The 70715-nt window shown below is 48.1% G+C and overlaps 2 protein-coding genes across 2 annotated transcripts; one reads left to right on the top strand and one right to left on the bottom strand.

The window, feature by feature from the left end:
- The first annotated feature begins 25525 nt into the window (after window positions 1-25525).
- Window positions 25526-56694, top strand: CCDC63 (coiled-coil domain containing 63). Its single transcript, XM_030292200.1, has 10 exons — window positions 25526-25584; window positions 28467-28656; window positions 34226-34345; window positions 38013-38194; window positions 38981-39162; window positions 41088-41308; window positions 47340-47414; window positions 50934-51126; window positions 53715-53918; window positions 56391-56694. The coding sequence occupies exons 1-10, from the start codon at window positions 25526-25528 to the stop codon at window positions 56477-56479; spliced, it is 1515 nt and encodes a 504-aa protein (XP_030148060.1). The 3' UTR covers window positions 56480-56694.
- A 604-nt stretch (window positions 56695-57298) lies between these two features.
- On the bottom strand, window positions 57299-65538 carry MYL2 (myosin light chain 2). The gene is made up of 7 exons (XM_030292250.1): window positions 65453-65538; window positions 64113-64202; window positions 61642-61717; window positions 60399-60503; window positions 59725-59803; window positions 59588-59636; window positions 57299-57493 (listed from the first exon to the last, which is right to left on the bottom strand). Exons 1-7 carry the CDS (start codon window positions 65453-65455, stop codon window positions 57395-57397), a joined length of 501 nt encoding a protein of 166 aa, XP_030148110.1. The 5' UTR covers window positions 65456-65538; the 3' UTR covers window positions 57299-57394.
- Between the last annotated feature and the right edge of the window lie 5177 nt (window positions 65539-70715).

Below are 70715 nucleotides of genomic sequence, written 5' to 3'. Positions count from 1 at the left end.
GCCCTTCGCAGGCATCAACTCATGATAATCTTATGAGGTTGGTATAATCACCTCCATCTTACAGATGAGGAAATTGAGGTGCAGAGAGCTCAAGCAACTTGCTTACATAGTTGGAGAGACAGTGAGACTCTGGGGCCCAGGCTGTAGCCACCATCCTTTCTCTGGGGCATGAAGACAAATTTGTAGTCTGAATGGGAATTCATGGAACAGGAGGGCAGGAGTGGGTCCGCTCACTCCTTATCTTGGGACCAGAAGCCTTAGGGGCACTTAGTTTGGCTGGGTGGCAGGACAATGCCCAGCATCACACGCTCCAATCCCTGCTCAACCGCTTCCAAGCCTTGTCACCTTGGCAGGTTGCCTAACCTCTCTGTGCCTTGACTTTCCCTTCTATAAAATGGGGATAACCACATCACCTATCTCATAGGATTATGGTAAAGATTAAATAAGTCAATGTCGTAAAAGCCCCCAGAACAGCATCTGGCGACTCCTGTGAGTTACATTATGTTTGCCGTCACCATCATCATCATTGTCACCATCTCATTGTCTATTGAAGACCCGTGGGTGTGTGGAGCTGAAAGAATTGAGCTCCTTTGGTGAATTGAGCTCACCCCCCACTGCCTGGGTCTGAACTGGTCTCTGGCAGGTCATTTTAGCTCTTTGTCCTCCTCTGCCAAATGGATGCCTTTCCCCCCAACTCTCTGGCCTTCAGACCCTCTCAGAAGGAGGATAACCCTGTCTGGCCTTGAGAATTCTGAGGCTTTATACTTCAGGATTGAAGTGAGAGCTCTTATGAGTCGCCATCACCTTCGGGAGGGCAGGCTGGATCCAGCTCACTGCCACAAGCTGTCCTAACGTCCCAACGTCTCATTCACTCCCACGCTCATTCAATGCCTTTATTGAGCACCTACTGTACGCCTGTCACTGTGAATGGTGCAGGGGCAGGACCACAGCAAGGAAAATAGGAGATGGAGATGTTCCCGCTTTTATGAAGCTAACACGCTAGAGGGGGTGACAGACAGCAAGAAAGTAAACAGCAAACAAATATGTAGTAGCAGAGAAAAACAGATAATGGCAATGAAAATAGAAACAAAAGCAAAGCAGCGAAAGGCAACAGAGATTGACTGAGAGGAGGTGGGAGGGGTGGTGTATGAGTATTTTAGACTCAAGGAGGTGCCTCTTCCCAGGATGCCCTGGGATATTCTGGGATACCTGGGATGCCCCAGTAAAGTTCCCCTGGCAATTTGTTGCTGACACTGCCTTCATTCCTGAGGGGTCTTCTGTCCGTGTCTCTCGCCTGCTCCAATCCATTCTCCATACTGTGGCCGACGTCTTTCCAAATTTGAGCATGTCACCCATGTGCTTCTCACCATGGCTAGGAGGCCTCAAGTCCCCACTGCAGCCCATCAGACCTGCCTAGTCTAGTCTTTTCTACCTCCAGCCTCAACTTTGGTCATGCCGCCTCCCACGGCAGGGCCCAGCCATTTAGGCTGCCTCACTCCTATCTGCCGGAATACCCTGCCTGCTGTTTGCATCAGGAAGACCCACTCCTCCATCTCAAATGTCTCTTCCTCCAGGAAGTCTTCCATAACTACATCAGACCCTCCAGTTATAAATTGCCACCACCTCCTGGGACTTTCCTACATAGAACTCACCACAGTTGGTTATTATACATCTGTATGCCATTTAATGAATGTCTGACTTCCCATCAGAATATAAACCCTCTGAAGGCAGGGAGCTGGTCCGTCTTGTTCACAGCTGTATCCCCAGCACCTAGAACAGTACCTAACATTTAGTAGTAGCCTTATAAATGTTTTTGAGTGAATGGCTGGAGCTACAAAGAAGAATTAAGGAACCATCAATCACCAGCAAAGAGATTCTTGTAAAATCTGATAAACATGATTATAAAGGTACAGTATGTCAGACACTGAGTAGAGATCCAGAAGAGGTAACAAGTAACACTGCGTGGCAGGGAAAAGCATTGGACATTTGATAGAAATTATGTGATTCATCCTGTTTCCCTTTTTGCCTTGGCTGCCTGGAGATGTCTGCCCATTCTTCTCGTGCCCGCTCATCTTTCCTGCATCTTTTTATTGGAAGTTCCCTCAGAGCCCTGATCAAAGATAGTAGGACCTCAACCAGACACGAAATGGAAACATTAATGAGGGCTTCTCTTGAGGGAAAATTGTACTCTCTACCACCTCCTCCAGAAACACTCGCACGAGTGCATAGAGATGTTCTCTGTGCTGGTAGCGTGGAGCCTGCTTGGGACTCTGTCTCTCCTTCTCTCTGCCCTTCACCCCTGTGTGCATTCTCTCTCTCTCTCTCTCTCTCTCTCTCTCTCTCTCTCAAAATAAATAAATAAACTTTAAAAATTCTTTAAAAAAGATGTTCAGTGCAGCATTGTGTATAAACAAGTGGAAACAATTGTCCATCAGTAGGACCTGGTTAATAAGGGTGTATCTGCCACCAAAGAGATTGAAGTAGATGTGTTCCTGTAGGTCTCAAATTTCAGTGTATAAAAGCAGGTACTTAGAAAATGCAGATTGCTTCTGCCCTCCCAGTTCTGATTCAGTGGAGCCTAGGAAGCTGCTTTTTATTTTATTATTTAAAAAATTTTTTTTAAGTTTATTTATTTTTGAGAGAGAGAGATAGAGAGAGTGAGCGGGGATGGGGCAGAGAGAGAGGGAGAGAGAATCCCAAGCAGGCTCCACACTGTCAGCCCAGAGCCCCATGCGGGGCTTGAACTCACAAACTGTGATATCATGACCTGAGCCAAAACCGAGAGTTGGACGCTTAACCAACTGAGCCATCTGGGCACCCCTATTTATTTTATTTTTGAGAGAGAGAGAGAGAGCACGAGTGGAGGAGAGGGACAGAGGAAGAGAGAGAATCTTAAGCAGGCTCCCCACCCAGCACAGAGCCCGACACAGGACTGGATCCCACGACTCTGGGATGACCAGAGCTGAAATCAAGAGTCGGACACTCAACCAACCGCACCACCCAGGTGCCCCAGAGCCTGCATTTTAAAAGAGCATTCTAGAGGATGTGACGTGGGGAGACAGCAGCCCAATCCTGAGCTACTGCTGGTATTGACATGGGAAGTGGCTCAAGACATACCATCAAGTGGAAAATCAAGTGTCAGTCTGTTTATATGTGTGTTCATGGCAAATTTTGATTGAGCCTTACCCAGACCAGCCCTTTGCGAGGCGTTCTATGCAATATCTCGCCTAGGAAGTAGGAGCTATTATTATCCCCATTTTACAGATGAGAATTGAGGCACAGAGCGGTGATGTCCCTAGCCCATGGTCCGTAGCTGGTTAGGGGCAAAACTGGGATTTGAACCCAGATGTATTTGATTCCAGATACATCTATCCATATTGCCTAGATATGTGTGAAACATATAAGCATATGTTTGACCCCACGTAGGGTTAAAAACGTATTCTTTAAGTGCTATTATCCCATTAAAACAAAAATCAGCGTATTTATTTTTTGAGTAGAAAATACACTCACATGATTCGGAAACAATAAAACTGTATGAAAAGGTGTTCTGGGAAGTTTCCCTCCATTCTCTGTCTCCCAGTTACCCACTCCCCATCCCAGGTAACCCTGTTGTGAACCTCCTCAATATCCTTAGGCAGATAAGGCAAATGTGAAAGCTAGGTAGTTTCCAGAGATCTGAAGAGAGCCAAGCTGAAATGCCAACAGATGTGACTTCCAGAACAATAAGAAGCAGAGGAGGTAGGAGGTGGAGCCTGGTTTCCGAGCCTGGCTGCCAGGGGTGCAAATTACTTCACCTCTCTGTGCCTTGCTTTCCTCATCTGTAAAGTGGGAGTAATAATGACTCTCAAGGAAGAGATTCTGTCAGCTACTGTTTATTAAGCCCTTGCAGTAAGCCCAGCACATAATGAATCTCACAGAAGCGTTTTCCCTCTGAATGTATCGAAACACGTGGGCACTTAAAGAAGTTTCTACTCTCAACTACCCATTCAGGATTCTTGGGTCTGGGTTCTGCCACCTGCATTTTTCACAAGTCCTAGAGCGTACTAAATTAAGAGAGCCCTCCAGGAGAGTTCTGGGTTGCTCCTGGGTCCTGTTGGATACGTGCTAGTTTGTTGGGATCTAAGACAATTGGCTCATTTTGAAATCAGAAAAGAATAGAAATTGTCCCCTCCAAGAAAAACTTGCCGTGCTCCCAAGAAGGGGTTTCCTACCCACATTCAGAGTCCAAGTGCTGAACTCCCTGTGAAAAGGCCCAGGAATCCAGTCCTGCCTCGGGTCTCCTCAGTTGGCTGTGCCCACTCACCCCCGCCCTTACTTACCACCTTCAGGCTCTTCCCAGTTTCACAGGAAGCCAAGTCCCGCCTCACCCAGGCTCCTGACAACAGGTTGGAGAAGTAATAAATTGTGCAAGTTAATTCAAGGGCCACCTTTGGCCTCTTTGGAGCACAAATTGTTCCTGAGGAGTTTGGCTTGCTTCCTGGAGACAAAAGGAGACACTAATTTACCTCTGACTGCTCTTTGGGCGTTAAAACAGGTCCCAGTGTTCTCTCGGGGCAAGTACCTGTCATTTACCTAATCAGCGAACCTGACCGAATCCGGGCACACCCCTCCCTGGCACAGAAAACACTGACTTCTTTTTCTTCCCTCTTATTTGCTACCAGGATGTTTTGCTCATTATCACAATCATTGCTAACATTTATTGCCAATTTACCAAGCTCTTTATACCCATTAATGTAATTTCTCCCAAGGACCTTCTAGGGCAGAACTGTCATTACCCCCATTTCACAGGAGAGCAAATTGAGGCCAGGAGAGCTGTGGCAAGCACTGCTATGTATCTCCCAATGCCCATTTCAAAGCAAAAGAAATCCAATTTTTAGCAGGGAACATGGCCACTTGGAATTTCCCAGCCTCCATTGTGGGTAGGTGGTGACATGTGACTCAATTATGGCTAACAGAAGGAAGGGTTCTGGAGAACCCTGAGCCAAGGTGGATATGCTCCCTTTGCTGGTGCTTCTTTGTCCCTTCTTCTACTTGCAGTCTGGAACACAAATGCCGCCCTCTTGGACCACGAGGTGGGACCCTGGACGGAAGTGTGTCTGGCTGGGAGGATCCTGTGTCCCTGATGCTGCTCGACACTCTAACCAAGCCTGGCCTGGACTTTTCCATCAGAGAGAAATAAGCTCCGTTCTTCTTTAACAGGTGCCACCTAGCGTGGGAAAATCGGAAGCCAAGGGGCCATCTCTACCCAGCCCATTTGAAAGGGAATCTGGGTGAGGATTTGGGGCCACAGGCAATGGCGGCTGAGGGAATCCACTCCTTTATTCCACAGAAGTTTATGAGAGCACACCACGGGCCAGCCCTGTGTTAAATGCTGGAGCCTTCCAGGTAAGGGGCTTGGGGGTTTGCCATGTGGGCCCCAGTCCTTCCCATTCCTATACGCTTGGCATTGCTGTCCCTCCGGTCAAGAAGCAGAGTCCATTCCTCCAGCCCTCCAGTCTGGACTTGGCCGTGTGGCTTGCTTTGGCCTGGTAGGCATTAGCAAACATGATGCAAGCAGCGGCTTGTGCACTGGGGATCCTTCGTTGCTGCTGGGAATCCTGCAATCACCGCTGTGCGAATGAGCCCGGCTGGGGCTGGCCTGCTGGGTGAGGAGGGGTGCGCGGTCATTGAGCCCGCTGCCGAACACGTGAGTGAGGATCTCCTAGATCTCCCAGTCCCATTTAAGCCACTCCAGGCCAGAGCTACCCAGAGTAGTGAGAAATAATAAATGTTTGTTGTTTTAAGCCACTAAGTTTTGGGGTGTTTTGTTATTCAGCAAAAGCCAGCTTGCTCGAGAGCTATCGGTGCGCACGCTCTGGCTACAAGCTACAATAGGATTCATCATTTCACAGATTGGAGGTGGGTTGGGCAGTGCTGATATAGCAGCTCAGTGATGCGAGAAAGGACCTCGATTTTCTCTATCTGACCCGTCACCTTCAGTGCGTTGCCTCATTTCCTAACCTTGTCCCCTCACGTTGTCAAGATAGCTGCCACGTACCCCAGACCTCATGTCCTTAGAAGACAGCATCCCAAACGTGAAGTTGTGACTCAGCGGGTAAGAGCCTTTTTTTTGGTGCAGCTCTTTATCAGGTATAAAAATATTTCCCCAAAGTTTCCACCTTCAGTTCCATTGGCTAAGACTGGGTCATGTGTCCGCACCTACACCAATCACGGGCAGAGAGAAATAGGATTGGCATGTTTGGCTTTGAGTAACCATGATTTGTCCCTTGAGGCTGGATATATTGCTGCTTAAACAAAATCAAGTTTCCTCTAGGAAGCAAGTTGGAGAGAGTGGCTGTTTTGGGGAACAGTTCCTGCCACACTGGGGACATGATACGAGCAAGGTTTCTGTGGCTGAAACGTGCAACGTGTATCCAAGAAAGTGGCAAGCAGACCAGTGTGGTCAGAGGGGAGGAGGCACCTGAGAAGTGGTCCCCAGAGTGACTGTCATGGGTGTTCCATGATGATTAAAACGGGGTTCTTTGGCCAGGTGGGTTCAAGAAAGGCTGAGTTGCACAACATTCCACAGTTTGTGTTCCTGTCACTGTTACAGGCCTTCTGGGAGCCTTGAAAAATGCTAATAGTTACCAGGAATTTCCAGGGACAGGAACGGAGGAGGCAGACTGTACGTCTTTCCCAAACTGGGTTGTCCACAGAAGGTTATTTTCCTCAGAGCATCTTCTGGCACTTTCGGTCAGGGAACTGGAAGCTTTGGGAACTGCTAAGAGACAGTGAGTACGGTGGTTCTCGACCAGGGTAATGGTGTCCCCATGGGACATTGGGCAATGTCTGGGGACATTCTGGATTGTCTTTACTGCAGGAGGAGTTGAGGTGGGGGAGGCCAGAGATGATGCTGAACATCCTACGATGCACAGCACAGACACCGCCAGCCCCCCCCCCGCCCCGCCCCGTCGACTTCCTCTGTCAAACAAAGAATTATCTGGTTCAAGATGTCAATAGTCCACACAAAATGTGTGAATGTTCACAGCAGCATTATTCATTATTCAAAAGGAGAAGCTCCCCAAATGTCCATCAACTGATGAATGGACAAACAAAACGTGGTCTATCTCAACAATGGAATGTGGTTCAGCCATTAAAAAGAATGAGGTATTGATCCATGCTACGAAATGAATGAACCTTGAAAACATTATGCTAAGTGAAAGAAGCCAGATACAAAAACCACATACTATATGATTCCATTGATGTGAAGGGTCCAGAATAGGCAAACTCACAGGGACAGAAAGTAGATAGTGGTTGCCAGCAGCTGAGGGAGGGGGGGATAGGAAGTGACCACTAAAGGGTGTGGGGTTTCTTTTTGGGTGATGAAAATGTTGTAAAATTGTGTTCAGAGTTATGCAACCCTGAATGTACTAAAAAGCATTGGATTGTAGGCTTAAATGGGTGAATTGTAAGATATGAGAATTATATATCAAAAGAGCTGTTTTTTTTTAAGTCAGTAGTGCCAAGATCGACAGACCCTAAAAATAGTAGGTAATTAGATTGACAGAAGAAAGTTGGGGATCAAATGAGGGGACCATGAAGGGCAGGTTCAGAAGTCTGAACTTTATTACCACCAGTGGGTGACAAGATTAGTGGACTCATCCCTGAATATAACCCATATGTCAAGACTCTTTGAGCACCTACTCTGTGCTGGGCATTTTCATGTACATCACCCCGTGCAAACCTCATGATGAATTTGTAGTTAGATCTACCTCCCGCTGTAGAGATGAGTAAGCTAGACTCAGAGAGGTTCGCTGACTTGACTGAGAGTGCACAGCTGGTAAATTGTAGAGCTGGGGTCTGAACGCATTTGGATTTGCCCTTGACCCCAAAGGCTGTGCGCTGACTTTCAGTGAGGGCTGTGACCCAGGGGGTGGCATGTGGGCCATCTGCTTTGCCTCTCTCCTGCTGCAGCCCTGGTTGGAGGCTGTGGTCTTGGGGGCATCCCAGGAGGCCCTCCCTGGAGTGCTGACGTTTCTCTCTTCTGGTCCCTCTGCCCAGGCTGCAGCTGGCATCTGGATGAGGGTTGGTTGCTTAGCAACGCAGTTGCGGATTTTGCCCTGAGCCAAGGGAGCCGTCTCCTCAGTCTGGGCTATGGGAACTTCAGGGAGAACAGCCCCAGGAGGGCCTGAGGGAGCTAGGACTGAGTGGGGAGGGCAAGGACAGCTATGTCCCTGGGAGGGCCTAGAGATGGGGACACTCCTTAAGGGAAGACCCAGCTTTAGGGGACGGTGAAAGAGAGCCAGGAGACTTGCGTCAATCATAACAACATTATTTTAACCACACCTACATTTCTTGAGCACTACCTGCGTGCAAGGCACTGTGGTAATTGCTTTACATTCCTCAGTCCTCCCCAAACACCATGGAATAGGTTACTGTTATTACGTCCTCTTTGCAAATGAGGATCTGGGCCCACAGGGGTTAACTGACTTGTCATGCAGCCAGAAAGTGGGGAAGCTGGGATCTGAACCCAGGCCCCTCTGACACCCGGCTCAGCCCCCAATACAGCCCTGGCTGGGAAGTTGGTGGAGGAAATCCACCGCGTGGCTCCCAAGGCCCTGTGTGGACTGCTCCGTGCTCCCTGTCACTCTGCTTCTTCCAGACACATCATCTTTGCCTCATTTCCTCAAACACTCCAACCTCCTTCCAGCCACAGGGTCTTTGCACTTGCTGTTCTTTCTGCCTGGGATGCTCTCCCTCTACTCTCTTCACTTGGTTTACTCTACTCACCCATCTGGTCTCCAGTGGAACATCACTTCATTCATCCATTGATCCAAACACACTATTGAGTGCCTCCTGATGCCAGGTAAACATTAGTAAACAAAACAGACATGATCCCAGCCCTCTCGGAGCTTATAAGCTCATAGAAGAGACAATAAATGGACAAGTCATAATTGCATGAGAAACATTCCCTGACTCCCCAGACCTTTGACAATAATCATTAATTATCAGTTAATTGTAGAATTATTTATTTATTGCTGGTCTCCCTTCCTAGACTGTAGGTTCTGTGAGGCCAGGGATTTTGAGGTTGCATTGTGAGGATCAGTATTATTATCACCCCCATTTTATAGATGAGGCACAGAGAGTTTAAGCAATGTGCCCAAAGTCCCACAGTTGGTAACTGGTGGAGCTGGGATTTGAACCTATGGCTCTAGGGTCTATCTATGGTTTCTATCAGTAGGTTTTGAGGAAGGAAAGAAAGAGGAAGAAAGAAAGAAAGAAAGAAAGAAAGAAAGAAAGAAAGAGAAAGAAGAGAAAGGAAGAGGGGAGAAAAAGAAAAAAGAAGAAAAAGAAAGAAAGAAGAAGAAAAGGGAGGGAAGAAAGAAAGAAGGGAGCGGGGAGGAAGGAAGGAAGAAGAAAAAAAAAGAAAGGAAAAGAAAGAAAGAGAAAGAAAGAAAGAAGAACAAAGAAAGAAAAAAGAAGAAAAAAAAAGAAAAGGTGGGGAGGCAAGGAAGAAGGAGGGAAGGAAGAAAGGGAAAGGGCAGGAAGACTGGAAGGAAGAAAGACCTCATCAGTGGTCCTGCCTTCCGTGGCCAGGCAAATTCCGCAGGAATTTGGGTCCCAGCTTTCCCTGCAGCTGTGTGGCAGCCCAGGGTTGCACAACAGCCTGGGAAGCTCCTTATATAACGTACCACCCACCAGCTTGCTTTGGGCCACAGGGAGGGAGCAGGAGAAGGCAGATTTGAACGTCAGAGGAGTCTTTTGGGATCTGCATTCCAATGTCTGCTTCTTAGCTGGGCAAACTGGGGTCCCAAGAGTACAATCTCACAGCTCCTGAATCCAGCCCAGGGTTCTAGAAAGTACTCAGTTACTTTCCCCCAGTATTCCAGAGGGTGCATTCTCAACATCTATGAGCCAGTAACCTGGGCTTTCTGGGGCCTTCTATGTTCTCATATTAAGGAAGGATTCTGGCCAGAGAGACAGAGAACAGTTTCACACAAGGCTGGGGCCAGGGAACAACAGATCCAGTCTCTGTTTATACAAAAGAAGTCTGACGTGATTGAGTTTGAACCATGTGCCAAGCAGTGTGCTAAGAATTTCGCATGGATCTCCGCCTCCAATAGCATATAGTGAAGGAGAACTTATTGTTTCTGTTTCACATAATTTTGTTCCCTTTCTTACCAGCTGTGTGACCTTGGACAAGTCCCTTCATTTTCCTGAGCTTCCATTTCTGTTTGACATTGGCAAAATAAAGGGACTCATTCAAAGTCACACGCTAGTAAGAAGGAGAGCCAGATTTTTCCATCCACCAAAAATTGCTGATATAGGAAAACGTACTACTATTTTGGGGCAGAGAGTAGGCAGAGCTGATTAAGACTCCACTTCTGCTCTCAATGAGATGACAGTCTCGAGAAGGAATAGCAAGTGTGGTTTTTTTCTTGGAAGATTGCCTGCATCAGTCGTGCCTGCCTGCCTGGACTGCTCCCTGTTGGATCCATTGGGAAAGAGCTCCAGGATTGATTACTAATGTCTGCCATGGGCCCAGCAGTGAGGAAGTAGGTATTTGCTTCCTTTGGAATTGGAGACCCCACAGGTAGAGTTTGGAATGGCCTTCTCAAAGGGACTGCTACAAACAAAGTGAGGGTCTGTATGGAGCTCTGCAGGGGTGAGGGAAGGAGGGAGTTTGCACTTCAGGGCAATCTCTGGAGATGATGATAGGTGAAGGGAAAGATGTGGGCGTGGCTGTGAAGACGGTGTGGTGTAACAGCTTTCCAAACTGGAGGTCTTTGGGGAGGCAGAACAGCAGCCTAGAGAGCTCACAGGCTCTGGATGCAAAGAAACTCTGAATTCAAATCCTGGCTCAGGATTTGTCACTTGTTTAATGTTTGACCTGCAACATATCATTTCAGCTCTCCGAACCTCAGTTTCTTGTTCTGTAAAATGGGGGCTAGGTTATTGGGATGATTGCTGCATGCTGGTTCTCGCTCTGGTGGACCCTGACCGCAATGATCCAGGGAGGTAGTGTCAGCGCCACGTCCCACAACACTCAGGAGGGGACTCGCGCTCTGTCGTCTGTGCAAATGGTGCCCCCTGGTGCACCAACAAGAATGATGCCTCCTGGAGCTGTGTGACACAGCAGCCTGGATGAGGAAACAGAGGCCCAGAGAGGTTAAGTCACTAGCACGTGGCAGAGGTGGGATCTGAGCTCAGGTCTGTCTGACTCCACAGCCCAAGCCTGAACTACCATGCCCTCCTGCCCACCAGTGATTTGTCAAATCTGGAAAACAGTTCGGTGCCCGTGACTGAACTTTGGGAGATCGTGTGAACCGTCACAGGATTTTCTCACGTGGATTTCTTCACAGAGATACATGGCAAATAAGCTCATGACTGCAAAATTCGTGAGTGTCTGGTGTGCAGTGAAAAGTAACTCAGAGAGGTGAACAAGAGGCTTGTTGCAAAATGGGACCCTGTCCTGCAGCTGAGTGTCTGAGGACAACCTAAAAGGAAGAGTGTGGCAGCAGCATTTTCAAGATGAGGGAAGCAGGTGAGTCCTTGGGCGGGAGGCAAAGAGATAAAGCAGGCTGAAAAAACAAATTTGGGGACTAGAGGGGGTGGCTGGCACACCAGCTCCAGTTAGGGTCCCACAGGGAACAGGAGCTGGGCTGGGGGAGAACACAGCCCCCATGAACCAGGCCACCTGCATCCAGACAGCATGCGGTGCCCCCCCCCCCGCCCCCTCATGGATTTAGAGTGGGAAAAGGGAAATGGAGACGTCCTTACCAGAGGAAGTCAGGAAAACTCAAAGGTGGTCATTACATGGATGATTTGAGGACATTCTGGTCACTCTCAAGTTTTTTAATTTGATGACCATTGACTCAATCAGCTTTTACTTTCTGGGTCTTTAAATGATGTGGAAGATGGTGGGGTTTTCAAATGATGCCGATTCAGGGTGGTAGCTGAGGGGTTGGGGATGAGGGGTGAGGAGAAGTATGTTTACTGCCCTACATCAGGTGGCCTCTGCGTTCAAGCCATAGACGTTCCCAGAAGGTGAAAAACACAACTTCCCCAAACTCCCTGCTGTTATTAATCAGCAAACGTCTCAGGAGCAGGTGTGCCTGAGTGAATTTTGGGGTCACGGCAGATAATCCAGTCTGGCTAGGCTGAAGCAGGTGACCCAACTATCTCTCTGATCCTGAGCCACCGAATAAGGGGATTAATCTAAATCTCTCAGAGGAGAGGACAATTTTCGAGAAAGCCTGGGACCCACAAAATGAAAGCTGGACATAGTGGCCTGAGGTTTGTTTGCCGGGATCATTTAGAAAAGCTGCCATTGCGGTTGAGACACCCCAGGAGCCCCGGGGGCACAGAGCTCAAAGGGGTCTGGGAGGCACGGAAGTGGAAAACTGGGGAGGGGTTGGCGTGAGCTTTGATGGGAGTCGATGCCTTTCTCAAGGGGTCAGTAATGACCAGAGCTAGCTGATCGTCACGGAACAGAGCCAGACAGGGTGCATGTGGATTATGGCTCTGCTTTCTTCCTCACCGCGTGACCTTCGGCAAGTCACTTCCCCTCCCCTGTGTCCGGTTTCCTCATCTGTAAAATTGGACGATAAGAGTACCCACCTCACAGAAACGTTGCGAGTGAATGAATGTTTTCAAATGCCTAGAACAGGGCCTGGCATGTAGTAGAAAACACTATATAAATGTAAATATATAAATTCAAAAGGATTTAGGAAATGTGTCAGGAACCGGGGTCAATGACTAAATGGTAGAACAAAATATGCTCTTATCAGTGAGGAAATTCCAAGAGTGTTAGGAGTTCCGTGCCAGAAACTGGGGGCTGGGGCCAATACAGTTGACCACTGGACAACATTGGGGTCAGGGGCACTGACTCCCCTGCCCCCAGTCAAAAATCCCCATGTAACTTTTGACTTCCCCAAAACTTAACTGCGAATAGCCAATTGTTGACCAGAAGCCTTACCGATAATATCAAGAGTTGATTAATACACTTCTGTATGTTATATATATTATATACTGTATTCTTATAATGAAGTAGGCTAGAGAAAAGAAAATGTTAAGCAAATCATAAGGAATAGAAAATACACTTATGGCACTGAACTGTTATCAAAAAAAAAAAAAATCCACGTATATGTGCACCCACCCGCGCAGTTCAAACTCGTGTTGTTCAAGGGTCCGCTGTATGTATACTTTCTATTATTTCACAGAGGGGCCACGCGGAGAAGCACCAGGGTCAGGCAGGAGGTAGAGGGAGTGAGGGGAAAACGTGGGCAAGAGACTTTATTGTGATTTTTGCAGGAAGGAACCGGCAAGCGGAGAAGGTTTAAGACGGACTCATTTGAATAGTACGGCAGGCTCCCAGGTGCAGATTGTGTCCCCTTTTGATAGTACCTGGCACTGGGGTGATTAGGGCAGGGGGAGAGTAGCTGGGAGCTGAGAGCTTGACGAAGTAGGCAGCCAGAACTGGTTGGTTTGCATGTGGAAGGCGCGCTCCCAGCTGGGTTGTTGGCTCTCTGGGAAGGAGCTGACCTTGCCAGAGGCAGTCCTGGACAGTATCAGCAAGGCCCCAGGTCTTTGGAGCATCGGAATAGATATGCTCACCGCAGCGCCTTATAAGCATCAGCGCTCGGTATCTGTAACCAATCTGCGGTATCAGTTGGAGTGACTTTGGCAGCTTGTACCAGAAGAACTGATTAATAGAGGCTTAAGAAAGAAGATGCTTAATTCAATCTGACACTACAAGAGGTCTCGAGGTAGAAACTTCCAGCTTTAGCTTGTCAACTCAATAGTCTCCTCTGGGACCAGCCCGTTCCTCTCCTTTGCCTTTTTTTTTTTTTTTCCTGCCCAGCATGTTGGTGATGTCTCTCCCTATGGTCCCAAGCAGGAAAGAGGTTTCAGTTACTGTTGCTATGTAACCATGCCAGAATTTAGTCGTGTAAAACAATGCGATTATTTCTTACACTCTGCGGGTTGACAAGAGTACAGCTGGGGGGTGTTTCTGTCCCACACGGTGTTGGCTGGGGCCATTCGCTGAACTGCATTCAGCTGGCAGCTGGGCTAAGCTGGAAGGTTCAAGAAGGCTTCGTTCATGTGACTTCGGCTTTGGTGCTCCTCTGGGTGGTCTCATCCGGTGGCCAGCTTGCGCTTCCTCGCAGCCTGGTGGTCTCAGTACTCACACGTCTCTCCCAATGGCTGGCTTCCCTTCTGCTGTATTCCATTGGTCAAAGCAAGGCACAAGGCCAGCTCCAGTTCAAGGGGAGTTTTAAAAGTGGGGCACCTGCCATCCTCAATAAAAGGAAGAAAAGGAAAGGAAGGAAGGAGAGAGTGGATTTGGTAAGCAAATGGTAGCATCTGCCACACTGAAGCTTCAACGTCCCCTGAAGAGGCCAGACAGAGGCGATCTTTCCTTAGAGCAGCTGAGTGGCACTGGTGAGGGAGCATAAGGCAAGCTGAGGGCAAAGTACAAGCTAGGGCCCCCCCCCCCCCCACTCAAGGGTGGGACATATGTGATATTCCTCAGGCTCTCCTGGATGCCTAAGAACAAAGGAGAGGAAAGAAAACAAATGGTTAAATTGACAGGAGTCTCCTTCAGTGTACGGACAACTTCGTAAACTGCAAGAAAAAGGCAATCTTATCCATAGCCTGATCTCCAGAAACCTATAGACTCCGTTTCCTGGAGCCCTAATATCACCCCTCATCAGGAGGGAAGGGGGTTTAAGTGCTTGCCATCGTGATGTCAGAAACAAAGGCGAATGAAAAATTAAATGCCCTGACTGCCTACAGCCCAGTGACGAGTCCTTGAAACAGGCAGGGTGACCTTCCTCTAGGAGCCCAGCTGACTCCGTGATGACACTTGGCTAGGGGCAAAAGGAAATCTTGGCTTAACATTACCCTGACCCCCCCAGGGTCCTGTGAGTCTCCTTAAACACATAAAAATCCCTTTGCAAGCCTCCTTTATCTTTAACCCCCAAGGGTGTGTTGGCAATTATACCCCAAGCGTATGACCCCTGACACGCATCAGAAAGGTCTCACGTCAGGGGTTTTGCTAAACAGCACTAAATGGCGTTTTGCTAACAACAGCTAGCCCCTCAAGGTCCTGGAAACCGTGCTTCCAAAATTCCTTAGAGACTTGGGCTGTCCCTAACCCCTTTCCCAACCTGAAGGTATATAATCAGTCGCCCTTCACAACCCCGGTGTGGCTCTTCCTGCCCACGGGTCCTGTCCCCGTGCTTTAAAAAAATCACCTTTTTGCACCAAAGACGTCTTCAGGAATTCTTTCTTGGCCATCGACTCTGAACCCCACCATCACCCCCAAGCCCCATCAGCACAGCGGATGTTCATGCTTCTCGGAGCACCGGGCTAACATAGAGCAGCCACAGTCTTCTCTTTCCCTCTCTCTCTCCCTCGCTCGCTGTGCTCTGCCTGTTCACAGCCTCACCTGTGGGGGCGGGATGCTAACACACGTGGGGAGGGGGGAGGGCCCAGTTATTTCAAAAAGATGGAAGCGTTTGGCACGGCTCCTGGTGCCAAATTGGAATTAATGCTGGCTTCACTCCCAGGCTGGTTCCGTCCTCTCCAGAGGGCAGTACCAAATCCAAGAAGGTCACTTGCTTGTCGCAGGGGAAGGTGGGGGACGGGGGGCTGTGACTGTCAGGGCCCCAGAAGAAAACTGAATCCGACTCAAGTGGGTCAAAAGACTTTAAAGAAGGGGCTTTTCTCCGAGTGTGGACTGGGTTAGGGGGTCAGAGAAGGGAGGTTGACGCACAGAGAGATGAGCAGCAGAGGGAAGCCGTTACTACCTTTAATAAAGGCTAAGAAGTAAGATGCTTAATTCAGTCTGACATAACATGGAGTCTTGAGGGGGAAACTCCTAGCTTTAGTTTGTCAACTCTGCAGTTGACAGGAAGACGGGAAGGAATCAGAGGGACTGAAGTGCATGGAGGGCTGGGGCTGGGGAGGTAGCCCTCTAGACAGAAGCTGGAGCTGGAGGTACGCGGTGGCTTACTGCCAGAGACACCATGCTCAGTCCAAGAAGGGCTTTGAAGGAAATGCCCCCCCTCCCCCTCCCCCTGCCTTCTCATCTCCTGCTGGTCCCTCCCATTGGCTACACGCCCAGCTGGAAACCAGTAGGCGAGGGAGCCCAGGGGTGATGTGGACACCAGGTTGGCAGAGAAGGGTAGAGAACGAACTGGTGTAGGGTGGGCAAAGTGATACAGGGGTGTTGTGTTATGCATATGCCCAAGACATGTGGTTATTTTTCTAATTATTTTTCAATATTCTAGAAGGTCCCATTAATAGATATGCCACAATTAAAAAAAAATGAAATAAAATAAAATAAATAAAAACCCTCTTGGGGTGCCTGGGTGGCTCAGTCGTTTAAGCGTCCGACTTCAGCTCAGGTCGTGACCTCACAGTTCACGGGTTCAAGCCCTGCGTCGGGCTCGGTGCTGACAGCTCCGAGCCTGGAACCTGCTTCGGGTTCTGCGCCTCCCTCTCTCTCTGCCCCTCCCCTGCTCATGCTGTGTCTGTCTCGCTCTCTCAAAAATAAATAATAAACATAAAAAAAATAAAAACCCTCTTGTTCATCTTTGTAGAAAACTTTTTTATTGAAGTACAGTATGCGTATATAACATATATACATCAGAAGTGCGCCGTCTGACTTTTCACAAGTGAGCTATCCACGTAACCAGAGCAAGACACAGAACATTCCCGGCACTCCGGAAGCCCCCTGACTCCCCACCAGCTATGTCTGCTCCAGCTCCCTTCCACCAGATACCCTGTATTCTGACCTCTCATTGCACTGGGCCTTCTCCCCAGTTTTGTACTTTACATAAAGGACACCCTTCAGTATGAGCTCCTAGGGGTCTGGCTTCTTTCACTCCACATGGTTATTTTGTTGCTCTTTGCTTACTTCCACTTGCCCCTGTAGAGTTGTTACAAGGGGCATCTTTGTGTCTATGGATTTTCTTTCTTTCTTTCTTTCTTTCTTTCTTTCTTTCTTTCTTTCTTTCCTTCCTTCCTTCCTTCCTTCCTTCCTTCCTTCCTTCCTTCCTTCCTTCCTTCCTTCTCTTTCTTTTGCCTTTGGACTTATTTTTTTAGGAAGAATCCCAGACTTAGGTTTCCTGGGTTGAAGGGTGTAAACACTTTTAGAGATCTTGATGTGTGAGGCCACATTACTTTCTGAAGGATGTGGAACCCTCATCATTCCTTATGTTAGAAGTCTGCCATTGAGATTATAATTGCTGATTTGGGCTTTTGTGGAAGGAAAGCCAAGAGGGAATCAGTTTTGGATCCTGCCGAGGAGGAATCTGAAACCGGCAATGTGAACAAGGGACACTCAAACTATATGTACTTTTTCCAAATTTGTTATTTCATTAAACAAAAAACTATTGGGGCGCCTGGGTAGGTCAGTTGGATGAGCGGCTGACTTTGGCTCAGGTCACAATCTCACGGTTGGTGAGTTCAAGCCCCTTACTGGGCTTGCTGCTGTCAGCTTAGGACCCACTTCGGATCCTCTGTCCCCCTTTCTCTCTGTTCCTTCCCTGCTTCGGGAATGCTCTTTCTCTTTCAAGAATAAATAAACATTAAAAAAAAAAAAAAGAACTATTATGGCAAAAGTCAGAATCTCATCAGCCTGTCTGACCCTTCTCTTGTGGATTGCTACTATTTTTATTTTGAATCCATACACAGAGCGAAATATTTCACAATCTTTTTTCAGGCTTTAAAGTTCTCAATTTGGCCCTAGCAGTTTCAAGAATTTAAGGCTTAGAGAGGTCAACTGACTTTTCTAAGGGCACACAGCAAATCAGTGGCAGAGCCAGGAGTAAAACCTGAGTATCTTAACAACTTGTCCAGTGTTCTCTCCACTATAACGCTGTGCCCTCCCTGCCTGTGCCCCCTTTTCTGAGAGTTACTTTCACAGTTCCTACAAAGGGGCTATTGTATCCCCTGATCATGGTCCCCTGATACCATATGATTGGGCCGACAGTGAATATCAAATTTAGACCAGGCCAATTGGATTCCCTTTCCTAAGAAATTGAGATTAGAACATTGATTTTTTTTTTTTTAAACTGGGCTCCAAAGTGAGAAAACTCAAAAGAAGCAAGCTGGGAAGGAAGGGAAAGAAAAAAAAAAAAGTCTTTAAAAATAAGGGATCAGGGGGGCCTGGCTGGCTCAGTTAGTAGAGCACGGAACTCTTGATCTCAGGGTTGTGAGTTCAAGTGTCACGTTGAGGGTAGAGTTTGCTTTTAAAAAAAACAAAACAAAACAAAAAAAAAAAAACAAGAGGTTAGGTTGAGAGACCAGGTAGTTTGAAAGACAGAGCTGGAGAGAAGAGCTGACTTGGTCCCCGATGACTTTCCAAGTTCTAAGTTCTTATTCCTCACAGGGCTGTGCCTCCAGTTCACCCATGATAGCCCTAGTAGTCATATAAGTTAGCTTGCTTTTGGCTGCAATAAGAAAATTTATTAATTCTTATAATCGGAAGTGCAGAGTGGGTTTCAGGCATGGTATGATCAAAGTTCCAGGTATATTGCTCTGCAACTCTTTCTTGGCTCTTCCCTCCATCATGTGTTGGCTTTGTTCTCTCACTGGCTTCTCTCATGGTTACAAGAGGGCTGCTATCAACAACAGGGGCCACATGCTTCCTTGTTCCCATCCATGGAGCTAGAAAAAGCATTTCCCCTCCAACCTTGGACTATAAATACTTCCTTTCTGTCTGTTTACGCCACTGTAAGTTATGTACCTATTCTCTAAAGAGTTGCAGTCTCCAGGAGAATGCTATGCACTGATTGGCTTGCACTTATGTTCCTGATCCAATCATTGGTGCGGAGGATGGAAAGGTTGTGATTGGCTAAGGATAATCAAAATCTACCCTGGAGATCCCAGTGAAAATCAACTTCTGGTCACCTGGGCTGCATGGGAGAGGGCTGGTTACCTGAACAAATCAGAATCAGCTAGGAAGGAAGAAGGGAGAACAGATGCTGGAGAAGGAAAAAAGAGAAAAATCATTTTGAATCATTTCAAGTGGATTTCTGATGCTTGTAGCCGAAGAATCATTTGGACAACCAGCTTCCCGGTCTGTAGCCAAATGCCTTTGCCCAGCCCCTCTGCAGCTTGATTCTAATTTCCTCCTCCATTCTGTAGACTCCGTTATCGCCAACATTTCTCACCACTGGCTCCTTGCTTCGGCAAGCTGGCATCTCAATCCGCTCCAAGCCCTGCTGATGGAGCTGAAGATCTCTTTAGCAGAATCAATTCTGGCATGTTCTAATTTAAAAAGCCTTGCACTTCTCTGCATGGGGACTGCTGAGATCTGTGCCCATAAAGGCAGGGAGAGTAAATTCTTCTGAGGGAGAGCCTATTTTTAACAAGTCCTGAACCTAATTGAACTTAATCATTTTTCAGTCGTTGACACTTGAAATGTGTGAGTCACTAGGCTATGCATGGAGCAGAGGGCTACGGCGGCCCTTTAAATATCAGAGACATGCTGAATACCAGCTTCCAGAATTGCTGCTAGGGTCTGGGGCGGTGGTTTTGCTCAGGGTTATGGTAAGACATGGGGCCCTAGAAACAGACAGCCCTGGATTCGAATCCTGGCTTCCCCACCTACTGCAACAGTCACTGTGTTTCTTCAAGCCTCAGTTTCCTCATCTGTAAAATGAGGAGGCTAACACTTGTACCAAAACACTTCTGTGAATAACCAAGGCCTGACATGAGGCTGCTCAAAATCCTTATTCTACTTGGTATGAGTATTCATACGTTTCCTTGCAGAAATGTTAATGTGTTTGCTCATGACATGTTGCCCAAACCCCATACATAATATGCCATGCCCTAACTTTCCTCATGGTTACAACATGGCTGCCAGTGAACAGGGACCACGTGCTCCCTCCTGCACCATACTGCCTTTCTGAAACCAAAAATGTAGTTAAGTTCTAAAACACATTCTGCCCCCAGGGTTTAGGGATAAGAAAAATGGAGCTCTTAGTATGGCTGAGCTACAATAATTCCAGGGCCTAGTAGGTAAGGTGGAAATCACGTGGAATCAAAATTACCCTGGTGAACCCGTGCTTGCAATCATTTGCTTTGAGCAACCTGGAGCCCCAGGACAAGTGGCCGGCTTGTGTTAAGGGCCATTTGTATGCAAAATGTTTAAGCTGCCAAACTCCATTCGGCCAGTGAAAAATGCTCACCCCAGATGATCTGGGTCAGACTGAGGGTTCCCTGTGTCAAGCTCATAGAGGGTGGATGTGGGTGCGCCCGAAGAAAAATGATGGGCAAATTTCCCCCCCGCACTGGTGACGTTCTTTTCTTCCTCTTAAATCCTGGCTTTCTTGTTTTGCAGAGCAGGAGGGAGTGGATCCCTCTTAGTGCGTGTGGAGACTGTACCCCGCGAGGCTGCTGTACGTGTGCGGGAGAGGGAGACGAGCAGGAACCGGCGTCGAGGGCGGAGGGCCTTAGGCCGGTGTGAGCGCCGGTTACTCAGTATGGTGGGGGTGCGGCTAGTCTGGGAAGGGGTCGCTGAGAGGTGTGTCACGTCCCCAACCCCCACCTTCCCTCCATTCCCTTTGGTCCTCTCCCGAGGGCCCTGTGCTTTCCCAGCGCCTTCCAGGGGAGAACGCCCGTCTGTGCGGGTCACAAAGGCGCGGGTTCTAGGGGTCCGAGAACTCCCAGACGCGGGTCTGGGGGGTGGGTGCAGCGGGGCCGCACACGCTCTCGGTGCCTTTGGACCCCGCAGCGGCTCCAGCGGCGGGACACGCAGCTGGGGCCATCGGCCCCCGGTAAGTTTCACCGCTCTGGCCACGCTTGCTGCTCCACAGCTCCCCCTGCTGGGCAAAAGCAAAGACGTGGTGGCTGCCCCCGCCCTTTCCTACCACCTGCCCTAATCTGGAAAACGTCAATTAAATATAAATAAATTACAATGTGTAAAATAACGTCAAGAAAATCCAACAAACTTCCATTTCCCCCTATAAAGATCTCAATTAAAAAAAAATTTTGTGTGTGTTTCTGCATCCCTGCTTGGCAAGCATATGTTTAACTTACTACCGAGTTAGGCAGCCTTCACTCAATTTTCACAGACTGGGGCCCAGCTTCTGTCTCAGACCCGGCGTTTTATAACCCATGTAGTCACGGTCTGGCTTTTCCTTTAATAGCAGGTTGTTAAAATTCAGCAGCAAAGGAGGAGCCCGCCTCCCTTACCCCAGCGTATTACATATTAGTTGGTAAAGATGATCTCGGCCCGGGGGGGGGGGGGGCTTCATTCATTCAAACACTATTTGCTAAGAGCTTCTCATGTGCCTGAGACTATAGATATTGTAGTGGATGAAATGAGGCCCAGAGAACCAGACAGCATGTGCCTGGTGATCCCTGACCTGGGCCTCTGGACTTCTCAGCATTTTCCATTGCATACCACTGTCCTCAGAAGGGGGCAAGCTGCAGATTCCTCTCAGGAACTGCCAACTCGAACCCCTGCTAGCTCCAGGCAGTTTCAGGGACTGTGGGAATTGGAGGGAGGAGTTAGGCACTAGGGAGAAGTGGAGTCTGCAGTCAGGAGAGTAAGGACATTACCCACATTCACATTTTAAAACACTGATTGCTAACCAGGACCGAAGGTAGGTTGAGTCTGCCTGAGGGCTTCAAGTTTGAGACCCTTGAATAAGAGGGTGGTGGGTCAGGGGCCAGCATGCCTGGTGGTGGCGCTTCTCAAGGCCCAGCTGTGAGAATGGGGGTAAATCTCTCCGCAGGGAACGGATAGTCCCAGCCCAGTGGGCACAGAGAGTAAGAGGCCTGTGTTGGTGTCTGGAAGCTGGAAAGAGCCCAGGGGAGACCGACTCTGTGTGTCAGCAAACAGGTAGGAAGCTGATGGCACCTCCAGCTCCTGGGGGAAAACACAGCACAACCAAATACCCTCAAGGGCAGGATAACCTGATACTTGACAATCCTGATTCACAAGCAAGGGACATTCATCAAATGCCTGTTATGTGCTAGGCACCGCACTAAGAGCTTTATACACATTAGTTTATGCTAAGAGGTGGGTGTGGGCATCCCCATTCTACAGATGAGGAGACTGAGGCTCAGAGAGGTAGAATCACACTGTCAGTGAATGTCAGGTTTACTTGAGTCATGCTTTTAGAAAGGTACATCACAGGGGCGCCTGGGTGGCGCAGTCGGTTAAGCGTCCGACTTCAGCCAGGTCACGATCTCGGGGTCCGTGAGTTCAAGCCCCGCGTCGGGCTCTGGGCTGATGGCTCAGAGCCTGGAGCCTGTTTCCGATTCTGTGTCTCCCTCTCTCTCTGCCCCTTCCCCGTTCATGCTCTGTCTCTCTCTGTCCCAAAAATAAATAAACGTTGAAAAAAAAAATTTAAAAAAAAAATAAAAAAAAGAAAGGTACATCGCAGATCCTCATGGATCCAAAAGAACCCTTGAACATAGAAGAGCTTCTGGATAATATGAAATTAGAGCTACATACAACTCCTGAGTAGAACGAGGTCCCAAAGTGAGTATCCTTTGGCTAAACGTCATCAGTCAGGTAAATCCTGCTACAGCCTTTACCCCAACTTGAGCTCTCTTACACACTGGTCTTATTCCATCCTTCGTTTAAGGAACATCCTGGCTTTTCCAGACTTCCTTGCACTGGATGCTGTGCCCTGGACTGGATGACACAGCATTCTCTGAATACTCCTTTTATCCACTTGCCTCTCGGCCTTTGCTCAGGCAGTTCTCTCTACCCAGAATTCCTTCCTCACTTTTCTTCTCTGCTTGGTTGGCTCCTATTCATCCTTCAAAACCCAAATTAAAACTCACCTCCTTTGTGGAGTCTTTTGCACTGTTTTACCCTGGACAGAATTCATAGCGCCTTGAAGGCTGACTTGCCACTGGATTCCCTAAATGTGTAGCACACGGTAGGGGCTTAGTCCGTGTGCTGAATGGATGTAACCACTTCAGGCGTGAGAACACATTTTGGTTACAAGTGATTGAAAACTCCTCCCAGATTGTTTTAGGAGAAAATGTTAGTTCATGTAATTGGACCTGACCCAGAGGTATCTTCAGGTTTGCCTAATTCCTGGGGTTTGGATGACGTCTCCAAGTTTCAATCTCTCACCATTTTGTCCTCTCCATATTAGCTTTATTCTCAGGCTCCCTGCAGGGGCAAGAAGGCTGCCAGCCCCTCCTACCTCATTTACATAGGTTCCAAAGCAGCAGGAAACCAAGTTGCTCTCTTCCTGAATGTTCAATCTTAAACCCCACTATTCACTCTGCTGGGACCAGCCAAGGTCGGTCCCATCCCTGAAATGATCACTCAGGCCAGGAAGGGTGGGATTATGCAGATTGACCAGGGATCCGGCACTCTGATTGGCCCTTCCAGAGTCATATGGCCCAATCTGATGGGGTGGGGTGGGGTCAGCCCCAGGGAGCAAAAATTGACCAGGAGTGAAGGAATGGGCAGCTTCCCCAAGCAAACCAGGGTATTGTTACCAGGAGACAGAGGAATGCCACACACTCCTCAAGCCCTCGTAAACAGTTATTACACTGGACCTTCACGTATGAAACAATCCATAGCATATCATATCATACCAGCCCGTTTACTGAGCACTTATTATGTGCCAGGCTCACTGCTAGGTGCCTTACCGCTTACCAACCTGTGAGATGCCTTCTAGAACTTCTCCTGTTTTCCAGATGAGGAAAATGATGCCCAGAGAACTGAAGTGACTTGCCCAAGGTTAATAAGTGGATGAGGAGGAATTTTTGTTGAGATTTGATGATTGGGACAACCAATCACTGGACTTTACACCACTGGACTGGAGGACCCCTCAATGGGTGGCAAAGCCAGAAGTTTCTGCTTTAGAAATCCAGCCCTTGAAGTCTGGGAGTTGGGGTGCAGAAGATCTCACAGTCCTCCAGGGCTTGTGCGGTTAACATTGTCGTTCCCTCCTCTGAATACATGGGCCAGATGAGGTTGAAGTTATGAGTTGATAAAAATGCCTCTTGTACTACTGGCTGCTGCTTTTTAAAATTTTTTTAAATAATTTTAAAAAATGTTTATTTATTTATTTTGAGAGAGAGAGAGAGAGAGAGAGAGAGAACCAGTGGGGGAGGAGCAGAGAGAGAGGGAGAGAATCCCAAGCAGGCTCTGCACTGTCAGCACAGAGCCTGATGTGGGGCTAAATCTCATGAACCATGAGATCAAGACCTGAGCCAAAATCAAGCGTCAAATCAAGGCGTGCCTGGGTGCCTCAGTCGTAAGCGGTCGACTTCGGCTCAGGTGATGGTCTCGCGGTTCGTGAGTTCGAGCCCCGCGTCGGGCTCTGTGCTGACGGCTCGGAGCCTGGAGCCTGCTTCAGATTCTGTGTCTCCCTCTCTCTCTGCCCCTCCCCCGCTCGCCCTCTGTGCCTCTCTCAAAAATAAACAAACATTAAAAAAAAGAGTCAAATCTAGAGTTAGATGCTTAACTAAGCCACCTAGGCACACCCCAATGGCTCCTGCTTTAAAAGGCAGGTGTGTGTGTGTGTGTGTGTGTGTGTGTGTGTGTGTGTTCTATCCTTAACTGAAGCTGAAGTTGGGCTAATTGCATTTTAACCCCATCAGAGGACACATTGCCCTGATGCCATTTGCCCCCTCTTCTTTGGGAACACAGGGAGCAGGAGGGTAACCGGCTCGCCAGAACCGTCTGCCTGGCTCCTAATAATAAATTGTGAGAGGAACAGGTTTCAGGCAAACACTGCATATTAAAAAAAAAAAAAAAAAGAAGAAGAAGAAGAAGAAGAAGAAGGCTCTTCTCACACCCGGGCAGCCATCTGCCGTGTCCTCCACACGTGCCAAGTGGTGGGAGGAGGAAGGGACTGCAGCGGGTGGGGAAGGGAGGAGGTGCCCGCCGGGTCCTTAATCGCCAGCAGGCAGGCTCACACATTCTCTTCCTCTTGCCACTGTGGACAGGGCACTGCAGAGACAGAGCAAGGCGCGCTCGCTGGCTTTGACCTTCCTGGTATCTGAGCATAGGGAGCGCACAACTCCTTCAAGATGCCGACGGTAGGTATTAGCTCCTGCGTATGGAGCGCTTGCTGTGGGTCAGGCACTGTGCTCGCCACTATACATATATTAGCTCATCTAATCCTAACCACAAATCTATATGCACCCATTTTATAGATGAGAGACTGGAGGCTCAGAGACGTTAAGTGATTCACCCAAGGTCACACAGCAAGGCCGCCTCTTCAGTATGCAATAATGAGGCCCAGCCTCCTCTCTACCCTGGCGACCCAGAGTGGGTTTTCCCTGTAACAGATAAGCAGTTGACATCACCCAAGGGCAGTCTCCCACCTCTAGCCCTGCCCCCAGACACCCTCTGCCCTCTGCCTTTGGGCTGAAATGTAGGCTTCTCTGGTCACCCAACCCGTTGGTCAATGCCTCTCCCCGTCTCACCCAGTCAAAGAAGCACAGGAGAAAACGCTCCGAAGTTCTCAAGGAACCTTCAGAGAAGGTCAAAGAACAGCTGGCTGAGGCTGAGCTTCGGAAGCTGAAGCAGCAATTCAGGAAGATGGTGGAAAGTCGCAAGTCCTTCAACTTCTGCTCCCAGCAGAAGATCTCGAGCCAGCAGTGAGTGATGGTCAGAGCTTTGTACTGAGTGAACTTGGAGAAAGTTTTGGATTTGGTTTCATGGGATTTACTTTCTCATGTGGCCTCTGGGCAGGAAGCCGGTTCTGAGCCCAATCTGGGTACTTAGGTGGGACAGCTTCAGTAGGAGGGAGGATTTATTCTCAGAATTAGGGTGTCACAGGGACTCCAAGGGGGGCAGGACAGCCATGCCTCAGGGAAGGACCCAAATGAAAAACTATTTCTGGTTCCTGTTTCTTTCTGCACGTGGGTTTCCTTCTTCCCTATCTGGATCTCAGCACTGGCCGGTGGGAGATGGCTGCCCCAACTCCTGAGCTACCAAGGAACCACACAGACTGTAGTGAATCCCAAAGTCCCAGGAAAGAGGGAATCTGATTGGCTTAGTTTGGGTCAGGTGTCTACTTCTGGTCCAATCAGCTGTGCCCGGGGGAGGGACAGGACCATAGGGCACAAAATGGCTATTGTCACTCCCATAGTTCTGGCAATGGAGGTGGGGGAGTTCCCCGAGGAGAGGAAATCATCAGGCTGTGTCTATCCCAAAATATATTTCCTGCTTGTGCATCCTTGTGGAGTCTGCAAGATCAAATATTTGAAGTTGGATTGTCCTAGAAATTATGATGTTGATAGCTTCTTTAGACAATAGAAAGGTGTTCCCTGGGGTTGAATAAGCAAATATCCTTAGATTCCCTTCAAGGGAATGTAATTCCTTAGCTACATCCTTAACATTTATACAGGCAGAAACTGCCCATTATTAGAAAGAAAATCTTACTGTTAGATGACGTGTAAAGTTCAGAGGGTAGAGGAAAAGGAGCTCTTTCCATTTTCTATGGATTCAATTCACACAGAGCTACCGCTAGTCCGTTTGGGATCTTCCTGTGAATTAGAAAAAGACGCCCTTTCTCAAGACACTTTACTGCCATCTCTTGGAAACACTGTCATCACATAGGGATTTTGTTAGAACAAGATGAAGCATCTCCCAGGAAAGGGTACTAAGTCAAGAAATCAATGATTGTTTTTCAAGCAGATGGCTCTCTCTTGGGCTGTGCAGTCCACAACCTGCACATCTGTGCTCGGCAGCCCTGATTCACAGCTTACCGCTGGTGGGCATCAGGAAATGCCTCCTTCCTGGTGGGTCTCTGACAGTTTTTCTGGAATCTTACCCTTCACACTACCGCCTTCATCCCACTTTTCACTGTGACGGACCTAAAGGGGAAGGAGCGGAAAAGTGGACATCTTAGATTCTTCAAGTGAAACACCTATAAATAGGGGCCAGAACTGAGATGAGCTGAGTGAGGTGCCCAGGGTGCAATATTTAAGGAAGTGCTTTTTCCAGTGCTTCTCCTACACCTATACCACCTTAAGAGTGAAAGCCTCCTTAAATTTAGGGATGCCTCACTCCGGGTCCCAGTCCTGCTGATATGACAGACAAACCTTCCTTTTGCTTTTGCTGAGCCCTCAGAATTCCTAACTCTGGTGGACTCTGTTTTTTCTCTCTACCTTAACAAAGACCCCCTGCCAAGAGGGGCTTAAGATGGGAAGAAAGGTCCCAGCTACCAGGTTTAGAAGACAAGCTGCTCTAGAATTAGGGGTGCATTCCCACAGGTGGCTATTTACATTTATTATTGGTGGAATACCATTTAAAATTCAGTTCTTCCTTTGCACTGGCCACATTGCAAGTGCTCCACAGCCTACGTGGCTGGTGATTCTATGGGACAGTGCAGATAGAGAACAGTTCCATCATTACAGAAATTCTATTGGACGTGTTGCTTTAAAACAGGGGTCAGTGAGCCATGACCCCTGGGCCAAGTCTGGCTGGCTGCCTGTTTTTGTAAATAAGGTTTTATTGGAGCATGGCCACGCCTATTTGTTTATGCGTCTCCCATGGTTACTTTGTTGCATCGTTGCAATAGAGACCATCTGGGCCTGCAGATCCTAAAATATTTATTTTTTGGCCCTTTAAAGAAAAATGTTTGCAGACCCCCCCCCTCCCCACCCTAGAACATTTTGCTGTTCTAGAACAATGCTTCCAAAACTTTAATGTGCATGAGTCAATTGAGGATCTTGTTACTCGAGCAGATTCTGATTCAATAGGTCCTGAGTTAGGGCCTGAGCTTCTGCATTTCTCCAAGCTTCCAAAGGCTATGCAGGCAGCGGGTCTGCAGACCGCACTGTGCAGCAGGTGTCGGTGCCTAGACTTTGCCAGAAACAGCCTCTGTGCTGTTTCCAGTCATTGGGTTGTTGGGTTGTTGAGTAGTCGTGCGAGCCTTTTCTTTTCAAAATCCCTGTTTGCCCACACACCTACCCCTCTCTTCTCCAGAGAGAGTGAGAGAGAGAGAGAGAGAGAGAGAGAGAGAGAGAGAGAGAGAGAGAGAGGAGACTCACGTCAGTCATTTAATAAATCATTAGCATCCCGCGTAGAGACAGTGGGGGAGGTTGGAGGTTACTGAGCATCTCTGTGTTGAGGCGACACTGAAAATGCCTGGCTGATGGGCTTGCCTCTCGTGACCAGAGATCATTGGCTGCAAAGTCTGGAAAGAAAGTCAGCAAGATCAGACAGATGCCCATGAGCTGCTGGCAAAAGAGGACCTGGTCCTAGAACTTAGGTGTTGACAGGCACAGCTGCAAATTGTTCCCTAGCAAGCAAAGGCCCGCTAGAGAGGGGCGGAGCCATGGAAGGTGCGGCGAACTGGGCGGCGGGCGGTCAGAGTTCTAGCCCTGGACCCCAGACCCTGACAAGCCCCTGCCACTTGCAGGGGCGGGAAGTACCTCTCCGAGGCTCCTTCAGCGCTAAGGAGCCTGGGGCACCCGGGCAAGGTAAACTCGGGGCGGGGTTCAGAGTCAATCACGTGCTGCTTTCCCAACAGCAAGGAAATCAAGACCCTGCAGAGGGAGCAGGAGGAGATCACTCTGCTTCTGGGTCTCATCAAGTCCTCGAAGAACTTGGAACTGAATGAGAGAAACTACACGGAGCTGTGTTTCCTGCTGCAGACCAAGGAGGACTACGAGGCCCTGATTAAATCACAGAAGGTGCTGTTGGCAGAACTGGATGAGAAGGTGTGGTCTTTCTCGTAGGGGGTTAACCAGAGCGAGGAGCAAGGGCGGGGGTGGGGGGCGCGGGAGTACCCACCATGCCTTAGGCCAGATCTGACCCCCCCCCCCCCATATTCTAAAGGTGACTGTGGTCACTCCACCACCTTGGGACCCCTACTCTCCCAGTGCTACCAGACCATTCCTCCGCTGTGCTCCCCAGCGCCTCCCCACTACCCTTAGAGTCAATTCTCAACCCCGCGCTGTGTTGGTCAGGAGAGGTTAGGTTATACCGCAAAACACCCCTCCCCCACAACTCAGTGTTTTGAGCAATAAAGGTTTCTTCTTCGTTCCTGCTGTGTCTATCATGGATTGGCTAGGGGCTCTTATATCTTCTCATCCTGGGACCAGGTTGCCAGGTGTTGTGGCAGAGAAAAAAAGTTCTGGAAAGTCTCACACTGGCAATTGAAAGCTGCAGCCTGGAAGTAGTACATTGCTTCTGCTTATGACCCATAGGCTCAAAATAGTCAAATCCATATATACCCCAAATGCCCATCCCCGAATAGTCAACTCTACCCATCCACAAAAGAGTCGAAGAAGTGTATGTATCCAGAAGGCAAAGAGCTAGAGACATTTGTTTGACAATGTTAATGGTTATATCTCTTCCTATGGCTTGAGAGGCCCTGTGATCTAGGCCCTGCCTACCCCTCTGTTCTCATCCCACGTCATTCCTTCCTTCACTCATCTCACCCAGCTGCAGAAGACTTCCCCCTTCCAAATATGTGAAAACTAGTCTGACCTCAGGGCCTTTGCACGTGTTCCCCTGATCCCCACTCTTTGTCTTTTATGTCTCAGCTCAAGTGTGACTTTTAAAGGGAGGCCTTTTCTATGTCCTCTCTCCTATTTAAAGCATATCCCCCTTGCATTAATTAGGTTCCTGGCCAAAAACAAATAGTATGCTCAGTAAGGTACTTTGAGAAGAGTTTTATGAGGCACTGTTTACAAGGGTGTGAGCACAGAGTAGGGACATTGAAGCACTGTAGGGTTAGCCGCAGGGGGCACACCCCAGAACCTGAACACAGGGAGCATGCCAGGGGGAACAAATACCCCAACCTCTCTCTTCTCACCCATGGACCCCCAGTGCAAGGAGGCCATTGTGGACTCCTTCCAGGTCAGCTTCCTGGGGCACAGAGCAGGGTGGGTGGCACAGAGTGGAGAGTGAACCTCAGGAGTCAAGCAGAAGATCCCAGAACACCCCCTCGGCCCCTTTCACAACATCCCACGGCCCCCCCTTGATAGCACTTCTCATAGTGGTAATTATGGCTTAACACAGGTGTCATCTGTCCCTATAACGTGTCACCTGCAGGAGGGCAAGGACCATGTCTGTTTTGCTCCCCTCAGTACATCCCATGCGTGTGCCAGTGCCTGGCACATAGTAGGCCCTCAATAAATATTTACTGACTGAAAGAATCTGGAAATCTCATTACATCTTTCCTCTGCTTGCAAATCCTTCAGTAATTTCCTGTTGTTCTTGAGATAAGGGCCAGACTCCCGCGTGTGGTCTGCTGGCTCGGCTGCCCTGTGTCCCTCCTGCCCCTTCCACCTTCCCTCCTGCTCCCCCCTCCGTGTTCCATCCGCACTGGCCACCTCCATAAACCTACAGTGCTGTCTCTCCCCTGCAGGCCTTTGCACATGCCTTTCCCTCTGCCCGGATTGCCCTTCCATCTTCTGTGCCTGGGGAGCTCCTATTCATCCTTTAGGCCTCAGCCCAAATGCTACTTCTGCCGGATACTTGTCCCTTCATTTCCCTGCCAGATGCTTCCGTTGGACGTGTCTAAAATGCCTTACATCTCCCTTTTCCTAGGACTAATTATGCTTCATAGCTTGTTTCTAGTCCTAGATTATAGGTTTGTGTTGAGGCCAGGGGCCATGATACCGTCTTGGTCACCAGCATCCCCCTGTTGTCTGGCACAGAGAGGGCATCTAAGAATCACTGAGGAATGAATGAATGAATTTGTGGATGAGAAAGGAGGCAATAGCAGTGAAGAAAGAGGAAAAGTGAAGAAAAGATGGGGACATGGGTGCTCAGAAATAGTAGGAAAAGGCAGCCTGCTTTGGAATCCGCAAAAGGACATGGGGCTCACCGCCCTGTACAAAACCCCTTTTTGCCCAGCTCCATCCCAGGGAGGGCGGGTCCCAGAATCCCCTGCTGCTATGCCCAGAGCTTCCTCCTTGCAAGAGGTCACTGGAGGCAGGGACCTCGCCAGGCCCTGCCTGGCCTCAAAGAGCAAATAAGCCTATGCCTTCGTGCTGGAGAGAGCACCTTGCGTAGGCAACGCATTCCTCTGGCGGTGCAGCCTTGGATGTGTCTCTCGTTGCGCAGAGGCCTAATTACTCTCAGCGTCACGAAAGGAACGTCTGACAAAGAGATGCCAAAGGGAACAGGAGGCTGAGTTTAATGACAAGAGTCACTGGGCAGAGTGCTGACACCACAGCATCCTTTGACAAGGAGCTAGAACCTGAGGTCCCCCGGTGAACTCAGGCAGGGGCGGGCATCCCTTCGGCGCAGGCCATGCTTTGCTCCGGAGATGCTGCCCTCCCATATATTACAACGAGTCGTTTGTTTCACTTCGTAGGTGAGTTAGCGGGGCTCTGTGTTGAGGGAGCTGCCTGTGCACAGCGTAAGAGAGAAGAAAGTAGACGGGGGTCTGACGAACCAAAGCCTGGCTACTATGATTGAATCATAAACAGCGTTCACATGCCTTGCGAGTTTGTGGGCAACCTAGCGGTTCCCTTGATGCCTGATCATCTGAGCTGCCATCTTGCTTGATGTACCGGTGGGCATGTGTCGGGCTATGGAAGTTTGTTTTTCTCACATAATACGATGTCTGTCTGGAAAAAGATTGTCCCAGAGACGGGTTAGTAGCTCTACAGTGATGGGTTGGTCTTTTTCTCTCCGATCCTCTTGGTTGGCCCTCGCCTCATGGTCACAAGATGGCTGCCAAAGCTTAGCTGGTATAGCTTCTCACAGAATCACATTCAAAGATATGAAGAAAGGATAGAGGGTCTTGTTCTTATATGATATTCTCACTTATGAGGGAGAGAATATTTCATAGAAACTCTCCAGCTGATTTTCGCTCATTGGCCAGGGCATATACCTACTTCTAGGCCAACCACTGGCAAAGGGAAATGAAATTTCTATAATTGGTTGGGGGCTAGACCAGGGGCAGTAAACTGTGGTGTGAGAGCCCAAACTGGTCTGTTTATGGCCCTCCAGAAAAGAATGATTTTTACAAAGAAGACAGACTATCTCTTCCTATGACTGTTTTAGGAAATGAGGAAACTTTCTCCAGAGGCTTCCCTAGCAATCAGCCTGCCTAATTCATAGGCCCTAACTGGTTTAGTCCTGTCCAACCTTGAATGAATAAACCATAGGCAGAGGGGACAGAATTACCATGGTTGGCTTGGACCAGCCTTCTGGGGTGAGATGGGTTTTGGGGGCCAACAACCCACCACATCCATTACAGTTCTGGCTGTTCATACCTCTTCCAGCTACCTGGCTCTGGAACATTCTTCCGTCCTTTGCTTGGTATCTCTCACTGCCTGAAACCATCTTTCATCAGCATACTGTGGTTCCTTCAAGATTAAATGTGGGCGTAGACCAAATTGGTGGTCTTCAGGACAGATTAAGTCTGACAACATGAGGGCTTTGGTCCAGTCAGTGTTTAAAATTTATTTTAATTAGTTAACTTGTTAAAATTGAGAGATTTCATGTAAAAATTTGGGTATCTGACTTTTCTTCAAAAAAAGAAAAAAAAGATGGAAAGATTTGGTAACATTGACCCTGAATTTCCGTGGGACAACTGCAACTAAATAGTGTTGTGGTGACACCACAGCTGTTTACCCACTCTCTACTTCTTCCTCTCTAACAGATTCCTAAAGAGCTACGTTTCTCATCTTTCCTTGCAGCTAAAGGTGGGCAATGAAATTTGAGGGGAAGTCTGTTGGGGGTGTCTAGAAAGTTTTGCTTCCTAGATATAGGTCCTAGCCATTTATCCATGTTGCTTCTTCTACCTTCCTGCCTGGAATATGACTGTGAAAGCTGGTGCAGTGGCAGCCATTTTTTGACCATCAGGGAAAGGCCAGGTGAATTACAGAGATCTTGTGTTTAGTTCCTTGAGTTACTGAACTTAACCTGGCATGTTTATGGAGAGGAAGATAAACCATAATTTGTTTGAGCCATTGTTTAGTTGCATTTTCTATAATTTGTAGTTGCATGATACGAGCTGCTGCCTCTTAAGGCAGGGAGTATGTGCTCCAGTTTTCTATATTCTCCACCGTCCTGTACGGTCTTATAGTGGGCCCACTTTACGCTTTTATGCCACCTGCTTGGGCATAGTTTACAACCTCTGGTATAGATTTTTCTCTCAATGTTCCATGGTCATAACTGAGACTGTGCTGTATAGACTTCCCGAAGGTTTGGCAATAACCAAAGGAAACCACCATCTCAGGGACACTAACATAGAACCCCGGATGCGACTGCTCCCAGAATTCATCAGCCCAAGCTCAGCACAGGGGCGCCTTGCTCCCAGCTGGAAGCCAGCCTCCATGTAGCTGACAAACTTTATATTTCATTACACCAAGCACTTAACGTCTCTCATCTGGAACTTCTCAATTTCCAGACAGGAGCCGGGCTTCAGATAGTGAATTCAAGTTACTACCTCCAGACAAACAAGAACATAAAAAATTGCTTTAAATGACAGTGCCCTGACCCTTCACCCAGCAGGGTTCCAAAAAAAAAAAAAAAAAAAAAGTCTCAGAGCTTAGTCTCAGTCCAAACCCTAAGAAGATAAAGTACCTCTGACACATTAGGACCTGGCACTCACTTGTCTTCAGATAATAGTTCTATAAACTTCTGTAGAACCTGCTAGGATTTAGCACTAGCCAGCTGCTTCCAGATGGGGCTAACTTTTGGGAGGCAATTTGGATCTCTGCCTGGGTTGGGTTAAAGCTGTATGTCAGGTTGGTTATGCACGTTGCTAGTGGTGTGAGGAAATGACATGATCCGCTGTCGCTTATATGAGAAAATACAGAGTGAGCTCTGTGGGAAGGTGACGGCAGGGGTGGAGGTGGGGGGTATGCTTGGGTCTGGAGAACTTGGCTGGAGCTGCAAGGGTAGAGAGAAACACCAAAATTCTCTCCTGCCAGCCATGGCAAGGGTGTATGGCCCTTCTCTGAAGTCAGAATCTATGATCCCAGTGCATAAAGCGCATGGCGTGTTAGCGATGCTTTTGGCCACAGGTGACATGATACCTAACCAAAAGAAGCTTGCACCAAAAGGTGAGTGAAAATGACATGCACAGGTAAAAGCAAAAACTCTAAATCGCCTCATTTTACCCCAAACTGGCTAAGATTAAGTTGCGTTGAGCATGCATTCGAGAGAGAAATAAAAAATCCTTTTGTAGGAAAGGAAAGAACATTAGAGTTTTTATTTTAGCACCCTTAAGTTAATGAACTGTTGAATCTGTACCCATATAGATATTAATTTAACACAGTTGGGGGGGTTCTCTCTCTCTCCTTTTTTTTTTTTTTCCAGATTGCTCAGATGGAAAAAAAAATTATAAACCAAAAACAGATCTTCGCCAAGATACAGAAAGCCAATGACCCCCGGAAACTGCAAAAACAGATCCACATTTTGGAAACCCGTTTGAATCTCGTACGTACGTGTTCTCTGCAGCTTTGCAAACCGCTCTGCCTTCCCTTGCTCAGAGCAGAGAATGATCCCCATGGTACCTTTAGCAGAACACATCCATCTTGTTGGTTGACTCAGAAGAAGGTTAAATAATAGGGTTCATACAAGCCAGACAGCCTTTTAGACTTACCATCCACCCTACTCTATCCACTCTGTTCCATCCACTGGTTGACCCACTGTTACCCAAGGTGCCTTTCTCTTTCTTGCTCTCTGCATTTTATGTACCATGCTGCTGCCCGCCTCCCCCCCCCACCCCATCATCCCCATCTCCCACCCCTCCCGGGATACCTGTTCTTAGTCACTTGACTTAAAAACTCTTGCTCATTCTCAAGAAGCAGCTCAAATATTAGCCCTCAGCAAGCAGAATTAGTTAGACCTTCCCTCCCATCGCAATCTGTTCACACCTCTGTGAGACCTGGTACTTTTTGGTTGTTGTTGATGTTGTCTCTAGGAAATATTCAGCACAGACATGCATAACCAGATAAAGAGAAAAGTGGTATTTCCTGATCGCTTTCAGTTTATAGTGAGTTTTGCATTAAGCAGGATTTTCTAAATTGCAAACTGGCTTAAGCAAACAAAAAAAAGAGAATGGATTGGTCATGGAACTAAAATTTCAGGGGCAAAAGTGGGGCCTTCAGAAATAGCTGAATCCAGATGCCCCAAGCATGTCTTTAGGATACTTTCTCTGTCCATCTCTCCTTTGCGTAGAGATGACTACATTCTTGGGCAGCCCCCCAATGTGAACAAACACCAACAGAAAAAGACAATCTCTTTCCTAAGAATTCAATCATAAGTCGCAGGGAGGGCTCCCATTGGGCCATCCTGGGTCAAGTGCCCATCCCTAAACCAATCATGGTGGTCAAAAGAATGAAATACATGGACTTGAGTCACATAACTACGCTTGTATCACTCCCCCCACTCCCACAGCCCCCACCGGAAGTCAAGGGACGGCAGCCCTATCCAACAGTGTGGACTGAGAGCTAGGGAGAAATGGTTCTCCTGGAAAAGCAAAAAGAAAGAAAGAAGCAATCCTGGGCAGGTACAAACACATTTCAGTCTGACTTGTGAAATTACAGTTCTCACAAAATGAGCCAGGAGAGAGGGAAAGTGAATTGATTTGGAAGGAAGCCTGTCAGCGCCTCATTATGCAAAGCTCTTAGCTTCCCCCAAACTCTGACCATCAAGTTTTAACCGGGCATGTTTGAAGGTAATTGGATATGACCTCTGTCTGCCCCGGTAACCTGAAAGTGGACTGAAGACAGGGCAGTGTCTTTTTAATATCCACACACAGTGATTTGTACCCATGTCTCAGAATGCCTAGGAATTGTGTTAACATGCAGATTCCTGGGTCCCCTCCAGATTCACTGGTTCTGAGTCAGAACCTTTAAGGCTTAGACCCAGGCATCTGCACTGTTATTAAAACTCCCAGTGAAACTCTTACTGAAAACCCCAGTGAAACCAAAGGTTAAGAATCAAGGTTAAGGTTAATGATTCCCTTGGTTAAGAATCATTAATGCCTGGCACAGTGTGAGGCTTAGAGTAGGTACTTAGCAAACATCTGTTGATTAAATGAATGAATAAAGGTATGCATGATAGAGGTCTACTTTTTTGTTTATAGATCTATTCAGGTTTTCTATCTCTTCCTGAATCAATTCATTAGTTTGTTTCTTTCTAGGAATTTGTCCATTTCATCTAAGCTATCTTAATTTGTTGGTATACAATTGTTCCCAGTATTGCCTTATAATTCTTTTTATTTCTGTAACGTCTGTCGTATGTCCCCTATTTTATTTCTGAGAGGTTTGCTCTTTTGCATCTCAAAATGGTCCCCTTTCCTTTCTTCCCTGACCAGTTCTGGGTGTGCCTTTTAGTAGATTAGGTAACCAACTCTAAAGGTTATTTCAGGGTCCCCAAATATTCCATGACCTTAAAGACTCCTCCATTTACTCAATGGGGCGTGAGAGTCCTCCCCATTTTTATCCCACAATCAGAGGATGGGTAGCATGGCAACAGTCCTGGAGTAGAATTCACACTACAGTGCAAATGACTGATAAGTGATATCTTCTTAAGGGTAAGTGGAAGATATTGAGAGAATAAGGATGATTCTGTTCTTGGATTCCTTTCCCTTGTGTGGTGGCTACTGACATATCCTACAGAGGAGCCCGGGGCCAGGACTAGGGTGAGGCAAGTAAAGAGCCCAGAGTGCAGAATTTAAGAAAGCACTCATGGAAATGCAGGGTTGACACCAGAAAATGAGTACCTCCTTAAATTTTGCATCCTGGTGGCCTCACTTGCCGTACCCCATCTCAGCCCTGTGGAAGCCTAAGGTTTCTCCAAATATGCCTTGAAAACCTCTGATCGAATCTACTTTCTTATGATTAGGACTATTTTCTGCAATTGTTTCTTTTCAGTGTCTATGGGAGCACTCCTCATAAAAATTTTTTTATTAGGATAAATTTATTAAGATGTACAGAAAAGTTGAGGGAATCAAATAATGAACACCCACATACCTATCACTTAGATTTAGTAATTGTTAACATTTTACTATTCTGTTTCACCCTTCTTTTCCCTGAAGTATTTTAAGGTAAATTACAGACATGATGATATTTCACCCCAAATACCTCCATACCTAAAATCAATCATCTTTAAAAATCAAACATTTTCTTTCATAGACACAAAACCATTATCACACCTTACAAAATTAATACTATTTCCTTAATACTGCCCACATTAAAAACTTCTCTGGCTGGCTCCAAAATGTCTTTTAAAGTTGGAGACTGTCAAGTTTCACCTAATAGGTCTCTTAAATTTCTTTAACCGACAACAATGGATCTCAAGCAGAAATGATTTTGCCCCCAAAGGGACATTGGCTCTAAAAAGAGACATTTTTGATTGTCACAACTGGGTTGGGGCTGTGCTACTGGCATTTATTTTTATTATTATTATTATTTTAATGTTTATTTTTGAGAGAGAGAGAGAGGAGGGGCAGAGAGAGAGGGAGACACAGAATCCGAAGCAGGCTTCAGGTTCCAAGCTGTCAGCACAGAACCCGATGTGGGACTTGAACTCACAAACCTTGAGATCATGACCTGATGTTCAACTGATTGATCCACCCAGGCACTCCTGTGTTACTGGCATTTAGTGGGTAGAGACCAGGGATGTTTCTTTAATAGCATAAAGCACAGGACAGCTCTCCACCACAGGGAATCATCCAGGCCCAAACAGTGCCAAGTTTGAGAAACCCTGCTCTACAAAAGCCCCATCCCAACTCTTTCCAGCCACCAACTTGTTGAAGAGTCTGGGTCAGCTGTCTTCTAGAAAGTTCTACCTTCTGGATTCGGCTGCTTGTTTCCTCATGGCGTTATTTACCTTTTCCTCTCTCCCTTGCCCTTGCTAAACACTGGAAGTTAGGTATAAAGGTAGTTGAGAAATTTAAAATCCGGGGGGTGGGGGGACTTACCTAAGACCACTCAGCCAGCTGGTGGCCAGCCCAAGTCTCCCACCCAGCACTCCCAAGCGGTGCTGTGGGCCTGGGGCGGGAGGTGGGGGAAGACCTTCCCACCCTCTGGCTGTCTTCGGAAGTGTCTCATGCCCCAGGAGTGAGCTCAGTATTGAAGCACGGCCCCGCCCACAGGTCACCGTGCACTTTGACAAGATGCTGACCACCAATGCTAAGCTCCGAAAGGAGATCGAGGACCTGCGGTATGAGAAGGTTGCGTATGACAATGTGTATCAGCAGCTGCTGCGGCGTTTATCGATGCAGAAGAAAACCATGAATGTGGCCATCGAGCAGTCTGCCCAGGCCTATGAGCAGAGGTGGGCTGGGGGGAGACCTAGGGGCAGGATGTCTCTTAAGCCCCTGCCGAGCACCTCTGCCCCTGGGCTTATGCATTGAGGGATCTTGAATCATGATAACTCTGAGCACTGTGTGCCCCGCACGGTGCCAGGTTCTCTGGGTGTCATTGCAACCCTCACAACTGCCCCCGGGGGTTATCATCCCTATTTTACGGACCAGGATACAGAGGCTTAGAGATGCCATTTGCCCGAGAGCCAGGTAAATGGCGGATGTGACAGGACTGAGATTCAAACTTCTCTGCTGAACCGCCTCCTCCAGGTAGCCCTGCCTCTGGTCCTAGGGGCCTCTCCGTCCGGCTTATCTCCTTGCCTCCCACTCCAGGGCAAGAGGCATATAGCTGGGCTGTGAAGAGAACAGGTTTTAGAGTCAGATCTGGGTTTGAATCCTGGCTCCATCCATCATTACTGTATTATTGTAGGACCACTTTGGATGGTAGTGGGGAATAAACAATATATGTATATAAGGACTCGCTGGGCCACAGTAACTGACAAGTGGTGATGATGATGATGATGGTGATGGTGGTGGTGGTGGTGATGATGATAGAAAACTCACTTCCTGGGGATGGTCTGGAGCCAGCCGCTCCTGTCATTCAGGTAAGGAGGGCTGTTCTTCCACTCCCAGCAACCTCCACGATTCAAAGAAGTGATGGCCGTTGGCAGAAAGTCCCTCTGGTCTGGTAGGGGGAGGGGAGGGGAGGGGAAGGGAGGAATCTCCAGACGCTCAGACCCTGTGCCTGCCTCACTCAGGCTGGAAGCCATGGCTCGAATGGCCGCCATGAAGGACCGCCAGCAGAAGGACATTTCTCAGTACAACCTGGAGATCCGAGAGCTGGAGCGTGTCTATGCCCACGAGACCAAGCTCAAGTCCTTCTTGCTCATCAAGCTGAATGATCGTCTGGAGTTCGAGGAGCAGAGCAAAAAGGAAGAAGGTATGTTCTCCAGGCATTTTCTCTCTCTCTCTCCCCCCTCCCTCCCCATCTTAGCTGAGGGTGCCCAAGTCCTTCTGTAGTAGGCATGCCAACTTTAGCGAATAAAATTACAAGATGCCTAGTTAAATCAACACTTAAGATAAACTGAATAAATTTTTAAATAAAATAAAAATTATTTGTAGGTTATCTACAATTGGGACACAATTTATACTTTAAAAATGTATTGTTTGTCTGAAGTTCAAATGTAACCGGGGTCCTGTATTTTATTGGCCAACCCTAACCCATAGGACGTGTCCTTACTCTGAGGTTCTCCTTCCATTGTTTTGTTGGGGGAGACTCGGGTATTAGGTCCCCAGGACCGTCCCCACGTTTGGCGATTTGCTAGGAGGACTCTAAAGATTGAGTGTGTAGGCACATGCATGGCTGGGAGGTGGAGACACAAAGCACGCCCAGCAAAGACAAAAGGGGCACTGGGCAGAGTCTGGAGGAAACCAGGTGTAAGCTTCCGGGATCCTCTCCTAGGGGAGTCACACAGGATGTGCTTAATTCCCCCAGCATCTTACTGTGACAACATGTGTGAAGAGCTGTCTGCCAGGGGAGCTCATTATGGCCTCGGTGCCCAAGATCTTACTGGGGGCTGGTGACGTAAGTGTCCTCTCCCCTGCACACACCAAAATGCCAGCCTCCTGGAAGGAAAGTCTGTGTTTAGCATCAACCCCACACAACATCTGCCCAGCCTAGGCACAGTGAGTCCCTCCTAGCATTCAGGCCAAGTTTTATATCCCTGTAGGGCACTGGTTATCATTTAGGTGCCCAGGTGCCAGCCACGGGACACCCTTGCAAGAAGAGCCCTTTCTAAGGAGGACAGTCTCAGGGCCGTTGTATTCACTGTCTCCTGAACAGACGGAAAAAAATCTGAGCTCTTCTGAGAGCCCCCGGGAAGCTGCATTTGTTCTTTGTTCCTTCAGCATCTCCTGGCTCTTCCTGTCTTTGCATTTGGGACCATGTTGTGAAAAGTGTGTTTCTGAGAAACCCCATCTCTCACTCTTTAACATAACACGTAAAGGAGTCACGTGGCCAGAGGTGCCTAGGAAGATCTAGAAAGATCCTTGTGATTGTCGTGTGGAGGCCAAACCAAAGAGACAAGACTGGGGCGCCTGGGTGGCTCAGTTGGTTAAGTGTCTGACTCTTGATTTTGGCCCAGGTCATGATCCAGGGACGTGGGATTGAGCCCCACGGCGGGCTCCGTGCTGAGTGTGGAGCCTACTTAAGACTCTCTCTCTCTCTCTGTCTCTCTCTCTCTCTGTCTCCCTAAAAAAAAGAGACACACACACAGAGAGAGAGAGAGAGAGAGAGAGAGAGAGAGAGAGAGAGAGAGAGAAGACTGGGTTCAGGAAAGGTGGGGCTTTTGCAGGCATCAGGCTGGAGAGAATGAAGCTTGGAGGACCTTCTTGGTTCTAATTCCTTGAATTTGCCAGGGTCTCAGCCTGCCCGGGGCCCTCTGCCAACAGGGCTCCCTTGACCTTCATCCTGCTCAAATGTCATCTCCCTTGAGAGGACTTCCCTGGCCACCCAGCTCCCCCGTCAGAGCACCTGACGCATCTCCTCCATCACCTGGGCTACAGATTTCTTCTGTCTGCGTGGACATCTCCTTTTCCCTTCTCTGCTTGTCTGATTCCTGCGCTAGAAGCTCCACGGGGCAGGGGAGTGTGTCTGCAGAGCCCAGCACAACGTCTGGCACATAGTAGATGTTCAGTCACGTATCTGTGAAGCGACTAGGCACGAAGCTCTTGCGCTCCCCCTCCTGGAAAAGCCTAGCCTCCTCCCCCCCGAGGCACAGTAAACATTACGCAGCCGTCTCCCTGCCTGGCATCGCTCAGAGTGGCTTCCTCTCAGCCTCACACTTCCCGGCTTTTCCTTCCCAGCCCTCAAGGCAAAGAAGTACAAGAGGAAGAACAAGGGTGAGAGTTTTGAGAGCTACGAGGTGGCGCACCTGCGGCTGCTGAAGCTGACAGAGAACGGGGACCTGAATGAGCTCATCGAGGGATTTCTGGCCAAGGAGGAGAAGAACTTTGCTCGGTTCATGTACGTCACGGAGCTCAACAACGACATGGACACGATGCACAAGAAGACCCAGAGAATCCAGGTCGGGGCTGCTCTTCTTTAGGTCCGGGACCCACACACTCTCATAACGGCCTTTCTCAAAGGGGGTTCCTCGAAACACACCTCGAGCTGCTCTATAGAGAAGAGGGCCTCAGGGTCTGATCGGTTTGGGAAACACCGTATTCCCTCAGGCCTTCCCCCCTACATTTTAACCTTTCTGAAGTTGGTATTTGCCTTCAGCTGACGCAAACACTTAGTGTGGTCCTGTCACACCCCCCCCCCCACCACAGTGACATAACCCATGGCATGTTCTATAGTCCTGGGTTCAGTAGACTATAGCCATGGCCAGATACAGCCTGTGGTCTGTTTTCGTACAGACCTGAGCTAATAAGAATGGTTTTTGCATTTTTTAAAAGGTTGTAAGGAAAAAAAAAAGAGGGTATGTACGAGAGAGATCATATGTGGCCTGCAATGCCTAAAATATCTGCTGTCTGGCCCTTTGCCTTAAAAGCTTGCTGACTCCTGTTAATCAGCAGCTTCACAGAACTGAGTAGAGATGGTCAAACCATCTTGAAGACACTTGATATACACGAGCATAATGAAGGCTCTGACGAGTCCCGCAGTAAAGAAACCTCTTTACCTTGGTTAAGCCCATCATTTCCCAAACTAAATTGGCTTCTTGGGCTACTTACTCCCCAGAACACACGTAAACAGCCTTTGGAACTGTCTGAACAGGATAGAGTCTAAACTTAGTATGACACTCCAGTCCCTTCAAAATCTGGCTTCAACCTGCTGCAGCAGGCACAGCTCTCTTCACGACCCCAGGGTGCCCTGGGCAGCTCCTAGGCTCACCCATCCTAGACCTTTCCCTCCTCTGAGGCCTCCCCGTGCCATTTCCTCCCCGCCCCCCCCCCCCACTCCTGCTTTTCTTCTGATGAAATACTGCTCATTAGTCCTGACCCTGCACAAATGTCATCACCTCTGGCAGTTCATTACTCCTCCCTCGGGGGGTCCCCGTGCTGTTTGTATGACGAGGCGGGCCACTTCCGTTTGCAATGTCACTGTTTCCTAAATACGGAGCAGGTGCACTGGCTATGTGTAAGTAGCCAGTAGCCAGAATATAAGGGAAAACATTTTATTTTATTTAAAAAAATTTTTTAACGTTTTATTTATTTTTGAGACAGAGAGAGACAGAGCATGAACAGGGGAGGGTCAGAGACAGGGAGACACAGAATCTGAAACAGGCTCCAGGCTCCGAGCTGTCAGCACAGAGCCGGATGCGGGGCTCGAACTCACAGACCGCGAGATCATGACCTGAGCCAAAGTTGGCCCCTTAGCCAACTGAGCCACCCAGGCGCCCCAAGGGAAAACATTTTAATTTACTAGTGATGAGTTAATTTTTATGAGGATTAGGATAAATATAGCTTGTGAACTTTTGATTGAATGCACATTGGTACTTAGGATGATAAGAAATACTCGTAACAGTAAGGAAATAAGGGTAAACATAATAAAATGAACACAACTGGGCTGATTTAAAGAAAACTCTTAATGTACAATAATAAATAGTGATAGACAATACCACAGGTAGCACAGGAACACGATGGAAATGAAGGTGGTGCTATCTGTGAGGGTTATCACAGGAAACATATGGCACGCCCCAAATGGGTAAATTGAGGTGGGTTTTTTTTTAAGGCACTCTTTACAATGGCTTAAGGAAATTACAAAGGGTAAGTGCAGGAGAAACAAAAGAGGGCTCCAGAACAGGTAAGGGGAAGGAGCCGTTTTCTGGAATCAGGGGAGAAGGCTGTCCATGTGTCTCTCCTGGAGGGATGCAACCGAGCTAGTGACCTGCCAGGTACCCCCAACATCTTTCCAGTCCTGTTGTCCGGGCGCAACCCAGGCCAGGGGACCAGGGAGCTCAGAGCCGAGCCCCTGGGGTTTAGGGCAGGAAGGGAGGTAGGTGGATTTGGGGGAAAACGGAGAATGTCCAGCTCTGTGTGTGTGGTGGGGGTAGGGGTGGGAGAGATGAGCTTGTCTCCTGTCTCCCTCTGTCTCCCTTCTGGAAGGTGATCTTCCAGGGGACAGGCACAAGAGTATACTCCCTCTTCTTTCCTAGTGCTCAGGATGGCCCTGCACACAGTGGGAGACACCAGGAAGTGGTTCCCAAACAGTAATTGACCTGGACCTTCCCATTCACTTATGAGGGCCATCCTTTTCTCCTTCAGCCGGCAGCCTGTCTCTGTTAGGAAGAGTGTGTCTGATGAAAGATGACCAAACTCCTGCCCTTTCTGGGCCTCAGTCTCCACATCTGTAGAATGACATGATGGGACTAGAGCAGTACTTTCCAAACTTTTAATAAAAAAGCTACAGAACATTTTTGTTTAAACCCAGGTTGAGGAAACACCGTACAGCAAACAGGTAAGGGGCGCCTGGGTGGCTCAGTTGGTTGAGTGTCTGACTTTGGCTCAGGTCAGGATCTCACAGTTTGTGAGTTCAAGCCCCACTTCGGGTTCTGTGCTGACAGCTTGGAGCCTGGAGCCTGCTTCGGATTCTGTGTCTCCCTCTCTCTCTCTCTCTCTCTTTCTCTCTGCCCCTCCCCTGCTTGCTTGCACTCTGTGTTTCTGTCTCTCTCTCAAAATTAAAAAAAAAAAAAAAAAAAAAAAATTAGAAAGAAAAAAAAACCCAGGTAAAATGGAGCAGTTGTGGATGAAGGGGGTGGGGGTTGGGAGGGGTGGTTGGAGGGGTTGCCTGGACCCTTGACCTTTTCACCTTCTTGTGGCACCTCTGCTCAAACTAGGGTTCAGGTAGGAAAAATATGTAAGTGAAAAACAATTAGGGTACTAACATCTGACTTCGCCCCTTCCCCGAGCACCGGGATCAGAGGTCGTAACTGATTGAATCCCACTTTCTTTCTTCTTTTGCGTCGTCTCCCCTACCTCCCCATCCCAGTTTAAAAATTATTAGTTGCTAACATTTGAAAATCGGGATATTCCACATGGGAATCGGGATTCCGGTTTCTCTCGGGAAATCCGATCAGACGACTCCGGCCCGCACTTCCGCGCGAGGTTGAGGTCCATGGGCTCAACATCCACCGAGACCCGCTGGGTCCGATTTGCGCCTGCGCCCAGCCCTGCGGGCCTTGGAGCTTTCGGCCTCCGGTGTAGGCGCCTCGCCGCTGCCCTCAGGTGGCCGTCTGCAGTATTGCATGGAAGGTCTTTGAACGCAGAGGTTTGAAGGATGGAAGGATGGTCCGTTTGGGACCTGGGAGTGGGCAGGACGCTGATTCTTTTTTTCTAGGAGACAGCACCTTACTAGCCCCGGTAGGATGACAGGGACGGACCCTAGCAGAGGGATGTGAGGACGCTAGTCGGAAACTGACCCGATGAGGAAATGGTTACTGAACAAAACCGACCTCGATCTTTCCCCTTCACCGTGATGGTACCCCCTCTCTAAGATACACAGCCTGTCTCTGGCCTGGGCGCGAGTATGTCTGATGAAGGATGAGCAAGTCCCTGATCTGCCTGGGCTTCAGTTTCCCCATTTGTAGAATGATGTGTGAACGACGACAGTAGCTTCTGAGCTTTTCTTTGAAGTTACAGAACTGTGTGCCTTTTGGGGCTTAGCAGAGCTGCAAATTCCTGTTGAATAAGTCCTGAAAACACTTTGTTTCTAAAGAAAATGCTTAATATTTTAAAAATCTTATAAGAGAAGGATATGCTTGCTCATTATAGAAAATTTGGAAACTAAGGATTGGATTTTTTAAACCATCCATTATCCCATTCCTGAGAGACAATCATTGTTGCTATTTTGATCTATTTCCTTCTGATTTATTTTTTGGGGGGTGATGCTTTTAAACTTAACATAGTGGTTATATAGTATATATAGATTCATGTATTCTGATTGAAAAAAACTGTTCTTTTGGTTATTTTTTCATTCAGCAAGTATTTATTGAGCACTTACTATGTGCCAGGCACTATTCTAGACCCTGGTTACGGGACAGAGAACAAAACAACAAAAGGCTCTGCCCTCATGGAGCTTCTATTCTGGCTGAGAAACAGACAATGAACAACAAGCCTACTAAATACATTAATTATAGGGTAGGGGCGCCTGGGTGGATCAAAGAGTCCAACTCTTGATTTTGGCTCAGGTCATGATCCCATGGTTTCGTGTGTTCGAGCCCCATTCAGGCTCTGTGCACTGGCCTGCCATGCAGAGCCTGCTTGGCATTCTTCCTGTCTCCCTCACTCCCTGCCCCTTCCCCTCTCACACTCTGTCTCTCTTAACTAAATAAACTTTTAAAAATTATAGGATATATTAGAAAATGAGAAGTGGTGTGGATAAAAAGATGAAGTACAGCAGGTAAAGGGGGGGTTCTGGAGCCAAGTGAGGGCATGGGAAGTTGAGAAGTGAAGTTTGAGCAGACTTGCAGGAATAAGCTATGTAGATCTCTGGGGGATGAATATTCCAGGCAGAGGAAACAATAAGTGCAAAGGTCCTGAGGTAAGAAAGATGCCCATTTACAATACCAGGATCATTCTAGACAGTTCACACTGTTTTGAAAACTTTTTCCCCTAAGTTCATCATAGAACCCTCCAACATCTTCTATGTTCTTTTTAATGGCTTCTGGGGACCCTGGAATCTCTGTGTAGAATCATAAGAAACTTCTTAAAAATGCGATCCCCAAGTTCTATCCTATACCTACAAACCTAGATTCTCTGAGAATGGGCCAGGAATCTTCATTTGAAACCATATTTTTAGAAAAAAAATATTAAAAACATTCTTGAGACCCATTGCCCCATGATATGAATACTATCTTTGATTTAACTCATCCACTATCAGTAGACATTTAAGTTGTCTCTAACTGGGGGCCATTCTTTTCTTTTCCTTTTTAATGTTTATTTATTTTTGAGAGAGACAGAACATGAGTGGGGGAGGGGCAGACAGAGAGGGAGACACAGAATCCGAAGCAGGCTCCAGGCTCTGAGCTGTCAGCACAGAGCCCGATGTAGGGCCTTGAATCCACGAACCGTGAGATCATGACCTGAGCCGAAGTCAATAGCTTGAATGACTGAGCCACCCAGACGCCCCTAATTGGGGGCCATTCTTGAGTAATAACCTGACAGACAACCTTGAACAGCCACTTTGCCCACATGTCCTACTATTTCCATGGGACAGATTCCTAGGGATGAAATTATTCAAAGGGTAGCCTTTTATATTTAGACACACTCTTCTAACATAGGGGTTCTTGAATCTGGTCCCTGGATCAACAGTAGCAGCAGCTCCTGGGAACTTTCGAGAAATGCACAGTCTTGGGCCCCACCCAGACCTACTGAACCAGAACCTCTGGGAGAGAGGCCCAGCAATCTGTGTTTTCACGAACTTCCAGGTGATTCTGATTCATGCTGGACTTTGATAACCTCTGCTCTGGAGCTGCCTTTACGTTACATCCATTACAGTAGCCACAAGCCACCCATGGCAATGTAAGTTTAAATTAAGTAAAATTAAGGTTTAGTTCCTCGGCGGCACTACCACACTTCAAGTGCTCAATACCCACAAGTGGCTAGTGGCTGCAGGACTGGGTGTTGCAGAGAGAACATTGCCACCATCACGGTTCTATTGACTGCTGTTCTAGACAGTTCTTCAGAACGGATGAACCACCCGCCCTCCCACGCCCTCATCCTTCTAATTAAGAAACATCAGGGGCGCCTGGGTGGCTCGGTTAAGCGTCCGACTTCGGCTCAGGTCATGATCTCGCGGTTTGTGGGTTCGAGGCCCGCGTCGGGCTCTGTGCTGACAGCTCAGAGCCTAGAGCCTGCTTCCAATTCTGTGTCTCCCTCTCTCTCTGACCCTCCTCCACTCACACTCTGTCTCTCTCTGTCTCAAAAATAAATAAAACATTAAAAAGAAACATCAGAAAGAACCTCCATGGGCATAAGTGGGGCCCAGGGGTTTGGGGGCTCCTTGAAACAGATAATTTAGATCCTCCTCATCGTCTCAAGGCACAGGCATGGTTTCAGGTGTGGTGGGGAGGGGAGCACGCACTTGTCCTTATGGTCTGGTTCTCTCGTGAGCAGAATGAGATCATCCTCTTGCAATCCCAGCAGAAATCATCCCATGATGACAACTGCTCTGTCCTGAGGCAGATGGAGGTAAGACCACGGTGGGGAGGGAGGGACGTGGGAGTCTCTGTTGTCTGTCTGTCTGTCATGCAGCCTGTCAGGCGGCCCTCAGGAGGAGTATGATATCTGCCCCATGAGACTGAACTGGCCTGGCTCATGTCTTGACATGTCCTGACCCTTTGTCATGGGCAGCCTCTGCTACAGACGTGCCTGTAGAATTTTGTCCCTTATAGGCCCTTTGTCTGCTTTAAAGACTCCCGGACTTCAGGGAGCACAGCCCAGGCACTTGTGCCTATAATTTCATCCCAGACTGGCAAATTCCAGACAGAGCTCTGCCTCAGTAACTTTTTTCTCTCTCCCCCTTGTCCTGGCTGTGGCCTGTTGTCAATAACAGTTATTATGAACATTTGTTGAGCATTTACTATGTACCAGGTACTGGGCTAAGTGCTTTGCGTGTATTATCTCATTTAATCCTCACGACAGCCCTGTGGGTTAGGTGCTGTGGTCTCTACATTTTACAGATGAGAAACTGAGACTCAGAGAGGTAAAGTCATTTGACTAATACCTTGGAGCTGGGATGCTGTATTTGAGCTTTGCATTGTATTTAGTTGCCAATCACCAGGAACCAAAGCAGCAGTGGCCTAAGCAAGGTAGAAGTACTTTTTTTGTTAAATACATTTGGAGATAGGTACTTCAGGTCATGATGTCATCAGTAACCCAGGCTCCTCCTGTTTGCCATCTTCAGCGTGTGGCTTATTTTCCCAGGGACGCCTCATGGTTGTATTGTGACTGCTGATGATCCAGACATCACTTATATGTTCCATTCAGGAAGAAAGTGGGGGAGGCAAAAATACCGTTCCCATTACCTTAAAAGTTATTTCTGTGAAGACTCAGCCAGTGACTTCTGCACTTACATCTTGCTGGCCGTCCCTATTGCAAAGGAGGCTTGGAAATATAATTTTCAGCTGGGCACATTGCCGCCCCAAATACAATCAGGAGTTTGTTATTAAGGCGTAAGGGGAGGATAGATAGCAAACACCTGACAAAGATATGAACCCAGAGAGTTTGCACAGCCGTGTTGTAATCCAACAGTCCCTGACCCAGGAACTGCAGTCCTGGATCATTTTCCTTTCCTTCTTTGTGGCGTATTTTCTTTGTTGGCATCCATCTGGTTTGACAGGGATGGCAGTGCCATTCTCCAATAGGCCACTGGGGGGCAGCAAAGCACAAGGCACCATTCTGCGGCTCTGGCTCCGAGAGGCCTGTTTCAGGAGCCCAGATATGGGGAATGACGCTTCAGGCAGGGTCCAAGTCCAAGGAGACCCTCCTCAAGCTGAGCACATGATTGGGGCCCCACGTCCCCAGTGGCTCACGGCCACCCAGTGTCGTCCAGATGCTTCCTTGGGGTTGGGACTGGTGAGGCTCTGCACCTCTGGGTTTTGAAGGCCTAAAGAGGGGCACCTTGGGGAGGCCCACCAGGCAGCCCCCAGCGTCTCCCCCACGTCTGAAGTCTTTTCATCCCGTCTTTGTTCCCTTGGCTGCAGCATGACTTCTGGGGGCCTCAGTTCAAAGCAAATACTCCAAGCAGGAGAATTTGTCTTAATAGCAATGGAATCACAAGGGCCTTTTTTTCCCTTACCCCCTGCTAAAGATCATTTCCCTCTGCTCTATTCCTGGAGACTTTCCTCACATCTTCCCTTTCATCCTCTCCTGCCCCTCTGAGAGAAGTGGGAGCACCTGCCCCTTAACGGGAGGGTTTTGCATGGGAGTTAAGCAACCAGGACCTGGGAACAAACGCTTGGGTATGACTCTCAGAAAAGTCACTTCCTAGCTGTGTGACTTTGAGAAACTGACTTAACCTCTCTGAGCCTCTGTTTTCTCACCTTTAATATGGAGATAATAATCATCTTCACTTCAGTGGACTGTGAAGTTTGAGGTAAGTCATGCATGTACACACTGAGCACATGGCACAGCAGAGAATTTTGAGTGTAGCTATCATTGTTGTTCGTGATGTAAATCAGTAAAACCTCACAATCACCTCACCTTGGTACTAAATAATTGCTCAAGAAATGAACCCAAGGTCAGGTACGCAGACCACTCCATACAAGGAAGCTAAACACAAGTTCGCCTTTCTTCTCTGACCTCTGACCTTCTGTTTTCCTCACCTGAAATCTGTAGCAGTTGTGAGGCTGTGTTGAGATGATGTGTAAGGTGCTGGACACATGTTATCACAGCCACATCAGGCTTTTTGTTTGTTTGACCACGTGATCTCCTAACGTGCCTCTAGAATGAGAGGGCAGCTCTTGCTGTCATATGGGGAAACTCAGCCCTGGGAGCCAGGACAGAGGAAGCTGCCCGGTGTGATGGTCGAGTGACAGTTTGGATCTTGGCTTCCCTCTCCTGGTTGCGTGCTTCAGAGCCTCAGTTTCCTCACCTGGAAAATGGGGGTATGGATAGGACGGACCCCTTGGGATTGTTATTTGGGACGAGGCAGGAGCCACGGGGAACGGGCAGTCCTCACTGGGCCCAGTTCACCTTAGCAAGCTGAGAGCTCAGAGGGAGAGTCAGGAAGTGACTGGAAGCTCTCAACCCAAGAGCAGGGATTCTCAGCCCAGGGTTGCAAGTCAGATTCACCTCGGATGCCCAGGCCGCACGCCAGACCAAACCATCTGAACCTCTGAGGCTGGGGTCAGGGCAGCAGATGTTTTGAAGGTCCCAAGTGAAAGTAACGTGAAGCCAAGATTGCGACCCAATGGACTCGCAGGGGTTCTCAGACTTCACCGTGCATCAGAATCACCTGGAGGTTCATTAAAACACACATTGCCAGGCCCACCCCCAGAGCCTCTGATTCAGGGTCTGGACTGGAGCCCAAGAATTTGCATTTCTAGCAAGTTCCCTGATGAAGCTGATGCTCCTGGTCGCCCAGGGACCCCACTTTGAGAACCACTGGACCAGAGCAATGTGTATTAACCAGTGAGTGGTAAAATCAGTTTGTTGGATTGAACCAGCCTTCAAAAATAATGAAACAGAACAATAGAAAATATGAGAACACACAGTAAGAATACTGATCTGTGAAGCATTTATGTCATTTGATTAGATAATCTATTTAAACACAAACCCATACCCGTATGTATATTTACATTGTATACTATGAATTAGGCTTCATTGTAAAATGTACTCCTTTCTGTGGGCCACAGTTTTAAAAACTGAATCACCAGCTTTTAAAAAATATCGTAATCCCGTACACATGTAGACACATGTACATACATGTAGGTGAAACAAAACTTAGATTTAACAATATTTACCCTCATTACCTGCAGTGTATATTAGTATTTTCTTTTCCTCTCTTTTCTATTTACTTTCTTTAGAATGCCGATTAAGGCTTAGTACGTTGATTTTGTATCCCCTCAGAGGTCTGAAAATCCGTAGTTCAGAGGCTCTGGTTCCAGAGGGTCCCAAACCCCCATCCCCACTGAAAGTCCTTATGGGTGGGCGGAGCCCAGGGTGCAGCCTGGCTGATCTTGGGTGGGAATTGGGGTCTGTCACCAGGAGAAACTGAAGAAGACCACGGAGGAGGCAGACATGTATGAGAACAGCTACAAGGAAATCAGCAAGACCTTGGAGCATCTCAAGAACTCGGTGGAGAGTCTGTTTAAAAAGATAAATTGTGATGCCACCAAGATCCTGGGGCACTTAGGGGAGACAGGGAAAATCAATGACACCAACCTTCCACAGTACTTTGGTGAGTCAAGGGAGTGGGGGGCTCGTTGGGCCTTTAAGAACTATTTCCGGAACTTTCTGTGAGCAGTCACGAGGACTTGTTCTTTGGGTGGCATTGAGCCTGGTGATGAAACGTGGGCTGTAACGCCAGCCTGCCTGGGCTCCAATCCTGGTTCTACTCTTACTAGCTGTGTCCCCCCCCCAAAAAAAAATGAGGAGTAAACTAATATCTACCTCATAAGGTTGTTGGGAAGTTTAAATAAATTAATAGTTCTTAGAGTAAAGCTATATGATCGTATTAATAGATGCAGAAAAAGCACTTGACAAATTCAACATCCATTCAGATAAAAACTCTTAGCAAACTAGAGCTGGAAGGAAACTCTCTTAACTTTGAACGGTAGCTACAAAACACAGCTAACCTCACGCTTAAGGGTAAAAAACGGAATGTTTTTCCTCTAAGATCAGGAACAAGGCAAGAATGTCTGCTCTCATTGTTCCTGTTCAGTATCATCGTGGTGGTCCTAAACAATGCAGTAAGGCAAGAAAAAGAATTGAAAAGCATATGGATCGGAAAGGAAGAAATAAAGTGCTCAGAGCAGTGCTTGGCTTGTAGCAAATGCCTGTCAACTAGAACACACATTTCTAGCCATAGGCCCTTAGCTCAGGACAGAGAAGGAGGGAGGTACCTCCAGAGATCATCACAATTTGGAGCGAATGGCTTGCTTTTAGAATAATACCTAAGGTTCTTAATACGCTCCGTGTTTGGGGATGTCCTAATCGCCCCCTCATGCCAGGTTCAGTGATTTGCTAGGAGGGCTCACAGACTCGGCCTATAGTGGCACTCTGGGCTTTATTTGCTGTAGCAAAAGGATCAAAGTAAAATCAGCAAGAGGAAAACGGGCATGGGGTGAAGTCTGGAGGAAGCCAGGAGCAAGCTTCCAAGGGTTCCTCATCCAGAGGGGTCACACAGGATGCACTTAGTTCCCCCAGCATTGAGTTGTGATGACATAAGTGAAATGTTACCAACCAGGCGAGCTCATTAGAGAGGCTGTGCCCAGGGTTTTGAAAAAAATAAAGCAGTTACTTAGCATAAACGTGTTTTATACATACAGGTTAGGGGCACTGAGCCTCTATTATCATTTAGTGAGGATGGGAACCTTCCTGAAATCCAAGTTCCCTGATGTCAGCCTCAGGCCAACCTGGCAAGCTGGTCTTTCTGGGGAGAGTAATCAGGACTCCTGTGTTAACTCTTTCCTGCCCACACCCTATCACGTCTACACAGCCTGGCCCCTACTCACATTTGTCATGTCCTCGTGTCCTGCTCTCTCACAAGTCACACTATTCTATGGATTCTTCCAACCCTCCCCTCAACACATTCCCACCTCAGGGCCTTTGCACAGGCTGAGTTCCTTCTCATTCTCAGATCTCAGTTTAAATGTCCTCTCCCTAGCCGGGCTTCCCTCCACTGCCTCATCTGAGGTTGGTGTCCCCTCCACACACGCTATTATTCCCATTCATGGCAGTCCTTTTATGTAACATCCATCCAGTTTGTTTCCATGTACAAGTAGCTCTCACTCTGTGAATCGATGAAGTTGTCGAGATCTGATAGCAAGTGCCAGATGCAAATATTTTTGGTATCTGATTTTCAGAAAGAATGGCAACAGTACAGGTAGCACGAGGTTTATTTAAAACATTCTCCAGATCCAGGAGTTACTGAGTCTAGATAACGAGCATCTGGAAAGCAAGGGAAGCGTGTGCTTTTCTGTTTACCTGTCGAATTTGTCCTTTTGTCCGTCTTCCTCCTATACGCTGAAGCTTATGAGCTTCCTCGGGCCGAGATTGCATCTTTGTTTTTACTGTTGTTGTTGTTTTGTTTCTCCTCCATGCATCACAGCATCCAGCTGTGTGCCTGGCATGGTAGGCATCCAATACTCATTGGTAGAGTGGGTGGTTGAACACACAACTCCAGTGAATGCACAGGGCTCCGACACACAGCAGGGTAGGGGAGCTCCCCCAGACTAGACAGGTCAGAAAAACATTCCTGCTGGTGGCAAAGGCCTGACCCAAGTCTCAAAGTGCCAGTAGGGGTTATTCAGGGAGGGGTGTAGGGAAAGGCATTCTAGGCAGAAGGAACAGCATGAGCGCAGGTCTGGAAGCCTGGGACAGAGCGTGCAGGGGAAACATCAGTAGTTTAAGAGGCTGCCTGTGGCTCCCAATTGTTAGTGTAACCCACTGTTTCTCAACCGTCTTTTCATTATTGCCTCCTAAGGAGTCTTTTTAGACATTCTTTTCCTAATTGTCCTCCTCATGAAATTTTAACACTGTAGATATAAGCTATAGTTGTTTATGTTCTGTATGTGTATGTTTTATGTTATAAAGTCAGATTTTTTTTTGCGTCTCAAAAACCAAATATTGCCCTCTTGCGGATAGTGCCCTCTGGAGAATGCACGGTGTAACCCAAGAGAAAGCCCTCATCCTTAGAGGTGTACATGTCCCCACTCTCTGTTCCTTCCCTTCCTCTCCAGCCTACGGGGGGGCGGGGCACCACCCCCAATTCCTGGGAACCAGGTCTCTTGGCTGCCATCTTGGTTCTGATTGATTTTCTTCCAGCCATCATTGAGGAGAAGACCAATGACCTCCTGCTGCTGGAGTCCTACAAGCGGATCCTGGATATGGAAGGGGCAGAGACCGAGATGCCACCGCCCTTCATCAACCCTTTCTGGGGTGGCTCTTCCCTCCTCAAGCCTACAGAACCCATCAAAGTCATCCCCCCGGTGCTTGGGGCTGACCCCTTCAGCGACAGGTTGGATGAAGGTGAGTTCTCTTTCTCCCCCAATCTGCACAGGCTGCTAGGAGACCTGTGCCAGAGAGAGTCTGCAGTGCTGAGCCTCAGTTTCCCTTTATGAGTCTCGTAGGCCCATCCGTTCCATTGGGGTCCATCATGGCTGTGGTCCCTTGACTTGTTTTGCCTGGTGATGCTTCCCTCTGCAGTGCGATGACCTAGCCACAGATCCTGAAGTTTAGTGATCCTGGATATTTTTTTCAATCACTACTTTGTGACCATTTAAAATGAACCTTAAAATGCTTAAGTTTACAAATTGGCAAGTTGCAGACACACAAGATTCCCTAGGCCCATCTCTCACCCTGACCTTATGCCCCTGAGTCTGTCTCCACCCATGGCCGTTCTTGCCCCACCCCAACCGTGTCCCGCAACCTCATGGTTGAGGCAGCTGCGGCTTGGTTCCCTGGAAGCCAGATGCCTAACTGTGGCCCCTGTGGCCAGGTTGTCAATCTTCCCTCCTGACACTCCCCTCACCCGGGGAAGCAGCCCTTCTCTCTGGGGGCGGGGAGAAAATTGGCCCCGCCTGGGTTTTGGAGGGCAGTTGCCACATGTGTGGCAAGCCTGGGACACAGATACACCTGTGAAGCCCGTCGTCTCGCCTGTGCAGATTGGCCCTCCAAGAAACACTTATTCAAGGTTCAAGGATGAAAGTAGGGCCATGTTCACTGCAGCCCCGAACTGGACACTACTGAAACGCTCACCCATTGGGGACTTGTTACGTGAATTACGGGTCACCCATCTGTGCAACAGGCTTACTGTGCAGACACAGACAAGAGTGCAGTGGGTCACTATAAACTCTCCCTCTCTCTCTCTCTGTCTCTTTCTCTCTCTCTCTCTTTCACACACACACACACACACACACACACACACACACACACACATACACACACACTCTCAAACTTATAATTTACATATAAATTATATATGTGTAATGATATATGGATTATAGGATATAATCCTATATCCTATAGTATCCAGGGGACTTTGAGCCATGTCTGGAGATATTTTTGGTTGTCACACCTGGGAGGTAAGGGGTACTGCTGGCATCTAGTGGCCAGGGAAGCTGCTAGAAATCCTACAAAGCACAAGACAGCCCTTGACAACCCCGATGTATAATAGGGAAAGAACTGTGTATAATGAGAGAGGAGGAGGAGGAGGAGGAGGAGGAGGGAGGGAGGTTGAGAGGGAAGCAAGGAGGATGGGGTCTTGATTATGCATACAAAAACAAAGGATCTATAGGCTGACTTGTGGTGGGTGTTTCTCGAGGTGGCGATTTACAGACGTTTGCCTTTCTAAGTTAAACAATTCTGTATTGTTTTTTTTTTTTTTATTTTTTTTTTTAATGTTTATTTATTTTTGAGACAGAGAGAGACAGAGCATGAACGGGGGAGGGTCAGAGAGAGAGGGAGACACAGAATCGGAAACAGGCTCCAGGCTCTGAGCAGGCAGCACAGAGCCCGACGCGGGGCTCGAACTCACAGACCGCGAGATCGTGACCTGGCTGAAGTCGGACGCTTAACCGACTGCGCCACCCAGGCGCCCCAATTCTGTATTGTTTAAATTGCTCTTTTCCAATGGTCCTGAGCAACTTTAGGAATTAGAGAAAACTAGATTAAAAAAAAAAAAAAGCTGCCACAGCTCTCTAAGCAGGGCTTCAAGCGTGCAGGTGTGTCAGAGATGGAGGGGGAGGAGTGAGGAAGGATCACCCCCCCCACACACACACACACACACCTCCAGTTTGATTGAATCGGGGCAACTGAAACTTGGCAGGAGTGAAAGCTGGGTCTGGTGTTACTCACCTTTGCACACCTTCCCTTTGCCCTTTGATTCCTAAAAGAGGAGGGTGGCAGGGCACAGATGCTGGTAATGCTACCCTCACCCAGTCAGGAACTTGCAGATGATGCCTTCACTTCTGCTCAAGGGAATGTTGATTAACACTGGGTTCTCTTAGCTCATTAGTCTCTGTGGCTCGTATGTATGAATTAGAAGAGGCACTCTGGACAGGTTAATTAAGGTGCCCCTTCCGTATAGACATGATTTGGCAATCAAGTCGGGTGAGGGCTGGATTTCAGCCCATCCATTCACCTGTCTCCACTAGATATCTTTGTTCAGTCTACATCCTGAACAACAGCACATGGTGGCCCCGTCTCCTTGATATTAAACTAAACTCAACTTCACATACTCCTCTGGGAGAAAAAAACAGTTATCATCTGGGCATCCCTGTGCAGTATATCTCTGCCGATGCGCCTCCTCCCTGAACCTCGAGAATATTCAACTCCACCCCCAGCACTGTGGAGGGACCCCAAATCAGGCTTGGACAACCTTGCCTTGGGCATCCATGAACGGGGCAGAGAGGCACTGTCCCTGGGAGGGAAGCTCCCCACCCCCACCCCTTGCTGGGTTTGGTTTCCGGACTCCTCACGCGAGTCCTGTCTTTGATGCAGTGGACCAGCCCCTGGACCACAGCAGCCTTCGGCAGCTCGTGCTCAGCAACTACGCTGCGAAAGAGTTTCGAAACAGGGACTTGCACTGAGACAGCATCCTGGAAAGGGGGGATGATCTGAGGCCCAAGAAGTTACGGTCTGAGGTGGAGGGGGCTACATTTGTACCAGAGAGAATAAATGTTTTGTTCTTTAACCTCAGTATCTCCCCACACTCATTACTAAGAGACTAGATTAGGGTGCTGGGAGCCACTGTGGGACACGGAGGCACGGGGACACAGGAGGCAAGAGTTATATGAGGTCACCACGGCTCCTGAGCGCCCCCTGAGATGGCGCTCCTTTATCTGAAATTAGAAATTAGCCTCTTACAGTTAACAGATATGAGCTTTTGCTAAATTAGCCATATTCTTAGCATGAACGTGAGGCCTCTTCCTCTTAATTTATCATGGGGCCTGGCTGAGCACATCTATGGGAGAAACATTCTGATATAATGTTTCCTAAAGAAAAGGATGTCATGGGAGCTAGGCTCTACCGATGCTTGAACTCTCTGCGAGAAAGGGCCGTGGTCCTCTAGTTACCATTCCAATAAATTGTGGCCCTTGACAGAAGTATTCCTAAGTGGCTGTGAAGGTCTGTTTCCAATAAAGAGTCACTAGGATTCAATAATAATGACAACAGGGACATCACTCGCTCATACCCTGCCTTCACGGGAACGAGCAAAGGACCTTCCTCGCTCAAGGCACGTCTGTCAGAGAAACACCACGAACACACACACAACCTCCTGTTTATTTGAACACAGCTTCTGGGTGGATTTCCATCTGTAGGACGTGTGGCTACGTAGCATCTTGCAACCACTGGGGCTGCAAAGACGATGGAGGTGGATGATGAAGCAGCCACACAGCTAACAGGCCAGGAGCAGGGACGGCGGCATTACTGGGCAAAGTGAGAGGAGGGCTGGGACCACCTCCCCACCAAAGACAAGCCCGGGGTTGGGTGATGAGCCCCTCTCAGTCCTTCTCTTCTCCGTGGGTGATGATGTGCACCAGGTTCTTATAGTCCAAATTGCCAGTCACATCAGGGGGGAAGGCGGCGAACATCTGGTCCATCTGCAAAGAACCAGCAACACATGCTGAGGGGGACAGGAGGGCAAGTGAGAGAGGAGGGTCCCAGAGCAGAGGCAGTGGGGGTGCGGTGGACATGGGGACACGACACTCGGGTCCCCCTCCGGGAAGGCCTTGTTGCTCAGCTGCCGTGGAGGGCTGCCAGCCCCAAGGTCACGGTCCACCTGGGGCAGCCCACGGCCGACTGATCGATGTGAGGCCTAACGTGGGAACTCCTCCAAGGGTATTCTAGCTCCAGGGCTCCCTGCGGGGCAGGGGGTGGGGAGCCAACACACTCTCAGGGCCTGAGTTGAAGTTCAGCATCTCCCTCCATGCCTCCCTCCCTGCTTCCTTGCCCTTCCTTGCTCTTTCTTCTGCAAGGCTGGAATCCAGCCTGCCGCAGGTAAAGCAGGGATCGCAGACTCGGGTTGCAAAGGAGCTAGGCAGGCTCTGCAGGGGAGCAGGGGGGCTGGTGGGGACTGTGGCGAAACGCGGACACACAAGCTACCTCCAGAGGTGCCCATGGCTCAGAGCCGGCTGTGGGGGCAGGGGGGGCAGACTGAGGGAACTTAGTCTTTGAGGGAAACCAGAACCCTAGGCTTTTAATGTGCGATCTCCACATTTAGAAAGTATCAGCTAGTTATTTTTAAAAATACTACAAATATTTTTAGTACTAAAGATACTAATTTAGGCTAATAATAGCTAACGCTTTATATTGTGCTTTCCACATGCTTTAGCACTTCACATGTATCAACTTGTTTAATCCTCACAGCACGCTACGAGGAAAGTTTTATTACTGCCCACTTTACAGATGAGGAGAGTGAGGCACAGTGAGGTCAAAGAGCTTGTCCAAACTCCCCAGGCTGGTGGGAGGTGAAGGCAGCCTCTTTTAATATTTTTTTTTCAACGTTTATTTATTTTTGGGACAGAGAGAGACAGAGCATGAACGGGGGAGGGGCAGAGAGAGAGGGAGACACAGAATCGGAAACAGGCTCCAGGCTCCGAGCCGTCAGCCCAGAGCCCGACGCGGGGCTGGAACTCACGGACCGCGAGATCGTGACCTGGCTGAAGTCGGACGCTTAACCGACTGCGCCACCCAGGCGCCCCACAGCCTCTTTTAACTGCATGGGTTTTGGTGGGGGAAGTGCGGGGGGGGGGGGGGGGAGAGAATCTAAATAAAAATTTTAGCGAAATGTGAAACCTGTTGAAATCAATCCTGAGAAGGGGCTATTTTAAATAGATTCAGGTACGGGGCGCCTGGGTGGCGCAGTCGGTTAAGCGTCCGACTTCAGCCAGGTCACGATCTCGCGGTCCGTGAGTTCGAGCCCTGTGTCGGGCTCTGGGCTGATGGCTCAGAGCCTGGAGCCTGTTTCCGATTCTGTGTCTCCCTGTCTCTCTGCCCCTCCCCCGTTCATGCTCCGTCTCTCTCTGTCCCAAAAATAAATAAAAATGTTGAAAAAAAAATTAAAAAAAAATAGATTCAGGTTCATTAATAATATCAACAGAGCCATTGCTTATTGATACAGGACTTTTGATGAATTAGCAGCGAAAGGGCCCCTTCTTCAAGGCACATTACTGCCCCCTGCCAAAAAAAAGTCATATATACTGTTTTCTTAAAAAAAGAATTATATCAAGACACTTTACTGCCATCTGCTGGACGACGGTTGCAATAAATATATACTTCACAATATATTTTATGAGTACAGCATCCAGGAGAATTGTGCAGTGCAGAACCTTCATGACAGTACGTGGTACCCTGCAGGTCACCCTCACTCCATCAGGAAACTGGTGCTCTAACCAGCACCAGGTCTCTAACCAGGCCTCTCTAGACCTGGAGTCAGACAGACCTGGGTTGGAATCCAGGCCCCAGCATTTACCATTAGTGTTGTCCTTTTAGGCCCGTGACTAACTTCCCTGGGCCTCAGTTTCCCCATCTATAAAATGACAATAATGCTGGTAGTCCCTACCTCGTAGTGTGATTGAGAGAACGAAATGAGATAGGGGCTCAGTAGCAGGTTCTCTCTCAGTGTGGGGCCAGGGGTGTTTTAGAAAAGAGGGTGACACGGGAGCTGGGGTGCAGTGTGTCCGAGGGGCTGTTACCTCCTCTTTGGAAAATCTCTCTGCCTGTGTGGTCAGCATCTCCCGAACGCTGCAAAAAGAGAACAGCGGGTGTTGGCACCAGGTGTGCGTGTGGGCGGCAGAGAACCCCCACGTCCTCCCCCACAGATCCCACTCACTAATCAGCCTTGAGCACCCCTTTGCCTTCGGGGTCAAACACTTTGAATGCGTTGAGAATGGTCTCCTCGGGGTCTGCCCCTGAAACAGAAAGCAGGGTGGAATCATGCTATGGGTGGCTGGAAAACCCACGGTACCCCAGGAGGCAGAGCCCAATTCCCCTTCAAAGATGGAGGGGCCAGAGCAAGTCTGGTTTGCTTGGAGGAAAGGCCCTGCCTTCCTCTGAGCACCGAACCTTGGTAATTAGAAAGAGTGGGCTGAGAATCCAGTCATTTCTGAGCAAACCCAAGGTCAAAAGTGGATCTAGAGTCAGAAAGACTGGGATTCGAATCCTGACTCCAGCATTTGCTAGCTGTGTGGCCACAAGCAAGTGGCTTTCCATCTCTGAGCCTTAGGGGATAAAACAGAACCTACCTCCTAGATGGCAAATGAGGTCATGGATCCAAAGTGTGTAGCATGGGGTCTGGCTCAGGCTAAGCCTCAGAGCAATGTTAGCTGTTGCTTTTATCCTCCCCACCCCCAATGTTACTCTGCCTTCACCTTCTGCCAACACCCGTGTGCCCTCCTAGTGCTTTAATTCATGCCCAAAGATGAAGACACGTAAAGATACACACACACAGGTGCACAAATGCAGATGCACATACACCCAGACAGACAGACACACGCATGAGCTTACCCTTAAGTTTCTCCCCAAACATCGTTAGGAACACAGTAAAGTTAATTGGACCTGGAGCTTCCTTGAGCATTTCATCAATTTCTTCATTCTTCACATTCACACGCCCTAGGGCAGGAGATAGATACACACTCAGAGCCCCCCCCGCGCTAAGGCAGAAACAGCTGTCAGGACTCTGGCATTTGCCCGCCTAATGCCGCTTCATGGAATCTAGTCTAAGGGACAAGCAGGGATGGAGTGGGCGGGGCCAAAGAGTCCCATGAGAAGATGTTCTCCACAGTGTTATTTATAATAGCCAGACAGCTGGACACAGCCCAAACATCCAATGTGGGGAGGGGTTAGCTATTTTTTATAATAGTGTCTTCAGAACCTCGAACATTTTAAACAGATATTTTAACTTTTTACTGAAATAGGAAATGTTCCTATTACAAATGATCCCTTCTCAGTGGGAGGTGGGACACAGATCAGAATCACCATGAAGTGAACTTTTTCCTTGAAGGGCTGCAACCCACACACCCTTGGAGATTCTCATAGATTCTGTGCTAGCCTCTGCCACGAGACCAAATAGCACCTTTGTGCACATTTTTAAAAGTCACCCCTTCTTAAGATAATTTATGTTTTAAATATAAAACTCTACAGTGGCCACAAACATGAATAGTAATCTGTCGAACTGTGTAGTGCGCAACCTGCTCAGCTGTTCATGGTGGCCCTGAGTTCTGGGAGTAGGAGTGGAGGGGGGTGAGTGGTGGCAGGGTGGACGTGTGTATTTTGAAAAATCTCCATACACGCCTGCTTACACTACTGAGATGCTAAATTTAAAAAGCTGGCTCCCAAATAGAAGAATTCCAACCTCAAAACAACAACAACAACAAAAATTCCACAAAAAAACCAAATGTACCTAGAAAAGACTGAGAGGCGGAAATGTTACAGTGGAATGCGACCTAATGGCTAATGTTTTTTCTTTTATACTTTTCTGAGTTTCTCAAATTTTCTATTGTGAGCTGGCATTGCATTCAAAATCACAGAAAAAACAAGTCAGTTTAAAAGAGAAATGAAAGATATGTGAAGACACTCAGAGCCTAAACACTTCTTTGCTTTTCCTCTGAAGTTTGTCTTAAAGGCCAACCATGATTGAGCTCTTTCCTTGAAAAATGATAAGCTCTTGACCTTTTCAGTGGCCCCACTTTCCACTCCTCAGGAGGGTGGGGTAAGGAGACCCTCCTGCAGGCCTAGAGGGGGGACATACCAAGAGCAGCAAACGTGTCCCTCAAATCATTCTTGTCGATGAAGCCATCCCTGTTCTGGTCCATGATGGTGAAGGCCTGTGGAAGGGGGCAGTTGGCTGGTCAGCCCAGGAGAAGTTGAGTGGACGAGACCAAGAGATCAGGCTGTGGACTGGGGGAAATGGGGTTCTGGGATTCAGGAGCACCGAAGGACATTAGATCAAGGGTCAAAGACTGGAAACTGGCCGTTCCTCAAAATGTTAGGCATAACGTTACCATATGATGCAGCAGTCGTACCACTGGGCATCTGCCCAAGAGAACTGAAAAATCTGTCCACGTGGAAACCTGTGCCTGAATGTCCACAGCAGCATTATTTACAATGGCCCAAACCTGGAAACAGCCCACATGTCCATCAACTGATGGATGGTTACACAGAATGTGTTCTAGCCATGTGATGGATTACTCGTCAGCAATAAAAAGGAAGGAGATCCTGACGCCAGCTACAGCCCAGATGAGCCCTGACACATGACGCTGTATGAAACAAAGGGCAAAAGGCCACATACTGTACGATGTGCTTCTACAAAATGCCCAGAACAGGCAAATTTGTAGGAGCTGAGAATAGATCAGCGGTGGCCAGAGGTGGGGGGGGGGGGTGGTGGCAGAAGGGAACAGGTAGTGACTGCTGGTTGGTGTGAGGTTTCTTTATGGGGTGATAGAAATGTTGGGAAGTTAGTGGTGATGCCTGCATAGTTCTGTGACTATAGCAAATAACCACTGAATTGTACACGTAGTTTTAAAAAGGTGAATTGAAGGTGTGTGAGTTATATCTCTATGAAGTCGTTCTTTAAAAAATCAAGTTAGGGGCACCTGGGTGGCTTAGTCGGGTAAGCATTCAACTCTTGATGTCCACTCAGGTCAAGATCTCATGGTTCTTGAGTTCAAGCCCCACGTCCAGCTCTGTGCTAACAGTGCAGAGCCTGCTTGGGATTCTGCCTCCCTAACTCTCTGCCCCTCCCCCATGCACACACACTCTCTCTCTCAAAAATAAACAAACAATATTTGATTAAAAAATAAAATAAAAAATCAAGTTAATACCTGGGGTCTCATCAGCGGCCCCTCTCCCCTCACCAAAGCCCAGTTATCTATAAAATGGGGCCAGCTATCTTTCCCAGGTGGCTCCCACGGAGACGCCAAGAGCTTTGTAAATGCCCAGGTATTTTACAAACGACTTATCATCTCCATGTTTTTTGAGTTCTTTGTAGCTGGTTCCTGAAAGTATTTGCACACACTCCCCACACCCCACACCCAGCAACTGATCTCATTCTGGAGATTGGGGCAGGGTGAGGGGGAAGGGAGGGGAAGGTGACGATTTCAAATATGACAGAAATATGACAGAGTTCAGGTATGACATTTCATCGTGGGAGTTCTTCTTTCCCGGGTGGCGTAGGGGACACGACACTCCTGTGATCTAAGGGCAAAAGGTGTTAAGGGTTTGTGTACCATTTGGAAGCCCCGAATGGTTTCGCCTTTGATACAGGACACACTGGCCCCTTCAACATCTCTTTCTCTGAAGGCCCAGGTGGGAGTGTGGATGACTCAGTGTGAGCCACGGGGACTGCTGGAAAATTCATTGAGAGTCTATCCTTCCAAGCCTGCGGGCAGTGGCTTAATTCGGCCTAATTGGTACTTAGGTTTATTTAATAAGGCGCACTCCCATTGAATGTGACAGGGTTTCAACCTTGCTCGTGTTCGACAATGGACGGCTATAGAATTTAAAATCTAAGAGATGCTCTTTTTCATCTCTCAGTTTGGCAGAAATAATATTTTTAGGCTCTTAATACCCAATGTTGATGGAGATGTGGGGGAAAAGGCACTTTTTCCTTTTGGGGCTGCTGGGAGTCGGTATTTGTACCACATTTCTGGAGGGCCAATGCCTCTAGTTGTTTTTAGTTCCTTTTTTAAAATTCTTTGACCCAACAGTTCTGCTTTTAGGAATTTACCCCAAGGAAACCAGCAAAGATGTGTTATTTATAATGGTAGAGCATTCTAAGCACATGTAACATCCAACCATGGGAAGTGGTTTCAGTAAATTGATAGAAAATGTGGATGCAGAATTGCTCAAGGGAAAATAGCAAAATAATTTAAAAGTATATACATGTAATACGAAAAGTGACTTGAAGGGCGAATATTAAAACGCTAACTGATTATTTCCGGGTCATAGAATTGTAGATAATTTTTATGTTCTTCTTTGTGTTTTTCTGAAAATTTCCCCCAACATTTTCAACAAGAAATACGCTTTACTTTTAGATTGGCAAAAATTATTAAAAATAATTTCTTTAAACGGTTCATGCACATGTTGAGACTGAATTTGGGGTTGTTTGGATGATAAAAACCTCTAACCACTAGGTCCCTGCGGGGAACGTGGAACGAGGGAACGTCCTCTTTGACAGGTGGGAATCTCCATCCGGGCGTATGATTCAACAGCTGCACCCACCTCCTTAAATTCCTGGATCTGGGTCTGTTCAAACATAGAGAACACGTTGGAATTGGCACCTTCTGCTCTCTTCTTGGCTTTCTTAGGTGCCTGCGGGGGGTGGGGGGGAAGCATTAATTAAAAGAGTCAGAAGCTGGGAGTCGGGTCCCATCTCTGGGTGAGCCTCAGCTGCTCATCTGTGAAATGGGGGTTTGACGCCCACTCTCATCTCAAAAATGGTGATACTGGAGGGATAAGAGGACCCAGAATCCACCCTGATTCTGGTGGATCCTCAGAGACAGAGGGTTTGCAGCACCACCTTTGCAAACTAGGGGAGGGTACATCTCCGGGAAAGGAGGTAACACTTTCAGATCAGCCCCGGCGGGATCCAGCTGCCTCTGTTGCAATGCATTTCACAAAAAAAGTTCAGTAATGCGCAGAAGGAGAATTGATTGGAGAGGGAAAACGTCAGGCTCACTAAACCATGAGGAATGCCGAGATGAAATGACACTTTCTCAGGGTGTTAAAACCCACTGCTCCCCCTCCCCAGTTCTCCTTTGATCCAAATGGCAGTGAAATATCCTTTCTAAATGTTCTGTCCTTGCACACACAAACAGTGAAGAGAAGAGCAAGTTAACATTTGTCTCCACCCCGCTTCTCTCTGACTTTAAATAGTTAGAGCAAACGCTCGAACACTATACATATACATACATGATTTCATGTAGTCCTCTTGTCAAGTAGGGGCTATGATTACTGTAGCTATTTGACTGGGGAGTCAACTGGGGCTCAGAGAGGTTGGGTCACTTGCCCAAGGTCACACAGGCACAAAAAGGCAGGACCAGAGTTGCACTTGGGCAGTCTGACTCCAGAGTCTGCGCCCCTAACCATTCTCCTACACTGGCCCTGATTTGGGGGCTTCCTGCTTTGGGAGGGGGACGCCTAACCCAACAACACAGGGAGAAAGGTTTTAAATTTGCAAGTTCAAAAGGTGAAAACAAAAAGATTCTTTTCCCCAGCTGCCTGAACAAGAGAAAAGAATTACAATTTGATCCTTAAAAGCGTTCAATCCCATTTTGCAAGCCCTGGGAGTTATTGATTCCTCGAGAGGTCAGTAGACAAGCCATAAAAAAGCCAACTCTCTTATTTTGTTTTTGCGAGTCCCTGGGAGCTGCTGTTATTTGTGGCTTATCGGGGCATTGATTGGGGTTCCTCTGTGCGCACACAGCAAGCGCTGCTTTTTCCACCAGGGGCTGGGGCCCTCATAAGCCAGCTTTCTGCCCCTCCCCTCTGCCCTCTGCTTGTAGGTGGTGTTTCCTCCCCCCTTCCACAGCATCACACCTCAAGGAGCCCTCGCTACTCACCATGGTAGAAAGGACACAGCACTGCTCCCCCAGAAGAATCCTACAGGCTGCCCAGCTCTCCTCGGCCCGGGAACAATAAATACTTCCTCCCCACGTTTAAAAATAACCCCATGACCACTTTTGGCAGTAATAGGTGAGGCGGACACCACCTAAGGCCCCCCCATCCCATGCCGTTCTTCTGAAGTAAGGGGAGCTCACTCGCCACCCAGTGACACATGAGACCCAAAAAGGCATTCAAGGTTAAAGAGGCAGGCGGCTGGGTCACAGGGAGAGATGCTGCACACTTTCGGCAGCACTTGGGCGGGAGACACTTGTGCTTGTCAATTTTGAGAAAGAAAACAGCAGAGAGAGAGGAGACCCTTATGATTCTCTAACAGGATCAGGGTCCCACCCCAGGGCCTTTGCACCTGCAAAGAGAGGTTGGGTCCCTCTGCCTGGAGAGTTTTTCCATCAGACATCTGCGAGGCACTCTCCCTCCCCTCCCTCAGATCTTTGCTCAAATATCACCTTCTCTGTGAGACCTCACCACCATCCTTTTTCAAATAGCCACTCACCCTCTGGCCTCCAGAACCCCTTCTCTGCTTTGTTTTTCTGCATAGCACTGATCACTTCCTGACATACTGTGTAATTCACATATTTTTTTGTGTTCAGTGTCAGTGAACAGTCAGCTCAGAAAAGCAGGGTCCTTTTTGGTTTTCCTCACTGGCTCCTAGCTGGTGACTGGCACACAGCAGCTGCTCAATGAATACTTGTTGATTGAAGAAGTAACAACCTTCACTTACCGAGCGCTTGCTATGTGCCAAGTCCCATGTTCACGTGTCTCATTCTCATATTAACTTTCCAGACACGCTGTGGGGCAGGGACCACCTTATCCCCTGTGTCTCCAGCATTCATCCCCCTTTATGGGGATGCTAGGCACTGTGCTAGTGTAAGGGGAGACCGATGCCAAGTGACAAACTCCCTGCCTTCATGACACATGACATGTGACACTATGTAAGGAGTAGATGGGCAAAAGTAAAGAAATGCATAACCCGGATAATTTCAGGGAGTAACAAATCTTACACAGGTTTGAAAGTGATGGGGGGAGAGCTGCCTGTGAGCTCGGGGGTCCACTCTGAGCAGAGACTGGGGGAGAGTGCCCTTAGTAACAGGGACAGGAAAAGCCTCACGGGAGGGGCGGAAGGACCTGTGTGGCTGAAGCTGAGCGAGTGAGGGGGGTCAGGGTCACAAAGTGAAGCCAGCAAGGAGGGCGGAACAGATCACAACCTGGGGATTTCATTCCAGAAGCAAGGGGAGCAGTGGGGAGTTCAGGGCGGAGACCCTTTGTCTAACCAGTCCCGGAAGCTGCCAGTGCCCAGGGACATTTTGATTTGGGAGCAAGGCCAGCAAGCACCACCCAGGAAGGAGATCCTATCAGGAAGATCAGTCCATAATATGTTCTCGGTTGCTCTGATGTGCCGGAACCTCCCACGGATTTTGCTGGAGAAAACTGGCAACATCCTTGGCCCCCGGGGCATGCACAAACTAATAAAGGAGTAAGGCCGACTTTGCCCTCCTGGCCCGAGTGGGGATTGTTAGAATGTCTCCATTTGACCTGATAAGGTTTGAGGCCAGAGAGTGGAGTGATTTAGCCCTCAGGCTGGGAAGTCCGATAAAATTGCATTTGAACCTGAGCTCGGTGTGACCTTGGGCAAGTGACTTCACCTCTCTCAGCACATAAAGCGGGAATGATAAAAAGACCATATGAGGCTTTCTGCAGGGTGAAAGGAGATGAGGCCCAGGCAGGCATCACTCACCACCCCTCTCAGGGAAAACAAAATTCAATTTTGAGGGCACAAACCCAGAACCATTTATTGCCACGACAAAAAAAAAAAAAAAAAAAAAAAAGAAAAGATGTAAATTTGTTTCCTCTTTCCAGTCACACATGGGTCAGAATTACCCAGAAGCATCTTCCAACAGAATCTTTAAAAACAAAAGGTGTGTTTTTTCTGTGTGTGCGCGGGCGTGTGGACCCACGCACCAGAGTGGACACACGCACATGCACACATGCACAGACAAAACATATCCATGCATTCATGCACACGCCGGGTCACACATCCACGCACTCACACACACATGCACATGCACACAGATCAGTCAAGAAGAGCTTTTCTGTCCGAGATTCTCTGACAACACCGGAATAAATGTTTCCCTACCTAATAGACACACCATGGATTTTCGTTAAAACACTTGTGTGAGCAGTCAGTAGCTATAAATGACCAAGCAGAATGGTTGTTGCAGCCACAGTGGATATGCAGAATGCATGGTGAGGGGCGGGGAGCCCCAGGTTCAGGGGTTAGGATGGGCTCAGGTGCTCCAGGGGCAGGTGGGTGTATGAGTGTGGCCCTGAAGACATATTTTATTCAACCGGACCTTTCAGAGGGAGTACTGGGAGAGGGTTATGGCCCAGTGGATAGAGGTGTTGGGTCTCAAACAGGGCACTAAGTCCCTGGGGCCTCAGTTTCCTCATCCGGAAAATGGAGACCATAATAGTGCATATCCCCATAAGACTATTCAGAGGAGTGAGATTAAGTGTGTCAGGGGGATTCTGGGAACATGGTGGCCTGAATAGCATGGCCCCCCATGGCTGCCAGGACTTAGGGCCCACGGGATGTGTGTCCGGCCTTGGGTTCTGCCGAGAGAACTGGAGGCCCAGAGGCACTCCACTTGCCAATGGGCTGGGTCACCACTGAGGAGCCCCCAGGGCCCTGGGACAAGGTCCTGAGAGTGGACAATCTGGGAAGACTTGGGGTTTGGGTCTATGTAGACTTTCAGAGGTATGCTTCAGCATCAACCTCAAGAGTGCAATGGAGAGGAGAAGCTGAGTGGGTGGGCTGGGGCCTCTCTGTCCTCAAGGCTGGGGTGACTAAGACCATGAGCCAGAGGCTCACAGGGCCCGAGCCCCCCACCTTGCTACTACCGGTGGGATTCCTACGGCTGAGAAGCGTCCAGCAACCAGACAAGTCTCATGGAGCCAAAGAGAAAAATAACTGCCTACCTGAGGTACTCAGAAGCCAAAGAGAAGAACGCTGGGCAGAACAACCGCACCAGCAACTTCTAAAACGATTAGGAAACAAACCTAGTGTGTTCGTTTCCGATCGCTGCTATGAAAATATTACCATAAATTTGGTAATTTTTGGCTTAACTTTTGGTAAATTTGGCTTAAATTTTTGGTAAATTTTGGCTTAAAATTTGGCTTAAAACAGCACCAGTTTCCTGCCTCACAGTTCTTGAGGTCAGAAATGGAAGCTGGGCTGGCATGGCTGCATCCCTTCTGGAAGCTCCAGTGGAGAAGCCCTTCCTTGCCTTTTCCAGAACCTGCCTTCATTCCTCGGCTCATTTGGTGGCCACATCCCTCCAGTCTCTGACCCCAAACTCTCTGTCCCTCTCACCTCTCTTCCATCTTCGAAGGATCCCCTGTCCTTATCTTGGGTCTACCTGGATAATCCGGGATAAATCCCCCATTGCCACATCCATAATCACACCTACAGAGTTCATTTTGCCACGAAGCTAAAGTAGCCATAGGTTCTAAGGATCAGGACGAGGACGTCTTTAATGCTGCCAACCTACCACACCTAGAGAAACAGAACAGCTGGAGAAAACAGATCAACAGCTGAGCGATATTAATTACAACAATAAAACAAGTCAAGATTCATGAAGTTATAGACTAGAAAAAGGTCAATTTTATCGAATGGTAATTTAAAAAAAGATTACCCATGGATGATTTTAAAAGAAGAGGTGAGGAGAGGGAAAAAATGTAAGTAGTGCTTATAGATGTTCACTGTTTTTAAGCAAGAATGATTTTGGTCCCCAATTCGAAGGATACTGATTACTTAAATATTTACTGGAGTCTTACTATGTGCCAGGCCCTGTTCTCAGGGCCTGCGGTCCATCGGCAAAGCTTCATTCAGATAAGGGGAGACACACATATAATGAATTTAAATTTGAGAAAAGGGGGGATTTATGTTCCACTGTAATATGGCACAATAATCTTCTATTTAGAAAATGTAGCAGTGTATTCATTTGATTATTTTTTTTAAACCAAGTATTTGGTTTACTCCATAAAGTTAATGCAAAAGAAAACACCTAGGGAAATTCAAGTGAAACTCTAAAATGACTTCTTCGGGGCACCTGGGTGGCTCAGTGGGTTAAATGTCCGACTTCAGCTCAGGTCATGATCTCGAGGTTCATGAGTTCAAGCCCCGCGTCAGGTCTGTGCTGACTGCTCAGAGCCTGGAGCCTGCTTGGGATTCTGTGTCTCCCTCCCTCTCTGCCCTTCCCCCACTCGTGCTCTGTGTGTTTCTCTCTCTCAAAAATAAACGTTAAAGAATTAAAAAAAAAACTTCCTTTCTATCATTGCAGCCAAATCCTCTCTCAAGGGAATGTGTTCGTGTGTTTGGTGTAAAGTCTTTCAGGCTGTATTGTTTTTGTTTTTGTTTTTTTAAATAATTTTTCAAAATTTTAATTCCAGTGTAGTTAACATAGTGTTATATTAGTTTCAGGTGTACAATATAGTGATTCGGCAATGCTGTGTATAACTCAGTACGCGTGAATATAATTGTACTCTTAATCCCCTTCACCTGCTTCACCCATGCCCCCACCACCCCGTAACCTGTTTGTTCTCTATAGTTAAGAGTCTGTTTGTCTCCTTTGTTCCCCCCTTTGTTCATTTGTTTTGTTTCTTAGATTCCACATATGAGGGAGATCGTATGGTGTTTGTCTTTCTCTGACTGGCTTATTTTGCTTAGCATTATACTCTTTAGACCCATCTGTTGTTGCAAACGGCAAGATTTCATTCTTTTTTATGGCTGCATAATATTCCTGTGCGTGTGTGTGTAAACACACACACACATATATCACATCTTCTTTATCCGTTCTTCTATCTATGGACACTTAGGCTGCTTCCATAATTTGGCTATTGTAAATAATGCTGCTATCAACCCTTCAGATTAGTGTGTTGTATTCTTTAGGTAAATACTCAGTAGTGCGATTGATTACTGGATCATAGGGTAGTTCTATTTTTAATTTTTTGAGGAAACTTCATACTGTTTTCCACAGTGGGTGCACCAGTTTGCATTCCCACCAAGAGTGAGTGAGGGTTCCTTTTTCTCCACATCCTCGCCAACACTTGTTATGTCCTCCAGACTATATTTTTAATTGTTTACTCTTTAAACTTGAGATGCACCTGTAGTAAAGTACAGGTCTCTTAAGTACCCAGGGCAAT

This window comes from Lynx canadensis, chromosome D3, assembly GCF_007474595.2.
Source record: "Lynx canadensis isolate LIC74 chromosome D3, mLynCan4.pri.v2, whole genome shotgun sequence".
In the NCBI taxonomy this organism is placed as follows: Eukaryota; Metazoa; Chordata; class Mammalia; order Carnivora; family Felidae; genus Lynx; species Lynx canadensis.
This window is presented reverse-complemented; position numbering and strand designations above follow the sequence as displayed.

Coding starts and splice junctions, on each gene's coding strand:
- CCDC63 (XM_030292200.1), top strand. CDS start 25,526: ATGGTGGAAAGTCGCAAGTCCTTCAACTTCTGCTCCCAGCAGAAGATC. Junction 38,195..38,980: donor GCCCAGGCCTATGAGCAGAG/GTGGGCTGGGGG, acceptor TGCCTCACTCAG/GCTGGAAGCCATGGCTCGAA. Junction 39,163..41,087: donor GCAGAGCAAAAAGGAAGAAG/GTATGTTCTCCA, acceptor TTTCCTTCCCAG/CCCTCAAGGCAAAGAAGTAC.
- MYL2 (XM_030292250.1), bottom strand. Junction 59,804..60,398: donor GTTTGGGGAGAAACTTAAGG/GTAAGCTCATGC, acceptor TTTCTGTTTCAG/GGGCAGACCCCGAGGAGACC. Junction 59,637..59,724: donor GGGGTGCTCAAGGCTGATTA/GTGAGTGGGATC, acceptor CTCTTTTTGCAG/CGTTCGGGAGATGCTGACCA.